We start from the raw sequence: 72,089 nt of genomic DNA, 5'->3' as shown, positions 1-72,089 counted from the left end.
GACCAAAACAACATCAGATTTTTCCAAATGATGCTCATGACGTTGAGAATATTCAATAAGAGATATACATGCTTTGTCAAAGTGGATATCATCCTTGTTAGACAAAATAGTGATAATATTGTCATATAAAGGATCTTTGATGGTATGAAGAAGTTGAGTAACAATCTCATTTTTAGCAACAGGAGCGCCGGTAGCACCAAGCTGATTGATAATGTCTTTAAAAGCCTCAATATGAGAGTGCATAGAGGTACCAACCTTATATTGAAGATTCTTCAAACAAGTTTGGAGATATAAAATTTCGATAACCGATTTCTTCTCAAACATTGAGATAAGATACTCCCAAATAGCATGAGAGGTTTCCAGATGAAAGACATCCAACATAAGTGAGTCAGGAAGTGCAGACAATATATAACGACGAGCCGCTTTGTCACGACGAATCCAATCAGTATGATCAATTTTCCATTGTTCAAATAATGGACCATCAGTAATCACAGAATTGTTATTCATCACATCAATAGGTTCAACTGGGCAAGACAGGTCGCCCAAAACAATATCAAATAATTCGTCACCTTCAAGAATTAGCATCATCTTTGCTTTCCACCCAGGAAGGCCTTGTCCTTGAAAGAAGGGAACCGAACGTTGGCTAGACGGATATCCGTTAACAATTACGCAATTGGCCATGCCTGTATGTCGAGAGAAAACAAATAAGATGAGATCGCAAAATCTGCAAACCATGATCAAGACGAGCGTAGTTGAGACGCATGACAATCAAAATAGGATATGCATGTAAGAACGACGAAAAGTATTGAGTGACTAAAAAGAAAGCCCGAAATAGAGAGGCATAACGTGCAAGACGAGATGACGCATATAAGAAAAGTGCTATTTCGATCGACGAGCAAAGAACGTGAACGATAATAAAACATTGCTAAAAATAGCAAGATGTTTGCTTGTCGTAATCAACATCATTAACGAAGACGAGCGATTAATAAACTGTAATTGGAGATTAACGAACTGTAATTAGAAATACAGTTTTAAATAAAGAATCGCAGATTTGAGCAGAATTGCTGTCTTGAATCCTGAACTGTCATAACTTTTGATCCAGAACTTCGATTGACAAGCGGTTTTGACAGGATTCGAGAGCACGACAAAATTAACTAATACTTCTAATTTGAACAAGTTCATGTATCAAATCATCACTTGTGCAAAGAATTCAATCAAGTATAAACAATGAAACAACTTATCTTCCTTGTTGTTGCTACGCATCCATAGCTCTAATACCATGTTGAGAGAGAGAGAGAGAGTACGAGAGAGATACACAAGACATGCTCCCAAAGAATGATTCATATTGATGTAGAGTTAGTATATATAGGTGAGACCCAAGTCAAGTGAGAGATGATATATATAGTTGTAACAGCGCACACAAAGGGAGCACCCCTCAATTGATCACCAATGTCAAAGGGGTTTTTGTCGAAAGGTCGTATCCACTGAGGATGTGAGATAGAAGGAAGTAAAAGATAGAATATGGAAGAGAAGAAAAAGAATAGACAAGATGTACACACGATAAAGACAAAGCACAATGAATCAAAACACTATGTATTGATAGAACCTGAAATTTCTTGTTTAGCACTACTCAGAAGTAATCTCCAAGCATTAGATCTCCTGGAGCTCCCTTGTAGACCAAAAAATGTGCATAAAATATTAACTTTTTCTCTGCTGCTCAGATTGCAAATCTGATGGTCTCGTTGGAAAAAGGGGGGTAAAACGCCAATATATAGGACACCTGCTCAGAAATCTCCAAGATCACTCCTTCTTGTCCCAATTCAAAGTATTGTTTGCTGCCTGTAAACTGTGATCACGACATGTGCGAATTCGCCAATCCTTCTTTTCTATGAAATCTCCCCAAAGTGGCTGAAAAAGCCACCTACTTTTTGCATATCACCCTATTCTAGAAGTTTTCTACAGCTTTTTAGGATATTTACAATAAATCATATCAAAAATATAAAAAATAAACTAAACTTCTCCAAAAAACTAGTATTTTTAAACCATTCATACTATAGACACTAACACAAATGACTATGATGACATTGACTTTCTAGATCAATAAGAAAGTCAGATGATGATGCACTCCATAGTTTTTCACGCTGTGTCTGTATAGTTGCACAACATCCATCCCCTCTGAATCTACACATCCTATGATATGTGCCAAAATCCTAGTTGTCACTAGATTCTGAGTCCTCCTCATCCTCTACAACTGAATCCTTTGCTTCTTCATCTTCCATATCTTCCTGGCTAGTCCCTGTGTCATGGCCACTATTTTCTTCCAATTTTGAAAACTCATAGGCAGTAGTTTCCCGCCTCTTGAATAATTTGATCCTTTTCCCTGCTACCAGAAGTTTTATGTTGTCCTATCCATCTCATTTAATGCATAAGTAGCATTATCAAACGCATGTCTTACCACATAGGGTCCAAACCATCATTTAGAAACTTTGTGCATGGCACTATGCTGGTTGTCTAAACTGCTATCATAAACCAACATCCAATCCCCATCTTGTATGGTTCTTGGCCTCAATCTATGTCTTTTGTAAAACCGTTTCCTATTTTGTATCCTTTTGCTACCCTTAACTTTGCAAATGTTGCTTCTATGTCTTCTGACTTTCTTTCCAACTATCTAATACATAAGGCTAATAACTCCTCTCAATTCAACTCCTCTTCCCAAGATAGCACACTCCATGTGATTGTCATCTCTTCTATCGACATGATAGATTTTTTACCATACATCAATTCAACAGGCATATATCCTATAACAACACTATAAGTTATTCTATCATCCCACAAAGCATAAGGAAGCAATTGTGGCTACTCTTTTATATTTTCTCCACATGCTTTTGCCACTGCCTTCACAATAGGTGGATGACCTCTTTCACTTGTGCCATTTCCTTCAAGATTATAAGCTGAAGTTAAAGCAAGCTTATTCCCAACCATACAAAGAAATCATCAACTTCATCTGCATCCAACTCACACCTATCTGCTGTAAAATTTTCCACACAGCCATACTGGCAAAAGATCTCTTCTAAGAGAAAATTACACACTGCATTTGTTGTCTTGGTACATAGAGCTATTCCTTCCACTTGATTAGTCAAGTCTTCATGGGCAAGTACAAGATATCTCATTTGCCAAAGACCTATAGGCATCGTGACTAAATCCACCACCCACTTAAAATGAAGAGACAAGGGATATGTGGGCTGCAATCCATCCCTATGTCTCACATATAAATGCATTTGACATGTCATACATGTTTCCACAAAGTGAGCAACATCCTTATACATACCCTACCTCCAATATCTTTCTTTGATCTTTGCAAAAGTACCCCAAACACCTCTATGGCTAGCCCATAAGCTTTCATGAAATTCTTGCATAACATTTACTTGTGAAGCTCTATCACCCAAAACTTGCAATGGTATATCTTGTTTCTTTTTAGCATGTTTCCATGAGTATCCATCTTTTAAGAAAAACCCATAGGCTTTCCTCTTGATCTTCTTAAACACCTCATTTGACCATCCGTCTCTCTTTGTTAATGTATTGACCAATTCTTAGCCACTCTCCTACATATTTATCTTCCAAAAATACTTCTATACAATATACAAAACATCTAAAGTGTCTTCTCTTTGCTGTCCAAGCTTCTGCTAGTGTTGTAGCAACTCCTTATTACATTGCTAAATTCACTCTTACAATATCATTTTCAGCCCAACTTTCAATTAATGTAATGTTTCAATTGTAAACTGATGACCTATATCTTTAGGATCTCGTAAGATTGGCTACCTTGACAATTTTTCATACAGACCCTCACTTTCTGGTGGAAGCTACAAAGTAACTGGTTTCACCTTTTTATCAATTGTCTTATACTTTGTCTCCATAAGTGCTTCAACCCATTGTAATCCTTCTTACTGAGCAAACAATGCTATAACATCATACATGCCCAGGACACCTGGTCAGAAATCTCCTAGATCACTCCTTATTCTTCTCCCAATTCTAAGTGTTGTTTGTTGCCTCTAAACTACGATCGCGACGCACACAACTTTGCCAATCCTTATTTTTAATGAAATCTCCCCAAATTGGATGAAAAAGCCACTTGCTTTTTGTATGTCAACCTATTCTAGAAGTTTTCTACAACTTTTTAGGATATTTACAAGAAATAATATCCAAAAGATCAAAAATTGGTAAAACTTATCCAAAGTATTTTTGAACCATCCATACTGTGGACACTAGCACTAATGACTATGGTGACATTAACTCTCTAGATCAATAAGAAAGTTGGATGATGATGCACTCTAGAGTTTTTCACATTGTGTCTGCATAATGACACAACATCAGAAGGTTGTGTATTTGTTTCACATCGGGTTCACCAATGTGGAAGGGATTTTAGTCGAAAGGTTGTATCCACCGAGGATCAGAGATAGAAGGAAGTAGAGAATAGGAGATAGAAAAGAAGAAAAAGAATAGAAAAGAGATACACAAGATAAAGAGAAAAGCTTAATGAGTCAAAACACTATGTATTGATAGAACCTGAAATTCCTTGTCTAGCACTACTCAGAAGTAATCTCCAAGCATTAGATCTCTTAGAGCTCCCTTGTAGACCAAAAATGTATATCAAACAATAGCTTCTTCTCTATTGCTCAAATCGCAAATCTCATGGTTTTGTTGGCTTCGAAAGGAGAGTAAAATCCTAGGACACGTTTGCAGAATTCTTCAAGATTACTCCTTCTTCATCTCCCTGTTCAAAATGTTGTTTGCTGCCTATAAACTGCGATCATGATGCACATGAATTCGCCAAACCTTCTTTTCTATGAATTCTCCCCAAACTGGCTGAAAAAGCCACTTGCATTTTGTATGTCACCCTGTTCTAGAAGTTTTCTATAGCTTTTTTTGGATATTTATAAGAAATAATATCCAAGATATCAAAAATAGCCTAAAATTATCCAAAAATCTAATATTTTTGAACCATCCATACTATGGGCACTAACACTAATGACTATGATAACATTGACTCTCTACATCAATAAGAATGTCGGATGATTATGCACTTCAGAGTTTTTCACACTGTAGTGGCATGACATCAGAAGGTTATGTGTCTCATTTCATGTCGGGTTCACCAATATCGGAGGGGTTTTAGTCGAAAGGTCGTATCCATCGGGAATCAGAGATAGAAGGAAGTAGAGAATAGGAGATGGAAGAGAAGAAAAAGAATAGATAAGAGATACACAAGATAAAGACAAAGCTTAATGAATCAAAACACTACGAATTGATAGAACTTGAAATTCCTTATCTAGCATTACTCAGAAGCAATCTCCAAGCATTAGATCTCATGGAGCTCCCTTATAGATCCAAAAACGTGCATAAATATTAACTTCTTCTCTGCTGCTCCAGACAAAAAATCTGATGGTTTCATTGGCTCCAAACGAGGGGGTAATATTGCAGGATACCTACGTAGAATTCTTCTATATCACTCCTTCTTCATCTCCCTATTTAAAGTGTTGTTTGTTACCTGTAAACTACGATCACGATGCACGTGAATTCGCCAATACTTCTTTTCTATGAAAGCTCTCCAAACTAGTTGAAAAAATCACTTGCTTTTTGCATGTCACCATATTCTAAAAGTTTTCTACAACTTTTTAGGATATTTATAAGAAATAATATCCAAAATATCAAAAATTTGGTAAAACTTATCCAAAAATCTAGTATTTTTGAACCATCCATACTATGGACACTAGCACTAATGACTATGATGACATTGACTCTCTAGATCAATAAGAAAGTTGGATGATGATGCACTCTAGAGTTTTTCACACTATGTCTACGTAGTTGCATGACACTGCGGCTCCATTACGACTCTCCTCCTACACCTCGGGGATTGGCCCCAAGATACACCATGAACATATTAAAACACATTCGAAACAAAGTCCACTCTTTCAATTAAAAAATCTAGGAGATGATAGATAAACCTCACCAAGTAATCCCCAAGGAACCAAATATCTAGTCCTATAGCTTGGGATATCTCATACTCTCAATGTTGGTCATCACTCATAAAAATAAGTGCTATGCATCTATGATATGATAAGTGTATATATAACCATCATGCTCAGACAAATCTATTCTTTGAAAATCAACAATGCAAAAGTGTGAAGAAAATTATTTTTATGATTTTCTTTTCCTACGATAGTGCTTCGTTGCTTAGGGCTAGTAGCGAGCTTCCTCGTGCTATTAGTCCCTTTTTAATTTTAAACAATTGCAAACTCTATATGATATGAAACATTAAATATCAAAATTTAATGTACTTTATCACTCAACAGCCCCCTACTCCCTACTATTTAAAATTTTGTATACATTGATAGGTGTAAGGTATGGTTTTTAATGTATTTTTCTTTATTGAAAGCGATAAAAACTCACTTAACCAAAGAGATAGGTGTTTGAACTAAGGCTAAATATCATGCTTCATCTCTCATATGTCTACAAACATAAATCTTATTTTTTCTTATTTTTATGATGCAAAAAACCTAATTTTATTTATTTATTTATTATTTTTTCTATTTATTTATAGAAAATTAATATTAATTACTTATTTTTTGGTTTAGATTGATTGCTCTTATGAAAAATGATTTTCTTAGCATGTTTCATTCCATGGGAATGGCAAATGCACAACAAAAACCCAAAAACTGCATAGTCTTGGGTTTTACATGTTTAGCATAAAATTATTATACGACTAGTTTTTTAATGATTCTTTCAGCATGACTGATCAAATAGAGTATGGGCAATTAAATAAAAGCAATCCTAACCATTTCAAACAACAATTGATCATAAAATGATAAAATCTACATTTTTCTCATAAAACTACTCATGATGGCGCGCGTGTTTCGACCTTGAAGGCTAGCTGATGCTCTTTCATGATCTCTAACAATTTGTCCAACCTCGATTCACATCTCTTTCCACTCTCGCATCATCATTCAACCAAAAACGTCCATCTCAGCCCATCCCTCTCTCTTTTACATTGATCCATGAGAACAAACCACAAGAGGAGAGAGGAGAGAGAAAGACTTGGACGTTTCACACTCTAACCAAGTGGTTTTTTTGCTTTCAAATGGGAAAACCAGCTCGAATTCAAGATTTTTTTGGCCAGTTGACTTTGTGATGTTGAAATCTATAAACTTGTCCCCCCTCACATACTTTCCGACTTTCATATCACGTAGCTGCTTTATAACACAAAAACTTGTGGGGTTAAATGGAGGGTCAAACGGACTCCGATCGATGAACGGAGACTTGCATTGGGTTCTCGGCATTGAACTCAATCTAGGAAAAATCTAGCTCATCAATCAACAACCATTTCATTTTGCATGAAAATTTGGTCTTTAAGGCCTCTTGGGCTCTTTTTCGCTTCAAAAATAGCCTTTAAAATCTGTTCTCATCACCACTGAAATAATATTTAGGGAAGTACATAGCAAAAAATTACAAAAAATTGTAAACAATTAAGAGAACAAATGTTGTATCAAGTGCTCATGAAATGAATAAAAGAGATTCATGAAATTAGCATAGGATTAAGTGACTACTTAGTTTAAAGCACGATTTATATTTCAACCATTCCCCATGGATAGTACTAGAAAAAAAACAAACAAAATGTACTACCTTGATATGGCCATCTTTAATTCCCTAGTATAAGATGTGTGGATTGAAATTCCCTAGTTGTGTAGTTTATAATTCCCTACTATGACATGTGGGGAATAGAATTTCCTAACCAGATAACCTATGATTTTCTAGTATAAGATGTGGGAAATGAAATTCCCTAGTCATATGTAGGGAATTCATATAGGCATACCTAAAATTTCCTACTATGAGATGTGGGAAATATAATTCCCTAGTTATATGTAGGAAATGCATTTGGATATACTCCTTGTGAACTAGTAGCAATATCTAATTTAGTAAACTTAGACTCTTTGTGTAGTAGCAGTCTGAAAGTTGAATTCAGAGATGTCGAAAAGAAGGAAGTTGAAGAAATGTTGGCAAGAGAGTCCTCTAGAGACTGAAGCCCCCTCTAATTCTGTTCTGATTAAGTACATACTAATTAGGTGGAGCTAACTCCCTTATGAATGATGTGATCAAGAGGCAAGCACTAGAACGAGTCTAGAGATACGGAGAGAATGCAAAAATCAAAGCTGAGAATGAGCTAGCAGTAAAGCCTTCTTTGACTCCCTAGTGGCACTCTTTACAGAAGTCTCCATGGTGACTCAAGGTCTTCTTTCTACTCAGATTCGTCCTAGAAATATTGATGAGACATGCCAGTGAATGTAGTCCCATTGCCCATCTTTAAGGGAGAGTACAATGAAGGCCCTAATCTTCATGTAGTGGAGTTTATGGTAGCGTATGTAGCTAACAATGCCAGAACCCCTGAGCATTGGTTGGCAATATTCCCCGCCACTTTCAAAGGCACGGTGTTTCAATTGTATGAGAGACAATTGTATGAGAGACAAGCAGCAAGAACTTTTGGCACATGGGATGACCTGAATTTGGCCTTCCTTGCTAAATTCAGATGTGAAGGTTTTGAAGAGTGGATGCGAGAGGAGTTCATGAACTTAAGTCCTCTTGTGAATGGGTGGAAGCATATGTCTCTAGAATGGAATCCATACTGAAGAGATGGACCAACCATCTCTTCAGTATGGACATATCAAATATGAAAAAGATGTCTGTTGATGATACAATATAGATTTTCTTGCGATAGATTCCCCATTTTCTTGGTTCTCCTCTTGGGGCTCCAAAGTCTGAATTGATTACAATTACCATGACAAGGTTGGCGACATCTAAGCATTGAATTTAGCAATCTTCCATTTACAAATGAACCAAAATTCCTCTATTCCCTAATGTTTTTTATGCCTGTGTTAAGAAACCTTTTTCATGATATCAAAGGCAAAGGCAAGATTTAGCAGGCCCAAGCTTTTAAAGGCATTCTTAAAACACACGCATCTAGTTACACCTTTAATATTAAGTATCTCACCTTATTGCCTCACCTTATTGCTTTGAAAGATATTCTCATGGACCGGATGTTCTAAATATTTTTTTGGTTAATGAAGTTAAATATCTTGTGATATAGTTGGGATCACTTGACAAGGCTAAGAGGCCATATATAACATGACAATAAATACACTAACTTGTAACAAGATAAAACACATGATCTTGCCTTGTCCATTTATATTTAGATCTATATGACAAATGCGAAATGTATCATTTGGAGAATCAATCTACAATAGTATTTTATCATAATTATAATGGAAGTCAAAGAAACTAAACTTAGGAAACATGTTTCTTATGAATATGATAAGTTCAACAATACTTTTATTATCCTAATTAAATCAAAGTATACAATGGCTTATTTGTATAAGATGTAATGCACAAAGGTATTGATTGTTATGATATAATATTGACAATCTAATATGATACACCATTCTATATATTCTAAATGCAAATTATGTTTATTAGACATCAACATTAGAGTGTGTTGTAAAGCTCATTAATGTCAATCGTAAAGAGATGCAAATTAAGAGAGCAAGTCTTACATTAATGTATTACACATTAGCCTATACTGAGTACATAACACTTGTCCCTTCATTTAATGCATACTAAAAAAAGTAAATCTAGTGACTAGAACTAGTTGCTAAAAAGATAGATAATATAATGTCATGAATATTTCAATGAACTGCTTATCATGATATAATTTCTAAGCAAGCAATATGTGAGCTCTATGTAGGAGTTGGAGAATTTAATTTTAAATAACACTTCTGTGGTCATCTTAAGTCACTAAAGTGTATGTCCAAATGTGATATTAAGGCATTGATGTTGCTACATTGTTATTACCATATATAAATAAACAATTGTTCTAAGTTTTTGGAATAAGTTATGTGGAATGGAGAAACATTGGCTTGCAATAGGAAGGTGCCACCAAACACATCTTGATAAGGATTGGAAACCCATATCTCTAATGATATTTATTGTTGCACTTTATATTTCCTCATGCATACCTTTGACAAACTTGTAAAGTTACACATTTATTATGTGTACAAAATGAAACCTCCCTCAAGGTCCTAATCAAATATGGAGAAAATTGAGTTATTGAATTCTATACGTATGCATGGAGGCAAGGTTAACATCCAAAAAGACTAAAGGGCATTAAGGCTAACTCGTGTGTACCCTAGAAGATATTAATGTGTGGGACAAAATTCCAAGAGATTCCAAAGTAGTATGAGTACAAAGTCCTCAAAATTCTTAGAAAGTAGTATGAGATTCCAATGTAGTATGAGCACAAAGTCCTCAAAATTCTTAGAAAGAGAGCCCAATATTAAGAATGCTCATACCAAAGTTTGGTATTTTTAAAACAAGTTCGTGTACATAATAATAGACCCTCAATAAACTCTTTAATTCAAGCTTAATTCCATAAAGTAATTGAGGATCTTATAAAGTTAGTTGTCAATATGTGGGGAGAAATCAACATCACTCACTACATTGTATTGTTTGAACTTTACTTCTTAGGTTTTATTTTCTATTTCTATAATTCCCTTATAATTTATTGTTCCAAATCTAATGTCAATGACCCATATTTTTATAACACATAATATAGACTTGTGGATCTTACTTTTTAGTGAAGTATGTGTCCTTAGAAAGGTGGAATACAAAATATATTAATAAGTCACATTATCAAACGCGTGGTGTGGATCTCAAAAAAACTTTCCATAGATATATTTTTATAACACATAATATAGACTTGTGGATCTTACTTTTTAGTGAAGTATGCATCCTTAGAAAGGTGGAATACAAAAGATATTAATAAGTCACATTATCAAACCCGTGGCGTGGATTTCAAAAAAACTTTCCATAGATATGGTCATGAAGAAGTGAGCTACCTTATACAAATATTTAGTTGGTTCTATAGATACACCTGCTCAATTTAGGAAAACTCTATTTTGCATGAAAATTTGGTCTTTTAAGGCCTCTTGGGCTCCTTTTCACTTCAAAAATAGCCTTTAAAATCCGTTCTTATCACCACCAAAATAATGTTTAGGAAAGTATGGAGCAAAAAATTACAAAAAAATTGTAAACATGTATGAGAAGAAATGTTGTACCAAGTGCTCATGAAATGAATAAAAGAGATCCATGTAATTAGCATAGGATTAAGTGACTACTTATTTTAAAGCACGATTTATATTGCAACCATTCCCCATGGATAGTACTAGGAAAAAAAGAAAACAAAATGTACTACCTTGATATGGCCATCTTTAATTCCCTAGTATAAGATGTGTGGAATGAAATTCCCTAGTTGTGTAGATTATAATTCCCTACTATGACATGTGGGGAATAGAATTTCCTAGCTAGATAACCTATTCTCATGGGTTTTTCATAGGTGGATACATAGTGTCACAACAACATGTTGCTATATAGCAATATGTATAGCAATGGTCTTATTGAAGTTGATAGCGATGGATGAAAGAAAGCATTGCTATAGTGTGTCGCTATGCCCTCATTCCCTTGTAGTGTATCATATATGATCATAGCCAAAATCATGTGTGCGAGAGTCAAAATATACGAAGGTATGAAATTTAGTGGTAGATACAATGAAAGGTACAATAGAATTATTTTAGGATGGCTCAAGGTACGGGAGGATATCAACTATACCATTATGAAGAATGCTAGGAATTTCCATATGATTGAGGAGTGTATCTTATGATAAACCTTTCAAAAGGTAAACATATCTCATACAAAAAGTTAAAACTTAAAGGATATGCCTCTTACATGAAGTTTTTTGACTCAAAGATTTACAAATACAACATAGCCTATAGACTTTCTTTCAAGACCAAGATGAGCCTTGAGTTCAACTTCTCAAAATCTTTTAGACATGCAATGAGTCTCCCCTTTATAAAAGGGACTTTGCATCACCAGTCGACCTTTCGAGCCTTAAATCTATCAAGTTTGATCCTAGCAATCACCATAAAAGTAAGTGAGAAACTAAAACATAAAAAAACAACATAAATGTCTAAGATATTTGAAGAGCTCATGTGCTTACTCTTCACTCCTTGCATGTGGTTCTTTCGCAAGGCAAGAGTCTTCCATTCCAAGTGTGCATTCTCGTATGGATTATTGTTCACTGTGTGAAACCTCTGAATGATTCATGTGATGGGTTAACTTCTAGGATATTTGTTCTAGGAGTATGAGGATCTACCTGGAGTTTTTTCTTTTACTATGAGGGACTTAGTCTTGAATAAGAGCTTTCTCAAACTGTAGCTTGTAGGCTAAGGCTATTATTAGCCATGAGAAGGCTAAGGAAAATAAAGAGGCGTTCAAATATTACTTAAATCTTACTCATTTGGTTTGAAGCCTTAAATGGTTTGTGAGCAAAGGTGATTGCTTTATGGACACAAAGAAGGAGAACTTTAGACATCGAGGAAAAACGCATGCATTGCTTTGAGGCAAAGGGAAACCTGCTTTCTGCCTTCTCTGAGGCACTTCTCGCATGGAGGGAATGAGTGCCATATTTTTGGGGAGGATTTGGCATGATTCAGAAGAGGATATACATGAACTTATAATGGAATGTTCTAAAGAGGAATGATCAGCTTTTGAGAGGCACTCGGAGTAGTGTGGATAGGCCACTATGTCTGGAGGAAGTCTGAGGACTTCACTTTATATATACCCTCTATATCACGTGTGTTCAAGGCCTATTTATAAATATCCTTATCTGTGAATTTTCCCTTAATAAAACATAACCCTTTTCTATTCAATCTATAAGACATCCCTTTATATGGGACCCTTTTGTATATAAAAAAAGTGTAAAAATGGTATTTTAAAATCCCTTACTTTGAACCCACCTGATACACACAGATGAAGACTACTAATGGAAGAAAAGAAATGCTTTTAAGGAAGGAAGGACAGTGGGTGGAGATTAATATGGAGAGGATGTCAGTATAACTACATGCTTCTGGTGGTAACAGATCGAGGGCTTAATCAACTTCTGTTGTTCAAATGAGTATTGTTTGTCATTGTAACTCCATAGCTCATGGACCGTGAAGGCTAGAAGGGGATTATCAATGTCGTATGAAGCTAAGGAGGACTCCCTTTTGAAGGTGGTGTGCAAATCGAATGCTGGGTGTGTACGTAGTGAGTGTCCGAAGGTCCCCAAGAACAAAAGAACTCTACTAAAGCTCAAAAAGTAAAAAGATAGACTTGCATGACATGAAGAAAAGAGACCAATTGGGTTCAATCTCCCCCATGCCTTGTGTGAGTGCTTCACAAGACATGTATTTACAAATTTATTCATCTCAAAGCTTAAAAATAGCCTAATTTTACAATAAGCATGCTTTAGCTTTTGTATTTGCTTTGGTTCAAATAAAGAATAAAGTAGTTGTGCGGCCCAAAAGTCTAGGCTGTGTCCAAATACAATGTCCAATAATGAAATATTTAAACCATGTGCCCATGTGCATACAAAATAATAAATATTTGTCAAGCGCTTCAATAAATAAATACACCTAAATCAATATTAGTGCCACGTCTTTAATGATAAGGCGCGCGTCCATCAAAAATAATAATTTCTTCTAAGTAATTTGAACACATGCTATCGCCCAATGCTTCCCAATGCCATTGCTGCCTGCTCTACACACATCACCTGAAGCATTCACAATTATTAGAAAATATTAAAATTAAATCGAGAAAAGTAAATACCTAGCAGTCTTCAGCTACAAAATAAATAAATAGATCGGAACTCTCTCCTAACCTTAATTTAATACGAGTGCACTCTAAACTCATAAACATTCATTAATTTAAATATGTATTTTGCGAAATCACTGCCATGGAATCACCAACGTGAATATTAAATTAATATGATGCCCGAAAATAACAAGCGTCCCCGTCAACTTCTCGCATAAGGAATCCATCTTGTATACGAGTCCTAGCAAATAAATATAGCTTTACGGAATCCATAGCAAAACCTCACGGAATCCATCATGGAATAAACTCACGCAGTCCACCGTGGTCTCACGAAATCCACCATGCAATATGCCTCTGGCATCATAACCCCAGGGTGGGATAGCAATTAACCTCAATTGCTATTAGCTCAATGTGGAGCGAGCAATGAGGGGTAAGCACTTAGGTCACGCGCGTGCATCCATTGGGCCACTTCAACATGATGATTTTTAAACTTAATCAAATATCTAGAGTATCTCCGGTGAGTTCTAGTGGGACCCTTTTGTATATAAAAAATGTGTAAAAATTGTATTTCAAAATTCCTTACTTTGAACCCACCTGATACACACAGATGAAGGCTACTAATGGAAGAAAAGAAATGCTTTTAAGGAAGGAAGGACAGTGGGTGGAGATTAATATGGAGGGGATGTTAGTATAACTACATGCTTGTGGTGGTAACAGATCGAGGGCTTAATCAACTTCTGTTGTTCAAATGAGTATTGTTTGTCATTGTAACTCCATAGCTCATGGACCATGAAGGCTAGAAGGGGATTATCAATGCCGTATGAAGCTAAGGAGGACTCCCTTTTGAAGGCGGTGTGCAAATCGAATGGTGGGTGTGTACGTAGTGAGTGTCGGAAGGTTCCCAAGAACAAAAGAACTCTACTAAAGCTCAAAAAGTAAAAAGATAGACTTGCATGACATGAAGAAAAGAGACCAATTGGGTTCAATCCCCCCCGTGCCTTGTATGAGTGCTTCACAAGACATGTATTTACAAATTTATTCATCTCAAAGCTTAAAAATAGCCTAATTTTACAATAAGCATGCTTTAGCTTTTGTATTTGCTTTGGTTCAAATAAAGAATAAAGTAGTTGTGCGGCCCAAAAGTCTGGGCTGTGTCCAAATACAATGTCCAATAATGAAATATTTAAACCATGTGCCCATGTGCATACAAAATAATAAATATTTGTCAAGTGCTTCAATAAATAAATACGCCTAAATAAATATTAGTGCCACGTCTTTAATGATAAGGTGCGCGCCCATCAAAAATAATAATTTCTTCTAAGTAATTTGAATACATGCTATCGCCCAATGCTTCCCAACGCCATTGCTGCCTGCTCTACACACATCACCTGAAGCATTCACAATTATTAGAAAATAATAAAATTAAATCGAGAAAAGTAAATACCTAGCAGTCTTCAGCTACAAAATAAATAAATAGGTCGGAACTCTGTCCTAACCTTAATTTAATACGACTGCACTCTAAACTCATAACCATTCCTTAATTTAAATATGTATTTTGCGAAATCACTGCCATGGAATCACCAACGTGAATATTAAATTAATATGATGCCCGAAAATAACAAGCATCCCCGTCAACTTCTCGCATAAGGAATCCATCTTGTATACGAGTCCTAGCAAATAAATATAGCTTTACGGAATCCATAGCAAAACCTCACGGAATCCATCGTGGAATAAACTCACGCAGTCCACCGTGGTCTCACGAAATCCACCATGCAATATGTCTCTGGGCATCATAACCCCAAGGTGGGATAGCAATTAACCTCAATTGCTATTAGCTCAATGTGGAGCGAGCAATGAGGGGTAAGCACTTAGGTCACGCGCGTGCATCCATTGGGCCACTTCAACATGATGATTTTTAAACTTAACCAAATATCTAGAGTATCTCCGGTGAGTTCTAGTGGGACCCTTTTGTATATAAAAAATGTGTAAAAATGGTATTTTAAAATTCCTTACTTTGAACCCACCTGATACACACAGATGAAGGCTACTAATGGAATAAAAGAAATGCTTTTAAGGAAGGAAGGACAGTGGGTGGAGATTAATATGGAGGGGATGTCAGTATAACTACATGCTTGTGGTGGTAACAGATCGAGGGCTTAATCAACTTCTGTTGTTCAAATGAGTATTGTTTGTCATTGTAACTCCATAGCTCATGGACCGTGAAGGCTAGAAGGGGATTATCAATGCCGTATGAAGCTAAGGAGGACTCCCTTTTGAAGGTGGTGTGCAAATCGAATGGTGGGTGTGTACGTAGTGAGTGTCGGAAGGTTCCCAAGAACAAAAGAACTCTACTAAAGCTCAAAAAGTAAAAAGATAGACTTGCATGACATGAAGAAAAGAGACCAATTGGGTTCAATCTCCCCCGTGCCTTGTGTGAGTGCTTCACAAGACATGTATTTACAAATTTATTCATCTCAAAGCTTAAAAATAGCCTAATTTTACAATAAGCATGCTTTAGCTTTTGTATTTGCTTTGGTTCAAATAAAGAATAAAGTAGTTGTGCGGCCCAAAAGTCTGGGCTGTGTCCAAATACAATGTCCAATAATGAAATATTTAAACCATGTGCCCATGTGCATACAAAATAATAAATATTTGTCAAGCGCTTCAATAAATAAATGTACCTAAATAAATATTAGTGCCACGTCTTTAATGATAAGGCACGCGTCCATCGAAAATAATAATTTCTTCTAAGTAATTTGAATACATGCTATCGCCCAATGCTTCCCTACGCCATTGCCGCTTGCTCTACACACATCACTTGAAGCATTCACAATTATTAGAAAATATTAAAATTAAATCGAGAAAAGTAAATACCTAGCAATCTTTAGCTACAAAATAAATAAATAGGTCGGAACTCTCTCCTAACCTTAATTTAATACAAGTGCACTCTAAACTCATAAACCTTCATTAATTTAAATATGTATTTTGCGAAATCACTGCCATGGAATCACCAACGTGAATATTAAATTAATATGATGCCCGAAAATAACAAGCATCCCCGTCAACTTCTCGCATAAGGAATTCATCTTCTATACGAGTCCTGGCAAATAAATATAGTTTTACGGAATCCATTGTGGAATAAAAACTCATGCAATCCACTGTGGTCTCACGGAATCCACCGTGCAATATGCCTCTTGGCATCATAACCCCAGGGTGGGATAGCAATTAACCTCAATTGCTATTAGCTCAATGTGGAGCAAGCAATGAGGGGTAAGCACTTAGGTCACGGGCATGCATCCATTGGGCCACTTCAACATGATGATTTTTAAACTTAACCAAATATCTAGAGTATCTGCGGTGAGTTCTAGTGGGACCCTTTTGTATATAAAAAATGTGTAAAAATGGTATTTTAAAATCCCTTACTTTGAACACACCTGATACACACAAATGAAGGCTACTAATGGAAGAAAAGAAATGCTTTTAAGGAAGGAAGGACAGTGGGTAGAGATTAATATGGAGGGGATGTCAGTATAACTACATGCTTGTGATGGTAACAGATCGAGGGCTTAATCAAATTCTGTTGCTCAAATGAGTATTGTTTGTCATTGTAACTCCATAGCTCATGGACCGTGAAGGCTAGAAGGGGATTATCAATGCCGTATGAAGCTAAGGAGGACTCCCTTTTGAAGGTGGTGTGCAAATCGAATGCTGGGTGTTTACGTAGTGAGTGTCGGAAGGTCCCCAAGAACAAAAGAACTCTACTAAAGCTCAAAAAGTAAAAAGACAGACTTGCATGACATGAAGAAAAGAGACCAATTGGGTTCAATCTCCCCCATGCCTTGTGTGAGTGCTTCACAAGACATGTATTTACAAATTTATTCATCTCAAAGCTTAAAAATAGCCTAATTTTACAATAAGCATACTTTAGCTTTTGTATTTGCTTTGGTTCAAATAAAGAATAAAGCAGTTGTGCGGCCCAAAAGTCTGGGCTGTGTCCAAATACAATGTCCAATAATGAAATATTTAAACCATGTGCCCATGTGCATACAAAATAATAAATATTTGTCAAGTGCTTCAATAAATAAATACGCCTAAATAAATATTAGTGCCACGTCTTTAATGATAAGGTGCGCGCCCATCAAAAATAATAATTTCTTCTAAGTAATTTGAATACATGCTATCGCCCAATGCTTCCCAATGCCATTGCTGCCTGCTCTACACACATCACCTGAAGCATTCACAATTATTAGAAAATAATAAAATTAAATCGAGAAAAGTAAATACCTAGCAGTCTTCAGCTACAAAATAAATAAATAGGTCGGAACTCTGTCCTAACCTTAATTTAATATGAGTGCACTCTAAACTCATAAACATTCGTTAATTTAAATATGTATTTTGCGAAATCACTGCCATGGAATCACCAACGTGAATATTAAATTAATATGATGCCCAAAAATAACAAGCATCCCCATCAACTTCTCGCATAAGGAATCCATCTTGTATACGAGTCCTAGCAAATAAATATAGTTTTACAAAATCCATAGCAAACCTCACGGAATCCATCGTTGAATAAAAACTCACCCAATCCACCGTGGTCTCACGGAATCCACCGTGGAATATGCCTCTTGGCATCATACCCCCAGGGTGGGATAGCAATTAACCTCAATTGCTATTAGCTTAATGTGGAGCGAGCAATGAGGGGTAAGCACTTAGGTCACGGGCGTGCATCCATTGGGCCACTTCAACATGATGATTTTTAAACTTAACCAAATATCTAGAGTATCTGCGGCGAGTTCTAGTGGTCATAAAGTCAATGTCTAGAATAGTTTCAAGTTCAAGGATTTCAGTTTCTTCTTCTAACAAAGGAGGGTTTTCATAGACAGGGTGAACATGCAATTGGCCTCTAAAAGGTCATAACAAATTGATATGAAAAGTATTGAGGATTTTCTAGTATTGGGATAGTTCTAATTTAAATGCATTGTCATTGATTTTATGAATGATCTTGAAGATCCATAGAATGTAGGGGCTAACTTAACGACACGGTGTTTCTCAACACTTTGTAATCTTCTCTTTTAAATGCGTAACCAAACATAATCATCAACTTTGAAACTCATAGCTTTTCTTTTCTTGTTAGCTTGTTTAGTGTATGATTGCTGGGCTTTCACAATCATGCATATTGGCAATATCATCAGCAGCTTTAACTTTGTTTAACAATGATGTAACAAGTGTAGGCAATCTATGTCCATAAATGATTTGAAAAGGTGCTTCCTGTGTAGCTGTATGTGGTGTATTATTGTATGAAAACCGAAGTAAATGCAAGTGTGTATCCCATGTTTGTGGTTTTGAAATTGTGTATGATGCAAAAGATCTAATACTGTACTGTTAGTAGCTTCTATTTGTCCATTTATTTCAGGATGAAATACAGATGAGAAATCAATCTTTGTACCTAAATTAGCAAACAAAGTAGTCTAAAATTTATTGTAAAATCTAAAATCACGATCTGAAATAATAATTTTTGGTAAACCATGGTTAGTGAAAACAGTTCTAAAAAACAATTGAGCAGCTTGAGATGTAGTTAATGTTTTCTTGCATGGAATAAAATATGTTTGTTTGCTAAATTGATCTACAATAGTCCAAATCATATAATGATAAGCTTGGGTCTTAGGCAAACCAGTTATAAAATCCATTGAAATATGTTCCCATGGTCGTTTAGAAACTGGTAAAGGCATTAATAAACCATATCGCTTACCATGGTATCACTTAACTCTTTAACAAATTAAACACTCAGATACAAAGTTAGAAACATCAGATTCCATCTATGAACAGTAAAAATCTTCAACCAATGTACGCAAAGTAGAAATAATACCTCTATGGCCTTGATATAGAGGACAATGAATTTCGTCCAACACAAATGATCAAAATGGAACAGTTACACACAAACTTTTCTCATAAAATATAAATCCATCAGAATAAGACAATGAATCCATTAGAATCTAGTTATTTGCAACTAATTTATTCCAATCAGCTTGAAAACTGGGGTCTTGGTCATAGATATCTTTCATAGGGATGAGGAAATCAGAAGATATAGCGGAGATATTATGGATACTTGGTCTTCTACTTAAGGCATTGGCAACAATATTCTCTTTTCTAGGTTGATATTGGATAAGTGGATAAAAACTTTGAATAAAAACAACCCATTTAATATGATGGTCAGAGATTTGTGGCTGACTAAGGAAATGTTTGATACTTTGTTGGTCAATTTTGATCATGAATTCAGATCCCATTAAATAGTGTTTCCAATGATATAAAGCTTGTACTACAACTAACAATTTCTTATCATAGGTAGAATATCTCAGCTCAAAAGGTTTAAGTTTGTAGCTAGAATAGGCTATGGGATGTGAATCTTGCATAAGGATAACTCCTATTCCTGATCCGCTAGCATTAGTGACTACTATGAAGAATGGTCTATTAAAGTCAGGTAATTGCAAAACAGGGACATGGGTTAAAGCAAGTTTCAGTAAATCAAAAGACTTTTGGTGATTATCAAACCAATGATATACAATACCTTTCTTTAACAATTTTGTCAAAGGCAATGTAAGTAATGAAAAATTTCTCACAAATTTTCTGTAAAAGCTAGCAATACATAAGAAAGAACGTAACTCATGCACATCTTTAGGGATCGGCCAATTCAAAATTACTGCTATCTTTTTAGGATCATCTTTAATACCATCAGATGAAACAATATGTCCTAAGTATTTAATATAGGTTTGGAAAAAGTTACACATTTCAAGAATAGCATATAATTGATTCTCTTTCAATAATTTGAAAACCAAAGATAAATGTTCATAATGCTCATTCTCATTCTTATTGAAAACCAATGTGTCATCAAAGAAAGCAATTGCACAATGCTGATGCTTCAAAAATATCAGATTCATCATACGACTGAATGCCGTTGGTGCATTAGTCAAACCAAAAGGCATAACAATGAATTCATCATGACCAAATTGAGTTCTAAATGCAGTTTTGAAAATATCATGTGTATCTAGTCGTACTTGATGATATCCAAATTTGAGATCTATCTTACTAAATATTGTGGCCCCTTGTAGTTTATCCATGAGGTCGTCTACCCTAGGAATCGGATATCTATTCTTGACAGTAATCTTATTTAGGGCACGATAATCAATGCACATCCTATAGGTGTTATTTTTCTTCTTGACTAACAAGACAGGTGTATCAAAAGGAGAACTACTGGGCCTAATGAGTCCTCAGGTTAACAATTTTTCAACTTGGGTTTCTTTCTATTCAATTTGATTGTGTCTATAAGGTGCTTTACATGGTGGTTGTAATCTAGGAATTAAGTCTATTTTATGATCTTCAAGACGTGTAGGTGGTAAGTCATGTGGTAAGTCAGCAATAAAACAATCTTTAAATTGTGAAAGAAATTGTGTGTGCCTACTAATTTTCCTTAGCTTCAATTTCATTCATCCATACCAAGTATGATTTGCTACCTTTTCTTAATGCACATTTAGCCTGTGTGTGACTAAGCAATGGAAAATTATCTAAAGTGTGTGTACCATGTAATGTGATTTGTTTCCCATTAGAATAAATCTTCATTGAATGTGTAGAATAATCTATATCAGGGTTATATTTATGATACCAAGGCATTCCTAAAATAATATCACTAGATTGCAAAGGCACAACCAAAAAATTTCTGTGCTCAACATAATTGCCAATTTTAATTTCTAAATCATGAACTTCTTGTGTACTATTGTATCTAGTACCTAAGAATGCATCCTTGATGCGATAATGAGTTGAAACAGTATGTAAATTCAATTCTTTGACCAATTTTACAGAAATAAAATTGTGTGTGCTCCCATCATCATGTAAAACAATCTTTTCTTTACATGCACAAGACATTTTATCATTAATAATGAATGAGGATTTGACATACCTGGTAAAGTATCTGAAGTAGTACCCATATCATCATCGTCTTCCGTAAAATCTGACATTTCTTCATGGTTTTCATCTTCAATCTCTCCCAAGTAGTTGATGTGAACAGTTTGCTTTTTGGATTGACAATTCACTACTAGATGTCCAGGTTGGTGGCACTTGTAACAGACTATAGGCTTGGCTTTGAAAACATTATTGGTAATGGCTAGGAGTTTAGGTATGTTGGGATTTGGTTGGAAAGATGGCTTAGGATTTGGATTTGTGTTTTATGGTAAAGCAGGGGATCGTGTCCAGGATTTACGGAAAGAATATGGAACAAAGAGATTTTGATTGAATCTTCGAAAGTTAGAATTGAATTGCTTTGTATCAAAGTTACAGTTAGTTGGGAATTGTTGTGGTCGCTTCTCTCATCCTCGAATTTTGTCTTCAGCATCATGGGCCAAAGAAATCGCATCCTCGAGAGTCGTTGGGGCTTGAACATGTTCACCTCCGTATAAAAGTGACCAAGCAAACTAGACATAAACTTGTGCTTGTGGATCACCTCAGGTACATCTTCAAGCATTCGAAGTTGCAATAAGGCATTTCAGAAATGCTCAGTGTATTATGGAATAGGCTCATGATCTCTTTGTTATAGAAGATCCCATTGTTTGATTGATTTTTCATGGAATTGAGGTGGAAGAAAATTCTATAAAAATTTCTTTTGAAAAGCCTTCCAAGTAGTAGGACAATCAATACTTTTGCGGACAACAGTCCACCATAACAATGCTTTGTCCACTAAATGGTTAAGGACACACTTGAGTTTGTCTTTTTCGACATATTGTTCTTAGTGAAAATAATCATCAAACTAACTGATAAATGCAAGAAGAGTCTTTCTGTCATGTAACCCATTAAAAGTACAGAATTTAAAATTTCTTTTACTTATCTTGGCTTCTTTTCCGATAAATTGTGCTTCGAGTGTCACATCGATCATACGTCGTATAATATCTTCAAGTTGCGATCCATCTTGATCGACAGAGTAGATTGTTGAAGAGTAGCCAGTTGAGCTTGCAAAGTTTGACGTGCTCTTCGTTCCTCTTAAAGATGCATCATAATTAGGTCCAATTTTTCCTCCACTATTGGTTCTGATAAATGACCTTCGGCCATAAAATCTTTCATGGTTTGATCAGACATTGCAAAATTTCAAACAATCTCACACACTCAAAATCTTGTTAGCACGATGAGCATAGCTCAAATTTGGGTTTAAAAGGCTTGTTTCTCTTTTTTTTATATGGCTTTTTGCGATCTTTCTTCTTTTTTTACGAGTATGAAAATTGACGAAAGCATTCTTCCAACAAATACTTCGTCCGTGTATACTGGTTATAGTAATCTATTTGCTCGAAATTGGCTTTGTCAAAGTGCAGGTACAAACAAGGGCTTGTTGGAGTTGTAAAATCGATTCGGGATTGATTTGGAGAAGAGCTCAATGTGAAATTTCTCTATGCAGGAGATTTAAGGATTAAATCTTTAAACTTTATAGCTTTAATCTTTAGATTTAAAAGCTTGACTTAATTGTTTTTTTTCAGTGAAGGACGGCAGCATGTTATAGACAGAATCGACAGTCAATGCCGAGTTACCAAATTGAAAAGTTTAAAGCTTAAGCTTTATAAGCTTAAGTATTAAGCTTAACTTTGCACTAATGATGAATTACTTTCTTTGTAATAAAAACGTCTTAATGATGAAACTTTCCAAGTGGTCCTCCGTCGCTAGAGAGTGATCCTTCACAATCCAACAACACAACAGGGGGTTCTTCACCGCTAGGAACACATTGATATTGACAGTTGACTCTAGAGCTCATTTGTTCCAGGAGCTTTACCTTCATGCAAGATGGTAAGCGATTGTAAGCCCTTGATCTCAACTTCTCTCTAATACCACGATGCGCAAATCGGATGCTGGATGTGTACGTAGCGAGCGTTGAAAGGTCCCCAAGAACAAAATAACTCTACTAAAGCTCAAGAAGTAAGAAGATAGACTTGCACGACATGAAGAAAAGAGACCAATTGGGTACAATCTCCTCCCATGCCTTGTGTGAGCACTTCACAAGGCATGCATTTATAAATTTATTCATCTCAAAGCTCAAAAATAGCCCAATTTTACAATAAGCATGCTTTAGCTTTTGTGTTTACTTTTGTCCAAATAAAGAATAAAGTGGTTGGATAGCCCAAAAGTCAAGCTATGCCCAAATACAATGTCCAATAATGAAATATTTAAACCTCGTACCGATGCGCATACAAAATAATAAATATTTATCAAGCACTTCAATAAATAAGCGCACCTAAATAAATATTAGCACCACATCTTTAATGATAAGACGCGTGCCCATAAAAAATGATAATTTCTTCTAGGTAAATTGAATACATGCTATCGCACAATGCTTTCCAATGCCACCGCCGCCTGCCCTACACATCAATTCAAGCATTCACAATTGTTAGAAAATAATAAAATTAAACTGGAAAAAGTGAATATCTAATAGTCTTCATCTACAAAATAAATAGATAGGTTGAAACTCTGTTCTAACCTTAATTTAATATGAGTGCACTCTAAACTCATAAACATCCATTAATTTAAATATGTATTTTGTGGAATCACACACCATGGAATCAGCCACGTGCACATTAAATTTATATGACACCCGAAAAGGATAGACGTCCCCATCAACTTCTCGCACAAGGAATCCCCCTTGTGTATGAGCCCCGGTAAATAAATATAGTTTTACGGAATCCATCGCAAAACCTCACGGAATCCATTGTAGAATGAAAACTCACAGAATCCACCATGGTCTCATGGAATTCACCATGGAATATGCCTCCTAGCATCAGAAGGTAGCAACCATCATCATGAATTGCTTCCATTGGTAGCTAAAGGAAAGATTACTGTAAACTTCACACTTAGCATCAAAAGGTTGACTCTAAGGCTTGACATGAGGAATAAGTTGTGACATTTCTTACAAGTATATTTCTTGACAGACTTGCATATCAGAATCAGGTGTATAGGATGGTGTGTACTATGTTGAAAGTCTGATCGTGCTTCCTCCCATTCCCTTCTAGCATGCTCATACATATAGAGCCACTTCTCCTTAGATGCATGATACAATATACAAAAATGGTTCACTTTCTTCTCCATGGCACCATCCATGATCTTTTCTATCCCATTTGTGATTACCACATCTCCTATTAGTTTATTATCATCTTTTAGCTTCCATAGCATACTCTTGTTTGAATCCACTGTCGGTAGCCACTTTGAAATATGCACCAGTATCTTCGACGTTAACTTTTAGTCATGATCCCCTTTGGATGAGCTCATTGTTACAGAAAGCCCTTCCAAATTTTCATGAAGCGCTCTAAGAAGAACATCCATCGGATATGGAGAGGTCTTGTAATCTCCACTTCACCCATGAGATATACTAGGAGGTGAGTTTGTATTGTGAGTATGCTTTCTCATGGATAGATACTTTTCAAAGAGACATACTATATGCTTCTTGCCTTGTGGATTCAATAGAGGATGTCTTGATCTCCTTCTATGAAATCCATTGTACTACATTGGAAAACTTATAAATCGTCAAACATATCTCTGGAGTGAAATACCCTACAATCATGATCAATAGTATGAACTGCTAGAAATTTAAAGCATTACAAAGAATCGGTACAAAATAGACGAATTTTACTTACTATCAAGGCTAGAATGAACTTGGCATATCTTATACCAATCATACCATTAGAGCACAACTATGGCCAAAGCACCTCAATCTTGTCTACTCCTTCAAATCCATATGTTCCCGTAAAGTGTCTCTCTTTCTTGTGATATGATTCCATAATGAGCTACCCACATTTTTGAAAATTTCAATATGATCCAACAAATGGTTGATCTGTAAGCGGGTCCAATATGGCAACTCATAGAAAATTGAGAATCGTCACATTTCACTTAGAAGCAACTCCTCATAGACCATCTTTCACTCATACTAGCTTTAGGCATTCATTTGTGCTAGAGGTTGTCCAAGAAAACGTGCCCTCAATTCATTGCCCTCTGGCAAGAAAGCAATGTTCCCTTGATATACCATCTTCTTCATGTTCTGTGACATTTGGGAGTCTAACTATGATTCACACAATGTATATGCATTATAACCTGAGGTAACCAAACATGTCACCATATCCCTATCTAGTCAACACAAACATAAACGAACCATGTTAGATATCAACAATGAGAATGGAAGCTTATTTACATGAGCACTCCCCAAATCCTGAAAAGTCATGCATGGTCTACATAAGAACATACCGTCTACCACCTCATGTCTTCCAAAGCAATCCCCTTCTCCCACAAAATATTAAGCTCATCAACTAATGGATGGAGATAGACATCCATGTTATTGACTTTATAGTGCCCAAGAATGAGCAAGTTAAGGATTAGTTATCCCTTCTTCATGGAAAGCCATAACAAGATGTTACAATTCACAAGGACTACTAGCCACACATTGCAAAAAGTTCAGCTAAGACCAAATGGATTCACACCATCCATAGCAAGACCGAGCCGAAGATTTTTTCACTCTTGTAAAAAATGTTGAAAATGTGGAGTCAATATGACTCCATGCTTGCAAATTTACTAGTATTCGCTAAACTCCATCTATGGATCCATTTTGTGCATGCCACATTGTTAAGCTCGCCATGCCTAATGTGTGAAATATGTGACATATACATGATATAAGTAGAAAGTGTTGGACATACCTATGAGCACCACACTTTAGGCATGTCTCCATAGTCTCATAGTCTCCTCGAAATAGCACACAATCATTGACACATACATGAATGTTGTTGTACTCCGTACCAAGTTTTTGTAATACCAATTGCGCATCGTTCCAAGACTCGCACATTGTGTTTCCAAGTGGCAATATGTAATATTTGAGCAACCTTTAAAAAAAACCCAAGCACCTTTGAAGAGAGTAAAATCTTCACTATAATGGAATCAAGGATAAAGAAGCATAGTATGTACATAAACAACTTGGTTAAACTCGTATCACCCTATCTGTACTTATTTTATACACTTAAAAGCACAACTAGTATCTTCAAGTAAGATACTCGGTACCCATTATATAATGGTATGGACCTTTTCTCTCCCAATGGGTCAGATGACGTGACATCCATGGGTAGTAATGCATCGATCATTACCTCTATCTCTAGCTTCAAGATTGGAGGAAGATCCCAAAGGCCCACCATGTTTTCTCGTGTCGAGGGCGTAGTTGGTGGTGTGCTCTCCAATAGGTTTATCAACTTAGGCACTCCATCCATTGCATACCTAGGAACTCTACTTATGGGATGCAATAAAGATATTCCTTGGGATGGAACAACACCTCTCTGTAGACACTCAAAGGTGAAACTCTTTGTGCCTCTATTTTTCTTCCTCACTTTTGCAGCTTCCCTTCCTTCTCATTTGCACCCCTCTTGTTCCTCTTCGCATATGGGGTAGTGGTGGCAGAGGTGGTGATGAGCTCTCTCTCTCTCTCTCTCTCTCTCTCTCTCTCTCTCTCTCTCTCTCTCTCTCTCTCTCTCTCTCTCTCTCTCTCAGCTTTAAGCTCTCTCACTCTCTCTTTCATTCTCTTTCGCAAATGGTTAATAGAAATTGCAGCCTTTTTTTTCTCAAAACATCTTTGCTATTTACATTGCTAATATAGATTAGGGATGCAAAAGGCAACACCGTTATGTGACGTTAGAAACAGGCATTACTATTTGTCCATTTCCTTGTAGTATTCTTTGTAGATAATATAAATAAATCAAAAATAAGATAACAAAAGTGGATAGAGAAGATTATTTTGCTATTCTTTTCTCCACTTTTTCTTGTATTAAGCAGGAGAGAGGGGGCTAAAAGGCCCATTTTTTAATTCACTTTTTGCCTAATGTGAGATTCGCCTTCATTCTACTAGGGAAACTCTACAATTGATAGTTTTTTTAGAGGAAATGCTTTGCTAAGAATATTTTCCACAAGTAATAACTTTTGGCTAATCAAGAGAGATATGCTAACCAAATAATTAAAGAGATTGCATGCAAAGACTAATGACCTAGAACATAACATCACTCAAGTTGTATTGTGACAATACATAGAAATAGTACAACTTCATATCTATTATGTCATAGTTTGTTGAAATAGCATGTCTTATGTTTACTTCATGACTTGATAGACCCCTTTCCCAATGATGAGCTACCAATAGATCAGATGTGTCTCGTGTTTCATGCTGTAAATAGTGTCATCGTATCCTTAGCTATAGATACATGAAGCAAAGTGGTAGCTTAGAAGTGGTATATTGGTTACAAGCAAAAGGGCCACTTGGAATGGGTGTACATACCACGTTGGATAGGGAATCTTGAAGACCCCAAAGAGATTCTTACATGGTGGATAGGCAACACTATACCCTTTCAAAAGAGGCATATGGTTACTTGTATTGAACACATATTCTTCTTTAGTAGTTCATGTTTATTGTACCGTTTCTCCCCATCTTTGGGTTGAATAAATTAGGGGCTTGTTGTAAGCCAAAAACTTCTCGATTAATGTATTCACTTTAAGAGATAAATGCTTACATATGGAGTTTGGATACATCATGCTATATACAAATACTAGAGAGTTTTTTCATTTCCAATAGCTAGTCCTAAAGTACAAGGGTTACCAGTTAATGCAACTAAGCTTCTAGAGACAAGGTATATAAGATGTGTTATAGACATCTCATATGATGCAATGTAATTAGGCTATTGTTTGTCAAAGGGAAATGAACTCCACTTGAATGTCTTGATTTTGTCAATGGCTCAAAGCTTATTATAAAACTTTTTGTACTACTTTTCAGCATAATCATTTAAGTTGGTGCCAAGATAAAGCATTGTACGATTTTTTCTCTTGTATACTCATCAGAGAAACCGAGCTTGCAATTGACAACATGTTGGTAAGGGAAGATCCCAAACACAAAGCAAAAAATTGGAGTATGGATTGTGGTGCATTCTCTCTCTCTCTCTCTCTCATATATGAAACACAATTTTTCTTGATTTGCAAAACAAGAAATTACTACAATTATGCTTGATTATGTACAAATGATGTGTCACACATACCTGTAGAAGTACTAATAGGGAGGTTGACACAATAGTTTTATTATTGTCATATGTGTAAAACTATGTGTATGTATGTGCACTACACTTTTATATCCATGTGTGTATGTGCACTTCTCTTTTATATCCATGTGTAGTTGTTGATATCATGTGTAGTTGTTGATATGATAAAGCTTAGCATGTCAAAAACACACAATGGTCTGCATTCATGTGTGTGAAACTATGTGCATGTATGTGGACTACACTTTTATATCCATGTGTAGGAGTTGATATCATGTGTAGTTGTTGATATGATAACGCTTAGCATGTCAAAGACATACAATGATTTGCATTCACGTAATCACAAATATTGGACTTGTCACGTCCATAAACATTACGTGTGGGTGTAATGGTCCTGCCACACAGCCTGAGTCTCTACTTGAACTTCAAAGAAAAGATGGTATAATGATAGTATAGGCTAATTTTTGCAAGGGAGGAGGAAGCAGGACATATCACACCACCTAGCCTTGGACTTATTTGACTTGTAAGAAGAATGTGGCTAGAAGAGGGAGTCGATGAAAGAGTCAAGACTTTGACGGGAAGGCCCGCTTTTCTGAACAGCATTCTTTGCAGCGTCACGGAGCCTCTTGAGTCGGAGCCTCATATCCTTGCTAAGCTTCTTATCCATGAGGAACCGCACCTTCTCTTGGATCTCATGTCGAGAGACGAGGTCGCATCCGACGCCGCTGCGGCCCCCGGCTTCCTCTTTCTCGTCGGTTACATCAGCATCGAACTCCAGGCCGACCTTCCATTCGTCCACCACGCACCGGCAGTCCAGCATCTGATCGGCGAAGTAGGGCCAGCAGAGCATCGGAACGCCCCGGACTATGCTCTCAAGGACAGAGTTCCAGCCGCAGTGCGTTAGGAAGCCCCCCACCGCCGGGTGCGCCAGCACTTCCAGCTGCGGGGCCCACCCGACGAACATCGATCTCCCGCTACCTGTCATCCGCTCCGCAAATCCCGCCGGGAAGGCTGCGTCCGCCCCGAACATGAGCGCCGGCCGAACCACCATCAGCACCGGACATTGGGTCCCTTCGAGGCCTGCGGCGAACTCCTGTATCTGCCGAGCGGATAGCATGGTGATGCTCCCGAACGAGACGTACAGCACCGAGCCCCGTTCCTGCCGGTCCAGCCACCCCATGCACCCCTCCCCCTCCTCCGGCCACAGCGACGTCCCCAGCTTCATCCTGTCTCGGGTTTCCGCATCCAGTATCTCTTCTGCGTCGATGAACTCGTCGGGAAGTAGCGGGCCTATCACTGGCGTCCTGTAGGGCTGAGCCTGCACGAACGCCAGGGCGGCCGGTTCGAGTTCCGGCAGGGTGTTGAAGAGGACCGCCGCATTGTCGTACACTGCTCTGAAGTTCTCGATGAGGTACGAGAAGACGAAATCGGATGGGTCGCAAGGCTGGAGGAACGTAGGAACCTCGCTGTGGCGCAGGGGCGGGCATCCAGGGATGCATGTCACGAGCTCATCTGCAGCAATAACGATTTGATAGACTGAGACCAGAGTAGACTAATATTACTGTGCAGTATTAGACACAGCGAGAGAGAGAGAGAGATGATCAATGTACAGTAGCAGTATAGCTTTCCAATGTAACAGCAGTCCACGGCAGTACTATAGACTGCGACTAGAGTAGAACAATATACTAGGGTACTATGTATATATACACAGAGAGAGAGAGAGAGATAGCGATCGATGTGAAGGAGAAGGAGAGAGCGCGCGCGATTCTGACAAGTAATTCTGTAGTTTTTCCATGTGACAGTTACCTTTGGGTGGCCTGTAGCCCCCCGTGAAGATGGCGTGAGCCGCATAGCTAGCAGCGTTTTGCGTCCAGAAGCCGACGTGAGGTATGCCAAGCTTCTTGGCAACACGAGGTGTGGGGAAAATAAAGACGTCGGCGATGATGCAGGAGACAGGAGGGCCCAGCAGCTCCTCCTCCACGAGGCGGCATAGCCGAGGCTCCATGTCGATGAGCGCTTGGCATGTTTTAGGCACGTCCGTGTAGGTGTAGTCCTCTGGGGTGAGGCCATCCGGTATACCCACTAGATTGATGCTCATGTCCTGCTGCTGCATATTCAGTGTTCCTTGTTCGTACCTCTGATCGGAATCCTGAGTATTTCTGTAATTGAAATAATCGCGGCCGGGGAGGGGCACCTTCGCTTCTTCCTGCGCGCGCAGCAGCCGCTCGTGATTGTACTGCGTGTTCACGAACGTGACCCACACACCTCTCGCAGCCAGCTTCTTGCACAAGTGCATCATCGGATTGATGTGCCCCTGCGCGGGGTATGGTACTACTAGCACATGCGGTTGCAGCTGCTTCTTCTTCTTCACCTTCTCCTCCTTCAATCCATCCGATATACGATCAATACATGCTACAGCTGGCTGAGCTGGCGATTCCTTGAGTCCCTCCTCAATCTCCTGCACATGACTAGGAGCCATAGTCAGCTACCTCACTCTTCTTCTTCGTCGTCGTCTTCTCTGTCCCTAGACTCCCAAGTTCGACGTCTCTCCCCGACGTGTGCTGCTCTTTCTGGAGGCTCATATCTCTCTTTTAGTGTGTATGCTGAGCCCCTCAAAGTTCATCTGCCACACGGAACGGGCAAAAGTTAATGTCTGCCATACGACTCGGGCGTTTTGTCCTATCTGCTGACGTCTGTCGTTTTTTTCTTTTCGAAAATGCTGGAGCCCGGAAACCTCTTAAGGTACGGGCTAAATTTTTAAGGTACAGTAACTTACAATAATTCAAATTTGCAATACAATACAATTACAATGTTGTGAGCATGTGAAGCGCCAACCAAAAATACAACAGTATCTCTTTTGGTATAATTCAACATTTGCATTTCGTTCAAATCGCGCACGGAATGCTAGGCCTTTTTGTCGAAGCGGCAAGCAAAGTTGTGTTGCTATCGTAGAACTTTGCTCAACAATCCATCTCTCATTTTTTTTTCTTTATTTTTTATTTTTTTATTTACTCTCTCTTTTTCTTTCACTCCAAATTCTGTGTAATTTTCTCTCTCTCTCTCTCTCTCTCTCTTTTTACCTTCTATTTTAGTTTATTTTTTCTCCTCTCTTGGTTCTCTCTATCTCTCTTTTTATTCTCCCCCCTCTCTCCTCTCTTTTCCTTCTCTTTCCCCTTCCTCCTTTTTCTTTTTTTTTCTTCTCCTTCTCTCTCTTCATTCTCTTTTTGAATTTTTTCTTCTCTCTCTCTCTCTCATTTTCTTTTTTTTCTCCTCTATTTTTAATTCTCTCTTTTTAAATTTTATCTTTTCTCTCTTTAAAATTCTCTCTACATGTTCTCTCTCTCTCTCTCTCTCTTTCTATCACATTATTATTATTATTATTCTTTCACTTTATTCCCCTCCCCCTCACTCTCTCTTAAAGTATGTAAATTTTATATTTTCCTTATGTATAATTCTATCTTTATGTTTATATTCTCTTCTCCTTTCTCTCCATTTTCCCTTTTTTTTTCTCTCTCTCTCTCCGTCCCCTTTTCTTCTACCCTCCTTTCTCCTAATTTTCTTTTTTTTAATCTCTTCCTCTCTCTCTTTTAAATTTTATCTTTTCTCTCTCTCTCTCTCTCTCTCTCTCCTACTCTCTTCCTTCCTCTTTCTAAAAATATATTTAAATTGAAAAAATGCTTCTCTTTCGCTTTTTTTCCATCTCTTTCCCTTTTTCTCTTTCTTCTTCTTCTTTTCTCTCTCTCTCTCTCTCTCTCCTCGCTTTTCTTCTTTCTCCCCTCTCTCCTCTCTTTTCCTTCTCTTTTTATTTTTTTAATCTTTCTTTTAAATTTTATTTCCTCTCTTTATAATTCTCTCTCTGTGTTTAAATTCACTCTCTTCTTTTTCTTCTTTTCTCTCTCATTTTCTTCTCTCTCTCTCTCTCTCTCTCTCTTAAATTTTATATTTCCTCTCTCTATAATTCTCTTTCTCTATATTCCCATTTTTCTTCCTCCCTCTCCTCTTTTTTCTTTTTTGCTCTTTGTATATATATATATATATCTCTCTCCATGTATTTTTCTTTTCCTCTCTTTCTCTTTTAAGTTTTTTTTCTCGCTCTCTTTTCTCTCTCTACTTTTCACTTTTCTCTCTTTCTCTTTCTCTCCTCTTATTTTCTCTCTCTTTCAAATTATATATTTCATCTCTATCTCTCTCTCTAAGTTAAAAACTATATGAAAAAAAAGTTTAATTAAAAAAAGACTATTCTCTCTTCTCTTTCTGTCCTCTCTTCGTCTTTTTCTCTTTCTTTTTTTTCTTCTTCTTTATCCTTCGCCTTCTTCTTCCTCTTTTATCTCCCTCTCAAAGTGTGTGAAAAACTATGTCCAAAAAACTTTAAATTAAAAAAAGCTTATAAAAATATTTAATTAAAAATTTTAAATTAAAAATTTAATCTAAGAGAGAGAGAAAACCTAGGCCCTACACATGAGAGAGAGAAAGGAAGCAAAAGAAGGAAAATGTTTAATTTAAAAAAGACTATTCTCTTTCCTCTTTTCCCTCCTCCTGTCTCCGTCTTCTTCTTTTCTCTCTCTATTCTTCTATCTCCCTCTCAAAGTGTGTAATTCTCTCTCTCTCTCTCTCTCTCTCTCTCTCTCTCTCTCTTTGCCTTCTATTTTAGTTTATTTTTTCTCCTCTCCTGGTTCTCTCTATCTCTCCTTTTATTCTCCGCCCTCTCTTCTCTTTTCCTTCTCTCTCCCTCTCCTCCTTTTTCCCTTTTTTTCTTCTTCTTCTCTCTCTCTCTTCATTCTCTTTTTATATTTTTTCTTCTCTCTCTCTCTTTCTCTTTTCCTTCTATCTTTCTCCTCTATTTTTAATTCTCTCTCACTTTCTTTTTAAATTTTATCTTTCCTCTCTCTATAATTCTCTCTACATGTTCCCTCTCTCTCTCTCTCTGTGTCTCTCCTTCTTCTTCTTCTTCTTCTTCTTTCACTTTCTTTTTCCCCTCCCAGTCTCTCTTAAAGTATGTAAAATTTATCTTTTCCCTATGTATAATTCTCTCTTTTTATGTTTATATTCTCTCTCTCTCTCTCTCTCTCTCTCTCTGTCTTCCCTTTTCTTCTACTCCCCTTTCTCTTAATTTTCCTTTTTTCATCTCTCCCTCTTTCTTTTAAATTTTGTCTTTTTTCTCTCTCTCTTCCTGCTCTTTCCTTCTACTCTGTCCCTTTCTCTTTCTCAAAAAAATATTTAAATTAAAAAAAATCTCTCTTTTTTTAAATCCATCTCTCTTCCTCTTTTCCTCTTTCTTCTTCTTCTTCTTTTTCTCTCTCTTTCTTTCTCTCTCTCCCCCCACTTTTCTTCTTTCTTTCCTCTTTTCTCTCTCCTCTTTTTTCTTATTCTCTTTAATTTTTTTCTTTTCTCTTTCTTTTAAATTTTCTTTTCTCTCTATAATTCTCTGTTCAAATTCTCTCTCTTCTTCTTATTCTTTTTTCTCTCTCCTTTCTTCTCTCTATCTCTCTTCTCCCTTTTCTTCTCCCCCTTTCTCTTATCTTTCTCTCTCTCTCTCTCTCTCTCTCTCTCTCTCTCTCTCTCTCTCTCTATAATTCTCTTTCTCTCTATTCCCTCTCTCTCTCTCTCCCTCTCTTCTTCTTTCTTTTTTGCTCTTTATATATTTCCCTCTCTCTCTCTCTCTCTCTCTCTCTCTCTCTCTCTATTTTCCTTTTCCTCTCTCTTTCTCTTTCAAGTTTTTTTCTCTTGCTCTCTTTTCTCTCTATATATTTTTTATTCTCTCTCTATTTTTCGATTTTCTCCCTTTCCTTTTCTCTCCCCTTATTTTCTCTCTTTCAAATTATATTTTTCTCTCTGTCTCTCTCTCTCTAAGTCAAAAACTATATTAAAAAATGTTTAATTAAAAGAAGACTATTCTCTTTTCTCTTTCCCCCTCTCTTCATCTTTTTCTCTTTCTTCTTCTTCTTCTTCTTTATCCTTCTCTTTTTTCTTCCTCTTCTGTCTCCCTCTCAAAGTGTGTGAAAAACTATGTTCAAAAAACTTTAAATTAAAAAAATCTTGTAAAAATATTTAATTAAATTTTTAAATAAAAAATTTAATAAGAGAGAGAGAGAGAGAGAGAGAGAGAGAGAAAACCTAGGCTCTACACATGAGAGAGGGGGGAGGGGGAGAAGAAATATGTTTAATTTAAAAAAGATTATTCTCTTTCCTATTTTCCCTCCTCCTCTCTCCGTCTTCTTCTTCTTTTCTCTCTCTCTTCTTCTATCTCCCTCTCAAAGTGTGTGAAAAGCTATGTTAAAAAAACTTTAAATTTTAAAAAAACTTTTTAAAATATTTAATTAAAAAGCTTAACCTAAGAGAGAGAGAGAGAGAAACCTTTGATTTAAAAAGAAGTTTGATTTAATTAAAGGAGAGAGAGAGAGAGAGAGAGAGAGAGAGAGAGAGAAAGAGAAAGAGAGAGAAAGATTATAAGTGAGAGAGAGGAGAGGGGGTTTTAATTTATAAAAGGGAGGTTGGGAGAGGGGGGCTTTTAATGAAAAAAGGGAGGGGGAAGAGAAAATGAGAGATTACAAGTGAGAAAGAGGGGAGGGGAAGGGGTTTTGATTTTAAAAATGAAGTTTGGAAAAGGGGGTAGGTTCGGGACCGGTTCGGAAAGCCCTCTGGAGATTTTGGGATTTTCGAACCTATAGCGAAAATAATATAGTAAGATTACAATATTGTGAGCATGAGACCCTAACAAAAAACACATTAGCATCTCTTTTTGTATAATTTTCTTGTTTTGAAAAATCAAGACTTGAACGTGTTTTAAACCGGCTACATTTTTTGGCCTGCCTTACAAAGCCTCACTAAGTCAATGGCATTTAGTGAGTTGCATTTTGTTTGGCAATGTCAAATAAGTTAATACGTGGTGTGCATGTCATGACTAGTGTGAATTGCTCTCTATTGTTGTATTGTGTTCAAAATTGTAGGAATATTTTCTGAATAATTAATGATGTTGAGACAATATTTGATTACCAAGTTGGAACAAGTTATTGAGATTATGTTTTTCTTCTTTGTGTTGAGATTGAATAAAGAAGAACTTACGATGAAAAGAAGCAGCAAATTACCAAGTATGCTTCTTACTTTAAAAAACTTTTATCTCTGTTAACTTGGCCCCCATGTCAAGTGGGCTCCATAGGACATCCAAAACTGTAGGGAAAATTTTAAATTTTTTTGCCTCATCTACCAAAATGAACTTTTCACTAAAACTCATTTAATACTGTCTATAGTCAAAGAAAAGACTTTTTGGCGTGTATCTCTAGAATAGAGCTTCTTGTTTAGGCATTCTCTCTCTCCACTATGCAAATCCATTTATCAAACATTTGTCACTATCTCCTTCCTTCCATAGCCATAGACATATCGACAAAGTCACCTTTGGCATTTGCTACTTTATATCCACCATTCATCCTTTTATGAGATCCAACTCCCCACCTTCTTCCTCCCAAGAATTATAAGTTGCTTTTTGTTAAAGTCATTTTGGTGGCGTTCAATGGAAGTCATCAATGATATTCTCAAGATTCCTCAATGCATCATATGCCCATTTAAAACACAAAGAACATGCATTGAAAATGGATGGGAGCAATGTTTAATAAAGATTCATTGGTTTACATGCAACAAAGAGCAATAACCCCCCCATCAAGTAAGACATCGTAATGTATTGAAGAATCATTGCGAATGTAGATTATTTGGGTTTGAGGAGGCTAGAGATGGGGATCTTGTTACACTAGTACAACGTATATACACTACAAAGGGTTCGAAGCTTGCCTCTCATTATATACATAATGTATTCCTATCTCTTAATTGTGAGTCTCTATTATAATATTTCTTTTCTTTGGTTATGGTGCTTTACACTCGTAAATTTCATCTACATACATATATATATTTGCCTCACATGTAAATTTATAATCAAATCTAATAGAGGAACAACCCTTGAGACACCCAACGGAAATGGAGCCTTACAAGAGATTAACAAAATTTAGGATGCCTCACTCCCACAAATTTTCAAAAAAAATCATGTCATCACCTACATAATTGTCCATATATGTATTAATAAATACATTGGTATATACTAACAAATGCACTGATCTAATTTGAAAAAGGTACCATCACACATTTCAGTAATTATACTAAGGCCTATACCATCATTGTTGGAGGAAAAATCTAAAATCGAAAGTTTTTAATTTTTGTTGCCATAATCTTTGATGTAAGTGCTTTCAGGCTTGAGGTGTTTTAAAAAATTACTTGCCGAGCTATCACATAAGTGACTGCATGTAATTTTCTTGATATCGAGTCTCACGTTAAATCAATTCTGCAATCCGACATGAGAAGATGCCTTAATATTCCCAGCCAAAAAAAAGTAAAGACTCCTCGTAAATAATATTACTACGATTTCATAACCGCAAGACAAATCGCAAAAGTCTTAATCATCAGTAAACAAAGAACACGCAAGAACGAGCATGATATTGAGTAAGTTAAGTATCAAAGATTATGGCATGACTTTATAAATTAGATAAGTCATGATATAACTTGGCCAAAAGCCACCAGATGAAGTCATTTTGAAGAAAAAATACGTTTTTTTTAAATAGGCAAAAAATCATGATGTTCTTGATGCTTGGAGAGAGAGAAAGCGTTTTAAAATCATCTCCATGCCACCATCCAACATATAGGCAATCAAAATACATTTTTTATAAATCTTATCTCTTGGACAAGTAGCCAAAAGAATGAGGTAACTGCATGCTTTCCCTCATGCATATAAATACACCCCATCTCCTTCATAAAGAAAGTAAGAAGGAAAACCTCCTGATGATGGAAAACTTTCTCCACTTCTCTTTTCCATTGTAGCTTGAGCCTTGAAGGAGGAAAATACCCCTCTTCTACCTCATTTCCATTTTCTCTACCCCTTGTTACACCTTCCTCCCTTACAGCCATACCGCTAAGCAAAACGTTGGCGAAATTTTTTTGGATGACCATCAACTCTCCCTAAACTACCACGTCATTTTTTCTTGACATCCATAGTTCCATGAGGTCGTAGAAATTCAAAAAGCCCATTTGAAGCAAGGGAAGCAAAGAACACGACCGATGGAGAAAATGACGCGATAGAAATTGGTGAAACCCCCATTATAGCAAACCTGAGAGAGGTAACATCTCATCAGTTTGGAAAAAATAATATTTTATAAGCTTACACTACAAGATATAGGCATTATACTAACGTTAAAAGTGACAAAAATGCTCATAAAGAAATTTGCCCCCGTCGTCGCAAAAAGCGTCATTATTGGCGATGCCATAGAATAGTGACGCTGATAACAACGCTTTGCGACGCATTTTACGATGTTAATAGCGATACGTGCAGTAAATTTACGACATTAATAGTGACGGTAACATGAAAAAAAAATTATGCTTTATTTGGGCTATACAAAATAGTTTCAAAAATGTGTACAATGCTCGTGTAAATAAAGACAAAGTGTACTTAAATCATAATATTGATACATGAAATAAATACATGATCGCATAATGAAAGCAACCGGTACAATCATGGCAAGATACTCCTACTACATAGAAAATGTCTACACAGATCATGTGACCAAAAAAGAAGGGCGTGTGAGCTCCAGGGATCCAAGGGCGAGCTATAGATCATTGCCATCGGAAACCTCGTTCCGTCGGAAAGGAGCGTCGAACGGACTTTGCAAAAGAAGAAACAACTACACATCAGTCCACCATACAATAATGTATTCTAATTAAACATGGTAACTATGGACAAGAAAGATAAGTAACTTACAGGGCTGTTGCGTCCATATAATCGGTCGATCAATGCAGTGAGATTGTGCCTCTCTACACATCGAGTCTCAAGGCCAGTGGGATCGCAATTTGTAATGGAGTGCTGCAACTAAAACAAAATACAACTGTTAGAAACACGATTGTCATTACAAAGGATATTGCAAAAAATTAATCAAGCAAAACAAAAGAAAAAATTACAAAGTCCTCCAGATATGTCATGTGGCCGCCACTCCCAAGATGATGGACCACTTCAGCCTCTAGTCGTACCCTCGCCGCCTCATGCTGTTATCTCCAACGTCTTGGAGAATCTGTAGCCTCCTCCTTGAGTCAGCGCCAGTCGTTTATGTCTAGCCACTCGGGCTTTGAAGCCCCACTCTTGAGTGCCTTGCGTGCGTCCGATCGTCTAATATATATGCATGCATGCACTCCATCATCCAGCCCGTAGAAAACCTATCTACTGCAGCTGGTACCGGAAACTCCTCATGCAAGGATGCTACTATGTAGTCCTTACTCCCTTCTGGTATGTTCTTCCAATGATCCAAGACGTTGTGCCAAAAAACTTGTTGGCGCAACTCTCTCATGCGAGCCATCACCCTCCTCCCCTTATCATTCATGATGATGGCTCCTGACTTATCATCTATAAGGTAAGCATACCCCTCTGGGGTATGCCTAAGATGGGTCCTCTCCCACTTGTAACCACACTCCTTGGCATATCTAGGAGAACCATGTACATCTAGTATACCTAACGGGGTAGTGTCTATCGGAGTAGCACCCATAGGGGTGCCACCTGTGGACGACTGAGCAAAAGCCGGAGTGAGTGGAGTAGACGTCCCCACAGGTATGACAAATCTCGGAGGTGACGCAACTCTAGCAGAATGATGAGACAGAGGCACCGCGTCCGTGCCTCTAGAGCAACCACCTGAGCCACGCTCTCTCGAACCTCCACGAGAGCAAGGAGTAGCACTTGTATCTCGAGCCGACTGCGGGCTCACTACATCCAGATCTCTGTAGCATCTCCCTGAACCACTCCCTCCGTCTGGCCCAAGTCTGAAGCATCGACCTTGTCTGCTAGAAATTGATACATCAAATCGCGCCGAAGTAGATCTAATAGAGCGGCCTGACGGTGTCCGAGATAGCTCTTGGTCCGCCATATCTCTAAATCTTGCCATCTGATCTGGAGACATACTCGTGAAGATCTCCTGTAGCTCCTCATCGCTCATCCCTTGACTCATCTTGATGATCTAAATATCCACAAAGGTCACCTGCACAGACAAAAAATGATGTTAGCATAATCAATATAAATCATACAAAGCACTGTAATATAAATCTTTAAAAAATAATCTTACTTAAAATGCATATCTTATGTACCCTTATAAGCAATTCGTCAACAAATTGAGTAGGTGGATGCTCCAAGTATGAAGTATCCTATGGTCCCATATTAATCTCCTGACACAACTCTGCATACACTAACTGGAAGGTCGATAGACATATCACCACAAAAGGATGAGTCCACCTCGTTCTCAATGGACTCTTATATTTCCATCATTGTTACCCGATGCTGGCTCCTCTATATGCTCCAAGCTTTCGGTGGCCTCCACCCCTTGCAATATCGACCCCTTTATTTGCATATTGTCCTCATCTATACTTGGAACATTGCTTTGATCATATACTCTCGTACTTCGGGGAGCTGAAGTTATAACATACCACCATCGATGTTGTCGGGGTTTTGGATAAAAGATTACATGTTCACAAACACGTATAAGAGAGATTTAACTATTGTGACATGTACCATGTTGTAATACAATTTAGAAACAAATGAGTTCATGCACCTGTTCACAATGGGCCGACAACACAAAGGTGTCGCATAAATTCGTCCATTTTTTTTAAGAATCTATTTCAAGAAATCCAGATGAACCTCATCAAACTATTGCTCCAGCTCCTTCAAGTACCACTTTGAACCACTGCACATCGAATAGTATCATGGAGAAGCTACGATAATCCACCGTCACAATACTTTGCAAGTTCCCAAAATACTCCATCTCATCTATAACCGTTTGGGATCCGTTGCTCGTCATCGGCTCTCTTGCTCAAACCTTGCCATGATACCATAGTATGTTGTGGAGCACATTTTGTCAATATGCTCCACGCGGAAACGCTATCCGCGCGACCACGCTATATATATTTTGTAATGTACATTGAAACACTCAATTAGTTGTCACATATAAAATATAGATAGGACAAACCCTAAACATGTCATCACCTTTGGACTACATCCCCTTGAGAATTTCCACTCCTCGGTTAGGACCTCTGTCCCTTTGCGAGACGCTACGGTCAAAGCTCCATACAACCATTGCGTTGACATAAACCATGGCATCTCCTCCATGCCCTCGGGATATCGAATTGGTCGATGGCATGTACTATGTCGAAATTCAGATCGTGCTTTCTCTCGATCTTTCCTAGCTTGCTGGTACCTAGCGAGCCACGTCTCCATAGAGGCATGGTGCAACATACAAAAGCGATTCACTTTCTCCTCCATTACAGCATCCATTATTTTTTCTACCCCATTTTCAACCACCACATCTCTGGTTAGTCTATCATCGTCCTTCAGTGACCATAGCATACTGTTGTTTGAATCCACCATTGGTAGCCATTGTGAAATATGCACTAGTGCCTCAGACACCAACCAACCTTCAGCCATGCTACCTTCTGACCGAGCTTGTTGTCGCGCACAAAGCCTTTCAGGGTTTTCATGAAGTGCTCCAAGAAGAACATCCATCGCGTATGGACAGGTCCATCAATCTCCACTTCATCTACAAGATGCACAAGAAGGCGAATTTGTATTGTGAGCATGTTGATAGACATGTATTTCTAAAAGAGACAGACCGTCTACACTGCTCCCCGCCTCACGGATTCAATGGAGGACGTCTTAATCTCCTTCTGTGAGATCCATTACACTAAATTCGACAACCTGTAAATTGCCCCGCGTATTTCTGGAGTAAGGCATCCTGCGATCGCCATTGGTAGTATAAACTACCACAAATGAGAAAGCATTATGAACAACGACTACAATCCAAATAGCAAAATACACAGGCTACTTATAATCCATTCATAGTAATAACCTAACATATCTTATGCCAATCATGGGATTTTATCCTTGATAATTGGTCGTCTTTGGAAAACGCAAACCTAAGAGAATGCATCATACTTGTCGGAGTGCGGATAGACTTGACTATTTACTTCACAATGTGCTCTTCTTTAGTGGAAAAACCCAAGGAGCGTGAGGTAGTTGCAAGTGACCATCACCACTTGACTGCGGCCAAAGTGCCTCCATCTTGCCTACCTCCTTCAAATCCATTCGTGTCCCTATATAGTGTCTCTCTTTCCTGTGATGTGGTCCCATAGTAAGTTTCCCACGTTCTTGAAAATATGCATGGGATCCAACAAGTGGTTGATCTGTAAGGCTGTCCAATACGGCAACTCGTAGAAAACTGAGAACCGTCACATTCCATTTAAATGTGACTCCGTGTGGACCATTTTCAGCTCGTACCACAGCTTTGGGCATTCATACGTGTTGGAGGTCGTCCAAGAAAACCTTCCCTGAGTTCATGACCCTCTAGCAAGAAAGTGGCGTATCCTTGATATACTATCTTCTTCATGGTTTATGACCTTCGGAAGTGGCTCGGCCAATGGACATCCATGATAACCTGAGGTAACCAGACCTGTCCCAATACCTCTATCCAGTGAATACAAACTTGAACGAGCTATGATAGATATTACCAACGAGAACGGGAGCCTACTTACCTAACCACTCTCTGAATTCCGAAAAGTCATGCATCATCCACATGAGAATGGCTTGAATATTGGTGGACCATCGACCATCGTGCTTGCTAATATCTTGCACAGTGACCCCCTCCTCCCACAAAATCTTAAGCTCATCGACTAATGGACCAAGATACACATCCATATTTTTGACTTTGTAACAGCCGGGAACGAGTAAGCTAAGGATGAGATGTCCTTTCTTCATAGAAAGCCATGGAGGGAATTGTACTTGACAAGAACTATAGGGCACACATTGTAAGAAGTTGAGTGCAGACCGAATGGGTTCACGCCATCCATTGCAAGACCGAGCCGAAGATTCCTTGGCTCTCGAGCAAAGCTTGGGAAGGTAGAGTCAATGTGGCTCCATGCGCGTGAATCCGTTGAACTCCATCTGTGGATCTATTCTGCACATGCTACATTGTCAAGCTCACCATGCCGGACGTACGAAGCATGTGGTTTATACGAAGGATAAGTGGAAAGTGTCTAAGAACTTTTTTAGGGATGGTTTTCCCTTGCAAGCCGTGTCAATACCTATGAGCACCGCACTTTGGACATGTCTCCATAGTCTCGTATTCTCCTAGAAACAGTATGCAATCATTGATACATACATGGATGCTGTTGTAGTCCATGCCAAGCTTTCGTAAAACATATCGTGCATTATCACGAGACTCAGGCATGGTATTTGTAAGTGTTAATATATGATACTTCAGTAACGTGAAAAAAATCATAAAACACCTTGAAAAAGCACAAATGTTTTTAATGATAGTGTCGAAAAGGAACCAACGAAGAGTACATACAAGGTACCTGATCTACTCGGTCACACTCGCATCGCTCCACTCGTATTTTGCTTGCACACTTAGGAGTGCAAGCAGTGTCTTCAGGTGAGATACTCGACACCCAGCAACTGCTTGCAGCAGTTAGATCTTATTGTAAATATATAATCATAATAATAAGAGGAAAGATCATGCTATGCCTCCCCCAGGGCTAGACGTGAAACCCTGCTCCAAGGGGGATTGTTTTGTACCACTGTTGTGAGGAGCTTTGGACCGGCCCCGATGGCGAGAGGTCACTCGATGAGGAATCCGTTAGGCAGGAGGAGGCGGGAGTTCTAGGGGGGACTCTGGCCATAAATCTCTCGATCACTCCTAGGAACTGCTTGATCCTCACACGAATCAGGATGGGATCCTGGAGTCCTCGATAGTACTAGTGAAGGGACGGAAATCTTGGAGGATTTCTTTTCTTCTGCAGAGATAGAAGGGATTTTCTGGTAAATAGAGGTTTATTTTCTGCATAGGAAAAAGGGGAAAAGCATTATAAATAACTTTGCGAAATATGTTTTGCCAAAAGACTATTTTTCTCTGTCTTTTTGCTGTGTCGTAAAATTACGCGAAGGAACCTATGATAACGAGTTAATTAACGAAGCTGCTTTCAAATGTCACAACTTAATGTGATAGGTAATTAGAAAACTAAAGAAAACCATTTGTAGGAAGGAGGTGGGCGAGACCTCTAATGGATCCATCTTACGGATGGGTGGTCTTGGTAAGCTGGGAGCTTCTCTCAAGGGATTGAAAGAAATGTTAATTAGGAAAAATTAGGTAGAGCCGAGCATTAACTTACCTAGGGTCAGGTCTTAAAACCTTGATCAGTAATTATCTTAGGGAAAAGGTGTGGTGGTTGTGCCAGAACTCCGTTAAGGTTCCCTAAATCCTAACCAGTTTTGCTACATTGCACTCCATGAACCAAGAGTAACTATGATCGCACCAATCGGATAAGAAGCCCTTGTGGGACATCTCCGATGGAGCTAGTTGATGCATTGAGACCTCGATTGTCAAACTAGGACCCCGAGCTTGCAGGTTGATCCTCGTGGGGATGGTCAGTACCTTCCGTTACGATGTGGACTCTGTGAAATTAGGACAATAGACCCCATGCATTCTCGCGTGTGTCGGGCGAAGCCGTCCAGGATAGTTCTTCGATTGACCACTAAAACATGCTGCCAAGGAATTGTTAGGTAGGCACATGACAGTGCTCCACTCCTCTATTCATTTATTTTTTCTTTATTTTTCTTCTATGGCTTGTGTTTCCTTGTATCTCAATGCAATGTAGGTAGTTAAGAAGATGATCACGATTTTTCTTTTTAAATTCATTTTTTCATTTTTTTTCATTATGATTGAGAGAGAGAGAGAGAGAGAGAGAGAGAGAGAGAGAGGAGATCTAGAGCGAAAGAGATTAGACAAAGAGTGGATATATATATATATGTATATATATATATGTATATATATGTATATATATATATGTATATATATATATATATATATATATATATATATATATATATATATAGGGGGGGAGGGAGCCACAATACTTGAATGGTACTAGAGGCTACCCCTTAGCCTATCATTCAAAGCTTACTTTCTTCCTTACACTGACCTAAGCTTACACATTGAACTTTTGGACTAAGTCTACTTGCTTACTAGCCAACCAGGCTTACCAAGGCTTGTGCAATCACAATCAGAATTAGGGTTATAGCTTGCTAAGGGGCAACCCAGTTTTGTGTAGAGAGAGAGAGAGAGAGAGAGAGAGAGAGAGAGAGAGAGAGAGAGAGAGAGAGAGAGAGAGAGAGAGAGAGAGAGAGAGAGAGAGAGAGAAGATCATGAACGATAAGTAACCCATATTTATTACAATCACTGTGCTAAGTAACCCATATACCAGTGTATAGTCCTACTGCAAGATTCAAACTAGTGCACATGCTAGTGCACAACCCTACTATAAGATGCAACTAGCCCATAGAACACATCAAATTTCATAATGTGTCTAATTGCTAATTATGTATTAAAGGTATTGTTGAGAGGTAGATGTTGAATGGCACATCATTACTCAAACAATATGAGATGAAAGATCGAATAAATATATGTAAGTGTTAGTTTTCCATGATGAACTTCCTTTGTGCAATACAAACTAGTCTACCTCTAACTTGTATGTTGGCCTTGATTTGATTGTAGATGGACATAGCAGAGTAATCCACCCACTCAATAGCCTTTGCCCCTCTTGATCCAAGACTGCTACACCTTGAAGACTGAGAACATCCATGATTTATCTTGTTATGTTGTATGTGATTATTAATAGTACATATTAGTTGGTCAGAATGATGAACCAAAGAGAACCATTGCTAATAAGTTGTACAAGCTTCTTACACAAGTGTAGGAACGTAGTCAATTTTGTTTCACTTGTGTAAATTCTTTTAAAGAGAAAGGTATCTTTATTGCACTACTAGGACTTTTTTGCCAATGTGCATGGATACTCTACTAGACTTAGAGATAGCTTTACTGTATTGATGAGCCATGAATATCTAATTTGCTTATTAATATAGTAATAAAGTACACATGTAATAAATTTTCATTCAATGTTTAATACAAAGTTTAAGTTTGTTATGAGATGTACCACTTTTGTTTGTATGTGTCAATGTGGTTGTACAGAGGTTTAAGCATCATTCTATTGTTTTGCTAAGAGTTTTTGCTCAATATTTATTTGTATTTGCATTGATATTAACTTTTATACACATCAAAATGTTTGTTGATATATTTGTTAACAATAATTTTCAAACACACATTGAAATGTTGGTTAATTATGAGCAGCAATTTATATACCTTTTTACTAAATACTCCAAGGTTCATTCTAGTAAATATATATCAATAAAATAATACCAAAGATTTTACTATCACATATTTTGATGGTGGATCTTGACACCTTAAAATATCCTTGCATGTATTTTAATCATAGGTTTTATCAATATATCCTTTGTATATTATATTGGATAAAGCTTTGCGTATTGATGTAGGAAAGACATTCATGATTGGGAAGTCTTCACAACACCTTTCCAACTCTGATTTTCCTTTTAATGGGTTAAATGAAATTGTGCCTACATATTTGGATCTTTATTATTTTCTTTAATTTATTTACTTGTCATTCAATTGCATTGAGTGGCCCATCCTTAATCAATGTTCCATGCAAGTGCTTGCAACAAGGATGTTGAATTGTATTTATAACTCCATGAAGTTCTCCACAACTTTATCATTTATGGGTGTTTCTTAAATTATTCTAATTCATGTCTTCATACATATTTTTAAAGTGACCAATCCATATCATTGTTCTTCTATATTTATTTGCAAAGGAGAGGGATAAATCCTCTATATCCCGTCTGTTTAAGGCCTATCTAAGAATATTCTTATAAGTGAATTGAATCTAATTAAGACACACCCCTTTTCTATTCAATCTATGAGTAACCCCTTTATAAGGTACCCTTATATATGTCAAAATTTTATCAAATGCTATTAAAAAAATTTCTTATTAACTAGCCACATGATATGCTTATATATTTATGAATGACCCCCCCTCCACACACACACCGTCGCTCCCTCGAGGAAAGTTATTGGTCAAGAGTTATTCGTACCTATTTTTGTTAAATGTTGGATCAAGCGGGATTCTCCACATAGAGACAATGCATACTCATGTAGCGTACCTAGCACTAGTATTACATTTCATTACTTGACTACATATTCTTCATTGTACATATGCTACTATTATCAATAACGGATGGAGGGAGGAAGAAATTGGATACCTTGAGAATCTAATGAAGATGGGGATCCAACTTTTGATCTTAAAATCTATATACGAAATGAGTTGGTAGTGAAAGTCTTGGTGAGCAAGTAGTGAAGCTTATTAAATATGCATGAATATCTAATTCTAATAGAAAGTGTAGATCTTAATCATATTAGCTTTAGAGTTAGATGTAGAATGTTGCATTTGTTCATATCTTTTGATTATTTTCTATATTTTGATACTTGCTTAGCAATTTTGTTTTCTTTTTCTAGGTGAGAAAAACAATTGAGAAGACCCTTACGATAATTACAATTTTACATGGAGTTGAAATCCATGTATGATTATAGAATTGAAATAGCAAAATAATATTGCATATTTCTTTGATACACTAGTTTTTTTAGTTTTAATTTTCTAAAAAATAATTATATTAAGTAGCGAGACTATGAATATACTCTCACCTTGGACCCATATATAAGTCTATATATCTCTAATGGTCGCATTTCACACTTCATTTTTTGTTTTTATCTAGCCTCAATTTGTGGTGGATTCCATGTAGAAAGTAGATGATCTCAATTTCTTTTCACTTAGCTTACTACTTCTTTCATATTTAATGATGGGATTCACAAGAGGAGTTACATAGTCCCACTATTCTTCCTTTAATTTTGGTTGTGAACCCCACCTAGAAAGCAGAGTATCCTTTTCATCCTTTAAGATGAAATTGACTAAAGAAGTTATATAACTCTACCACTTTTCCGAAAGTGCCACATCAACAAGTTGGATTAATTGTTTTTTTTTCAGAAATAGAAATGTTAAAATTTCTCACCAAATTTTTATTTTTAAATCTCAAAATACATCCAATCATATTGCATGTTAAACTATTGATTTTTATTCTCTATTATTATGGACCAAAATGCCTCTTAACTAATGTACCTATTTCATGCTCCACACACGTAGTACTTGGCACCCACGAGAGATAGTTACATAACAAGTTGATGCTTTAGAACTTTTGTTACATCCCATATTAACATGTTATGCTTATTTTGGACCTAAAATTATATAGTTTTCCCCCTCCCAAAAATTAGTTTTCATATTTGAAGGTTTTTGACCATATTATGTGTTCAACTAATCCTTTTTTATGATGTACTTTTAATGTCTTTAAAAAGGCCTTGCAAGACTAAGAAAATAAATCCCATAGATTGAAAGAACTTAAGTTGTAAAAAGCTTTAAAAATGAGTAATGGTAGAGGAGGAGAACTATTCAATGAAAGCAATGCTAAAGTAAATGAAGAATGATAAGAACATTGCAAAAGAAAAGCTGCTAAGGCACAAGTAAACTCCCATGAGCTACAAGGAAAGCAAATGTCATCTACTACCAATGCTATTACTGTCCATGAATGTTGAAGCATGAAAAAGACATGCCTAAGCATTGAAATTAGCAATCTTCCATTTACAAATGACCCAAAATTTCTCTATTCCCTAATGTTTTGTATGCTTGTGTTAAGGAACCTTTTTCATGATATCAAAGGCCAAGGCAAGATTTAGCAGGTCCAAGCTTCTAAAGGCATTCTTAAAGCACAAGCATCTAGTTGCAATTTTGAGAGACCTTTAATATTAAGCATTTCACCTTATTGCTTTGAAAGAGATTCGCATGGACCGGATGTTCTCAATATTTTCTTGGTTAATGAAGTTAAATAGCTTGTGAATGGAAGTCAAAGAAACTAAACCTAGGAAACATGTTTCTTATGAATATGATAAGTTCAACAATACTTTCATTATCCTAATTAAATCAAAGTATACAATGGATTATTTGTATAAGATGTAATGCACAAAAGGTATTGATTGTTATGATATAATATTGACAATCTAATATGATACACCATTCTATATATTCTAAATCCAAATTATGTTTATCAAGCATCAACCTTAGAGTGTGTTGTAAAGCTCATTAATGTCAATCGTAAAGAGATGCAAATTAAAGAGAGCAGATCTTACATTGATGTATTACAAATTAGCATATACTGAGTGCATAACACTTGTCCCTTCATTTAATGCATACTAAAAAGTAAATCCAGTGACTAGTACTAGTTGCTAGAAGATGAATAATATAATGTCATGAATATTTCAATGAACTCCTTATCATGATATAATTTCTAAGCAAGCAATTTGTGAGCTCTATGTAGAAGGAGTTGGAGAATTTAATTTTAAATAACACTTGGGTGGTCATCTTAAGTCACTCAAGTGTATGTTCAAATCTGATATTAAGGCATTGGTGTTGCTACATTGTTATTACCATATATAAATAAATAGTTGTTCTAAGTTTTTGGAATAAGTTATCTGGAATGGAGAAACATTGGCTTGCAATAGGAAGGTGCCACCAAACACATCTTGATAAGGATGGGAAACCCATATCTCTATTGATATTTATTGTTGCACTTTATATTTCCTCATGCATACCTTTGACAAGCTTGTAAAGTTACACATACATTATGTGTACAAAATGAAACCTCCCTCAAGGTCCTAATCAATTTGAGTTATTGAATTCTATACGTATGCATGGAGGCTAAAGGGCATTAAGGCTAACTCGTGTGTACCCTAGAAGATATTAATGTGTGGGACAAAATGCAAAGAGATTCCCATGTAGTATGACTAGAAAGTCCTCAAAGTTCTTGGAAAGAGAGCCCAATCTTAAGAATGCTCATGCCAAAGTTTGATATTTTTAAAACAAGTTCATGTACATAATAATAGAACCCTCAATAAATTCTTTAAGTTAAGCTTAATTTCTTAAAATAGTTGAGGATCTAATAAAGTTAGTTGTCAATATGTGGGGAGAAATCAAGATCACCCACTACATTGTATTGTTTGAACTTCACTTCTTACATTTTATTTTCTATTTCTTTAATTCATTTATAGTTTATTGTTCCAAATCTAATGTCAATGACCCATATTTTTATAACACATAATATAGACTTGTGGATCTTACTTTTTAGAGAAGTATATTGCATCCTTAGAAAGGTGGAATACACAAGATATTAATAAGTCACATTATCAAACCAATGGTGTGGATTTCCAAAAAACTTTCCATAGATATGGTCACGAAAAAGTGAGCTACCTTATACAAATATTTAGTTGGTTCTATAGATTTAGTTTAAGTTATTTCAATCATATTAGAAAATGCAAGGGCCACATCTGTAGTAAAATCTATTAGAAAGGAATTACAAGCTTGGAATAATGAAATATGAAAAGGAAATAAAGAAACATGCCACATATCACAATATTAGATGATACCAAGGCTCTAATGGGCTTCAATTTAAAACTTGGAAAACAAATTCTATACATTGTCACATCTTTTTGCAAAATGGAGAATGGAATCTTGTACATATTATATAGACTCTGGTTTTTGCAATAGATAGGAAGATAGAGTACATGCATGTGGTGTCAAATTTTTTGTCCAAATATTCTACAATCATGAGAAAGATCTCTAGAGATTATGGAATTTTTAATGTACTTTCCAATGATTCAATGAGACCTTAGGTAGAAGAACTTTTGGAAGGGAAGAGAATCAAAGGAATTTCAAAGGAACCCAACCTTGTTATGGTAATTGTAATCAATTCGAACTTTGAAGCCCTAAGAAGAACACCAAAAAAATGGGAAATCTATTGCAAGAAAATCTATCTTGTATCATCAACAAACATATTTTTCATATTTTATACGTCCACAACAAGGAAAAGAACATCATGAACAATAAATCTTCACACAACTTCATAGAAACAATTTTCCCACGATTTAAACTTGAACAAAATTGATTATGCTCTTCATATTCTTCATAGAATTCATCAAGAGATCACAAAGAAACAAGAGAATACACCACTTTGAATGGAAATCATCACATAATATTCTTATTCAAAGGTTCCATAGCTTCCTCTCACAATCTCTCACTCATAGATACATTGTTTTGCATAGATTTGGCTATCCCTCACTCACTTACTCACTCACTCACTCACTTTCTCTCACACATGCTCTCTCTCAATAGTACAACAAATAATAAAAAATAATCCTTCATAAACCCTTCTTGGTCGTGGATACCCCTCCTAAGAGGTATGTCTGATATGAAAGGTCACTAGAGCCACTACAGTGTCCCTTGAGAGCTCAATAGTGTGTTACTGTCACTTCTGTCTTTACTTCAAGTCTTTAGCAGCTACTTCTTCCACTTCTCGAGCTAATTTTAACTTATATTCATCTCTTCCCATGGTTGGAAAAATTTCCCAAGCTACACATTCATTCATCATCACACTTACAGAGGCATACAAAACATAATAGAATAGAAATAGAAGCCTTACAGAAGCTCAACAGAGGGTTTACATTACCATACAAAAGGTCATAAAAAAACCTTGAGCGCAATTTAAATAATTCAAAACTATCAAGAATCAATCAACAAGCTTCCAAACACTCTCAAACTTCATCAATCATCATTCTATCCCCTCATACTTAAACATACACAATTAGACACTATCAAAACATGTCAAAATATCATATCTCCACTATAAAACATCATGATCTTTCACAACATAATCAACCTCATCCAAAACATTCCCAAACACTTCCAAAATAACTAATCATCATACAAAATCCATAAAAAAACAACCATTTAGTCCATAAAAACAACAAAAATCAACCGAAAAATCAAGTCATCTCAACTCTCAACATATATCCCTACACTGTAATCAGGGAGCATCCTCACAACCTAGGAAAAAGAGAATATAAGTTCAAAATATAGCTCATCTCAATCTTCTTCAGTATCTTCAAGAAACACCATCCAAACATGACCCTAACTCATAACCTATATCTAATAAAGATTTGCAATGAAAGGAAAACACCTTTATCTGTTATCTCAACTTTGAAAGATAAAATCATAACATATTGTTGAAGGATATTAGAGGTTATGCATCTTTGGCATCTTGAGCTATCAATTCAACATCATCATCACCATAAATCTTCAAAAAGATAACTTATTGAACAATGTTGAATATCTCCAACCACCATGACTACATCATAAAACAAAATAACCATCACACACATACACACACACTTAACACAAAACAACCATCTAAATGGCACCTCCAGAAGAGATATGATTATGAATCATCAAGAATTACATTCATGGGTATCAATGAAGATGATCCCTCTTGAAGGCTTGGTGATTACGGAGTGATATGTAAATAAAGATTTTTCAATACGTTGTCGAAGGGTTTGTGAAAGCAAAGTCGCGTCTTCAGAAGACCTTGATAAATTTCTGGATAGAAGATCAACAAAGATGCAAAGATGAAAGAATCTGTGTACAATAATAGATCCGTCAAACTTTCATTGAGACCTCATCTATGCAGCAATGATAAGATCAAAAGCAAGTTTTCAGCTGAGCATAGAATTTATCCTTCAACATAGGAACCTTCAGTATAAATCTGGTTATCAACTACATACATAAATTTCAGCATTGTCCTTTCAGCTGCATCAGCCAAAGGATGGATCTATGGATCCACATACTTAACAATAAACCCAAAGGAAACTTGATTCCAAATGTTGAGGTGAACAATATCACCCACTATCACATCAAAGATAGACACTACTTTCGTTCATTCGCCTCTGATAATTTGAATCTGGACATCTCACTTAAAGCCCTGAATTGGAGAGACTGCTTGTAACCACTGATGGCTGTAAAACAAGAATAACAAGCAGAACAGCAACAGTAAAGCTCACACCATCATACCAGCCTTTCCCCACACCATGGCTCTTGATACTTAGGCCTAAAGAAAGGGCTGATATAAGAATTGGGCCTGAAAACTGTCTTTCGTGACTCCACTTTGTGTGGTCTTTCTTTATACCCTTACTCAAACAGTGGATGCAGAAATTAGGGCCGTACAAGGAACTTCTGATTTTCATGTCCAAGAAGCAGAATATACTCTTGGCCTAAGCTACAGGAATATGTTCGTAGAAGAATGCTCGAGGATAGATGCATTACCACCGAATCTTCTTGAGAAATGACAAAATAAAGGTTGTCTTTGTTATGCTTTAATAAGCTACTGCTCTGAGAACTAGGCTTCCTGCAATAGTTCTCTCCTTGAGAAGCTTCTCTTCGGCACCTGTCTGGTGGATACGAAGCTACTTATTATCTCGTGTATGACAGCCTCTATTGCTCTAGATCTGAGTTCATCCTTTGATGGCCACAAAAACAAATCCTCTCTGTTCAGCCGTTAGGGAAACGAATCACTGACGAAAAGCAGGTTTTGCTGTTGAGCACCTAAGGTGGCAGTTATGGCACGGAGCAACCTCTATTCCATAGAGCTGATGGCTTCCCTCAGCAATTTACAAGCTCACACCACAGGGAAAGTGGTTGTGTTAATTAGCTCTGATGTTTTGCAGTCCGCCACCACACGTATTGGAAGGTTAAACGGAGAAGGTGATGGCCAACATATTGAGAAGCTTGTCGAAGAAGGTGATGGTGTCTTCCGAAGCAGTTATAGCTTTCGTCGCCCACATTGATCACCACTTGGAGTGCAATCACAGTAGTCGAGTAGAGCAGTTGCCTAGAAGACCGGGTTTTCTTCTTGATCTTTGTCGTTTTCTTCAGCGTCGTTAGCCTTGAAGCCTCCAAATTCACACTGGACATTCCCCGTTAACCACCTCTTTGTCCTCTCATAATGATCAGCAAGGACCCTCCAAATTCCCATAAAACTCCTGATTTTCGTCTCTCTTCGTCCTTCGATTCCCATTCATATCCTCCAGTTCTTTTTCCGATAAGTAATGCGGAGTGTGGCTGACGTGATGATAATGCTCTTAATCCTCCCCTTTGTCTTCTCTATCTTCATAAACAGAGCATCCATTCCTCTTCATCATCTCGACGTGACGATAATGCTCTTCGAGAGGAAGGCCTTCAAGAGATATTTCCTGGGTCAAATTCATGAAAGCAGAACTCCTCACGAACCAGGAAGCAGAAGAACAAATCTGTGTGTCTGTATCACGCCTTTCTCCCCCATCGTGCACTCTCGTCCTTTCCCCCCCCCCCCAAAAAGGCTCGTTTTTTAAAAATAGTCCTCTGTTCTCCTCATCTTTGTTTTTTTTTTCTCTCTGATCTTCCTCCGCCCCCAAAGTGGCTTCCCTTCTAGAAAAGCTTCTGAAAGCGGCCTGTTTTTTAAGACTCCTAAAGCCCCACAAGATTTTAGACAGCAAATAAATATGAGAGCATCTAAAGGTACGCTCCCTTGTTGCATCTCTCCAAAACATTTTAAAACTTCCTCATCAAAACCATAATCAGCATATCCTGACATAAGTGATGCCTAGGATGCTGCATCTCGGACTGGTAGTCTGTCAAACACAGCCTTTGCTTCCAGAAGAAAGCCACACTTGGCATACATATCCACTAAGGTAGTACCCAAGTAAAGCTCTGTTTTCAGACCCCTAATGGCTGCTTTGGCATGGAACTTCTGACCACTACAAATAGCTCCTATACTCCCATCAGGCAAATAGATTAACATCAGGAGAGACTCGTTCAAGCTCTAGCAGTTCAAAATATTTTAGGACTTTGTGACTAAGCCCCACGTTAACATATCCTACAATCATTGCCGTCCAAGCAATAACATCTCGATTTAGCATTTGATCAAACAGATGCAGTACTTCTACAGACGATCCACATTTGGCATACATGTCCACTAGTGTGCTGCTTAGATGAAGACATCTTTCCAACCCAATTTTCACTATTTCAGTGTTTATTTCTCAACCTGATTCCAAAGTTACTCTATCACCACAAGCCTTTATACAAAAAACAAGTGTAACAGCATCTGCAAGCCCATAATCGGCATATCCTGAAATGAGTGCTGCCCATGAGATTGCATCTCGAGTTACCAATCTATCAAAAACTCCATGTTCTTCTACATGCATGTCACATTTAGCGTACATGTCAACCAGAGCATTACAGATAAGTTTCTCTTGCACCAAACTCCTCTTCACTATATTCCCTGCACAGAATGAAAGAGCAAACATAACGACTAAGTATGTACAAAGTATCAAATCACACACACAACTTTTGGGTGGTTTTCACACCTCGAATGCGCAGCAATACAATATCCACCCCCTCTAATCCTGCGCATCCTCCGGATGGGCCAACCACCCATGATCATTATCATCAAGATCCACAAACATATCAATCTCTTCATTATGCATTTCCGGTACATCAACAAGATTATCTGTCATATCATCTGTCTCTTCCATTGGAGTTTCTTCACGTTGCTCTTCTCTTGCAAATTCTTCCAATGCATAATCTTCATCATCTCTTTTCTTGAAAATCTTGATTCTTTTTCCAGCAATAGGCACTCTAAGCACTGTCCCATCCAATTCTGTCAATTCATATGTTGCATTATCAAAAACATGTTTGACTATGTACGGCCCAAACCATCTTTTCACCATCTTCCGAAGTGCAGTATGCTGATTTTCAAGGCTGCTATCAAAGACCAATACCCAATCTCCCTCTTCTATTGCTCTAGGCCACAAGCGATGCCTGCTATCAAACCTGTTCTTATTTCTTAGTCTAGCAACCTTCAACCTGTCAATAGCTAGCTGAATATCCTCTGGTCTTCTCTCCAACTGTCGAATCCGAAGAGCTAAGAGCTCCTCTCTCGTCAAATCTTCCTGCCAAGGTAAAATTGACCAAGTCAAAGCACAAGTCTCAGTCGGCATAACAGGTTTCTGACCATACATCAACTCTGCAGGCATATATCCTGTGGTAACACTGTGAGTCGTACGATCAGCCCACAAAGCAAATGGTAGAAGTCTCGGCCATTCTCCAATCCGTCCTCTGCATGCTTTGGCTAATGCTTTCACTATTGGTGGATGCCCTCTTTCACTCTTCCCATTTCCTTCTGGATTATATGCTGTAGTTAGAGCCAACTTGATTCCTAGCTGAGAGAAAAACTCCCTAGCTTCATCTGCATCCAATTCACCGCGATCCGCACTGATCTTACCCACACAACCATACCTGCAGAAAATTTCCTCCAATAAGAACTTACACACTGCACTAGTGGTCTTCGTTCTCAAAGATCTGCCTTCAACATGATTGGTAAGATCCTCTCTAGCCAAAACAATATACCTCATCTGCCATAGACCCATAGGCATAGTAACCAAATCAACTACCCACTTATAATGAATGCATAGCGGATAGGTCGGATGAAGCTCATCTCGATGACGCACTGCCGAATACATCTGGCAGTCTCTGCAAGTCTCAACAAAGTGAGAAACATCTCTATACATGCCTTTCCACCAATATTTCTCCTTGATTTTCTCATAAGTAGCCCACACTCCTCTATGACCAGCCCAAGGACTCTCATGAAACTCCCTCATCACCTGTAACTGTGTCTCTCTATTGCAGAAAATCCGCAAAGGTAATCCGCCTCTTTTCTTCGGATGCTTCCAAAGAAATCCGTCCTTGAGAAAATAACCATAGGCTTTCCTTCTGATCTTCTTGAACTCTTCATCTGTCCATTCATCTCTTTTGCTTAGTGTACTAAGGTACCTGCCAATCTGTAACCAATCTCCAACATAGAGTTCTTCTATGAAAGCCACAATATCATAGACATGACAAACATGATCAACCATAGTGGCTGAAATTTCTGCATCATCCTCTTCTGCAAGTAGAGTCTCCTCATCATCATATCTGGCTCTAGACAACATATCTGCCACTGGATTATCCTTCCCTGCTATGTGTTTAAATTCCGGATTTAATGACTTGATGTATGTAATCCATCTCAGCATAGCTATATCCAGAGTAGAGCAACTCGTGATCATACCAATCAATGGCAAGCAATCTGTCTCTACCACAACTGAAGCTCCAATAAAGTACTCCTTGTCACATTTGAGAGCCGTGACAATCCCCAGTAGCTCCCTCTTGATTTGCGGATATCTCCTCTGTCTCTCGTTTAGGACTTTCGCCCCAAACCAAATAGCATACCTATTTCCATCTACATCATCTTGACCCACAGCCCAACCTATGCCAATTGGACTAGTGTCAACTGCCAATACAATAGGCTTTCCACAATTATAATCCGCTTTCTTGAGAGTAGGAGCATTCTGCAATAACTTCTTCAATTTTTGCATGGCTCTAGTGTGGCTCTCATCCCAATAGAATTTCTGCCCCTTTCGAAGCACTTGATATAAACAATCTGCTATGTGTGCAAAATGAGGTATCCAAATCATATAAAACGCACAAGCTCCAATGAATCTTCGTACCTCTAAAGTGGTAGAACAATACTCCGCAATCTTGCCTATAGCATTCACCTTATCAGGTGAGGGTTTCCTGCCATAATACCCACACATATGTCCAACAATGACAACCTCATTCACTCCAAAAACAGATTTTTGCCCTGAAAGTGTCAAGTTCACTTCTTCTAACCTGGCCAAAATCTTCTCACATGCTGAAATATGATTAGCCACAAAGTATCTGCATCCCTGATCATTTAGACTCTCATTTTTCTCTTCTTCTGCACACCCCTTAATGGGCACATCATCTAATAAAGGCATAGTAAGCTGAGGTATGTAATCTCGAAGGACCTTATGCATGGCATTCATCATATGCGCAAGAGAATTAGTGGCACCTTGAGGCAAGGTACACATCCTGATAAGCCCAATAGGAGTTCTCATGGTGGTTATGTCCCTGCTTTCCAAAGCTAGCTGAAACTGATCATATCCTGAATACAAATCACCTAAAGAATAGATAGCACATCCAGCAAATGCTTCTGCAAACTCATCCACAACTGGACCTATACCAACATTCCTGATAGTAACTCTGTTCACTGGCTGCATGTCCTGAATAAATCGGAGAGTACCATTCTTCTTTGGAACTGTAAACCACCTGTTTGAGTATGGTGCAGATGAAGGCTCAAGAATTCCCATCCTGATTTTCTCATTCAATAAATCAATCAGCTTTGGCAGGTGTGCCTTAGGCATTGGAATAGGTCGGAGATTCCATGGAATATGAGGAATAGTAAAGATCACCATAGGAGCAACAATATCAGGATTTACACATCCAATCTCATGCGGGAAAAAAGCAAATCCCCTTCCATGTCGCTCAAGCATCTCCTGAAAGCATTGCTTCTCTATGGGTAGCAAGAAATCACCATTTCCAATTTTCATTTCAGCAAGAGTCTCTGCTGAAAATTTATGTCCAATATGCTCCGGATTCCTCAAAATTGGCTGTTTAGAAGCCCTCTCTATTTGCTGATCACTGTTAGATGGAAGCGGTACAGCTACCGGCTTCACCTTCTTATCCACAGTTTTGTATTTCGTGTCAACCCTGGCTTCATTATACTCTTCTGCATTACTCAAATCTTGCTGTAAATCAGTAATTTTGCACTCCAATGGTGGCTGAATATCCTCAGCCCTCTGCTCTATGGACTGCATAAGAACAGCCCTAAACTCTGGATGCTGAAATATTTCAGCAGTAAACTCTGTTGGCTGAAAGTTTTCAGCCCTCTGTGTCTCTGAAAGCTGATCATAACCAGCTGGAAACTCTGTTTGCTGAATTTCTTCAGCACTCAACACTTTTTGCTGAGCCACCTCAGCCTCTGACTCAATCTGTGACACAAAATCTGCAATTTCATGAAACATGTCCAGGGACTGCACTAATACATTACTGTGACAATTCTGCATATCAGTTTTCAGCATATCTTCCATCTCTTCCATCGTATCTGCACAAATCACATTGTCATACATCCCATCTATGTGCTCCTCATCCTCTAAATTTCCTGCATTTTTTAAATTTTTCTCCTTCTTGCATATGTACTGCCTGGCAGCTCTAGGCAACCTAGAAGTCTTCTGATAGCTCATCAAACTGTTTCCTGAAATCCCAACAAAACCGAAGGAGAAAACACTGCTGCCAGGAGGCGAGAAATCCAATCTCCTCTCCTCTGTATCACCATCGTCTCGCGAAACGGCGGCACCTAATGAAAACCCGAATCCCTCACAGTGGGCAAAGGTGCATCTCTGAGAGTATCCCTGTTTCTAACATGGTTCACACACACAGTCATAAACTGAACTGCTCTCATACCATCTTTACTGCGAATCCATGCATAAGCAGATCCATCATCCATTACCTTTGTTTCCATGCGCATCTCTGTGATGAATGGCTGTCCAAGAATTATAGGATAAGAGCATGAATCCTGCACAAAGAAATGAAAATCCTCCCCTACATCACCAATAGAAACCCTGACACTAGGATAGGCAGCATACAAATCACCTGCAGTGTTATTGGCAGCTCTCATACACCACCCATGCTCTACATCCATAGGCCATCTGTTACTCTCATAAACTCCACGAACTATGAGATTAATCTCTGAACCATGATCCACCAATGCAACATAAGGCACCTATTTCTCTCCAATCTTTACCATCGTCTCTGTAGTTGCCCTAGCCCAATGGCTCCGCGAAAAGTGACTACGCGGTATCAAGACAGGCTCATCAATTTCAGCATAATGCATAGGATGAACCCTCTTCTCTACCTGCGAAAAAACAGAAGCATTCTCAACCATAACCTCATCCTCATCCTCATCCAACTCCCCAATCAAAACTCCCTGTGTATCAGTGGTAGACAATGCATGTCTTTTCCTCTTCAGGACCTCCTGAAACTGATCCTGAAACTCTCTTTTCGAGATGCCCAAAATCTCAGAAATAGTAAAAGTCACCTCACTGCCAAGTATCTTGTCATTAAAGATTTTCTTCATGTCCGTAGATGTCTCAATGTCGGACATCAATCTAAACCCTGGCTGCTTTCTCTTTCTAGGCTCTTGCCTCTTTTCTCTCTTTTGAACATCTTCCATCTGTCGATCTGGCCCTGGTCTCAAAGACGGTCCTGCAGTAGGTGGTGTAACAAACTCACCCCCTCTAGTCTTCTTAGCTGCACTTGGATTTTCTTCATCCCTCTTACGCTTCTCCTCAACAAGTACATCAGCTCCATGAGACTTAGCCAAATAAGCATAAATAGAGTACCTGTCAATAGGCGAATCCCAACCTGTCTCTGATCTGATGCTAGAGCCTGCACTAGTCAAAACAGTTTGCTGAATTTTTCCCTTGTTTGCAGTCTCCATAGCATAAGTCCATAGTGCTGAATGAGTCTCTGATCCCTTCTCAATCTGGACTCCATATGCAGAAGCATCACCTCTAGCTGTCACATAAGAAGTACGCGCAGCCATGTCATCCACTAACTTCTTCATTCCACCTTTACCAAAGTTGGTAGCAAGTGGAGCTCCTGTCTCAGTCAACCAAATCTTACCATCTTGTCCCCAATATACCAAATTCTTCCTCCTTGCATCCTGAAAAGATTCACAATCCCTACAATGCTGATGGTCCGTACTATCGCACCAAATACATCTCCGATCTCTCCTAGGTGCACTAGGAGCACTCCTAGGTGTAGTAGGAGCACTAGAAGAAGTAGTAGGCGCAGTCGAAGCAAACTGCTCTTTCAATTTTCCCACCAACTCCACTTTAACTGACTCCAGTGTCAAATCCGTTATGCCTTTGATTATGTCATCAAGAGAGGTAGGCACCGATGGAGCGGATGGTTTTGGAGCAGAAGGTGTAGGCATCGGTCATGGAACAGGAGGAATAGGTAGAGTGGAAACAGTAGGCACTGGCATAGGCCAAGAAACTGGCTGAGGAGGAGAAGAAATAACAGAGATAGAAGCAGGCATAGGAGTAGATGATGATGTCGGTGTCATGGAACCATTCTGTAGGCGAGTCTTCCATATCCTCCTCTTGGTCAAAGTCGAGACTGCATCTTGAGCATCCTGCCAATCCGTTTTAAGACCCATAGGCTTCGTGCAATCCTCAAGAAGCTCACCCAATTCTTCCTGAAGAGCAGGATCTGCAGCTTGCAAGAAAAGCTCAACTTTTTCAACATCCAATGCTCTTTGTTCAATGGCATCAAGCTGACTATACCTCTCTTCAAATTCTCGAATCAACTCTGAAGCAGCTAGACCTTTGTTTGGCATGTAGACCCACTCTCGGAATGACCGCCGAGTAGCCATATCAAAGTCCTCAAGGAAATATTCTTCTTTCAAGGCCTTCTTAAAATCTTGCCAATGTGTATTTTGAATAAAAAGATCAGTCACTTTTGCCCTCAAAGCGGGTGTGACAAGACGAAGGAAGTACTTACTCATAAGTCCAGTTGGAACTCCAAAAAACCCCATCTTGATCTCATATATCTTCAAATATGCTGAAACATTTCGGCCGTCAAATAGCTTCTTCTCATTCTCAACTGCTTCAATAGCCTTAGTCACACTGTTTGCATTCTCCTGCTCCGAATAGAGTTGTCTTTGCTGAGACAACTGTTGTTGATGCAATTGTTGCTGCTGCTACATATACAATTGTGTCTGTTGATTTTGGAGCTGCATATACATGGACATATTCTGCAAAATCTGCTTTAGATCCTCTGTTGAAGTACTTGACGCAGCAGTCATTGATGGAGCTGAAGTAGAGGACGCAGCTGGAATCGTGGAAGAGGCTGAAATAGAGGCTGAAGTATCTCCCATCCTGAAATTTTTGCGACGCTTTCACGTCGGGTTCACCAAAGATGTCGAAGGGTTTGTGAAAGCAAAGTCACGTCTTCAGAAGACCTTGATAAATTTCTGGATAGAAGATCAGCAAAGATGCGAAGATGAAAGAATCTGTGTACAATAATAGATCCGTCAAACTTTCATTGAGACCTCATCTATGCAGCAATGATAAGATCAAAAGCAAGTTTTCAACTGAGCATAGAATTCATCCTTCAACATAGGAACCTTCAGTATAAATCTGGTTATCAACTACAGACAGAAATTTCAGCATTGTCCTTTCAGCAGCATCAGCCAAAGGATGGATCTATGGATCCACAGACTTAACAATAAACCCAAAGGAAACTTGATTCCAAATGTTGAGGTGAACAATATCACCCACTATCACATCAAAGATAGACACTACTTTCGTTCATTCGCCTTTGATAATTTGAATCTGGACATCTCACTTAAAGCCCTGAATTGGAGAGACTGCTTGTAACCACTGATGGCTGTAACAAGAATAACAAGCAGAACAACAACAGTAAAGCTCACACCATCATACCAGCCTTTCCCCACACCATGGCTCTTGATACTTAGGCCTAAAGAAAGGGCTGATATAAGAATTGGGCCTGAAAACTGTCTTTCGTGACTCCACTTTGTGTGGTCTTTCTTTATACCCTTACTCAAACAGTGTATGCAAAAATTAGGGCCGTACAAGGAACTTCTAATTTTCATGTCCAAGAAGCAGAATATACTCTTGGCCTAAGCTGTAGGAATATGTTCGCAGAAGAATGCTCGAGGATAGATGCATTACCACCGAATCTTCTTGAGAAATGACAAAATAAAGGTTGTCTTCGTTATGCTTTAATAAGCTACTGCTTTGAGAACTAGGCTTCCTGCAATAGTTCTCTCCTTGAGAAGCTTCTCTTCGGCACCTGTCTGGTGGATACGAAGCTGCTTATTATCTCGTGTATGACAGCCTCTATTGCTCTAGATCTGAGTTCATCCTTTGATGGCCACAAAAACAAATCCTCTCTGTTCAGCCGTTAGGGAAACGAATCACTGACGAAAAGCAGGTTTTGCTGTTGAGCACCTAAGGTGGCAGTTATGGCACGGAGCAACCTCTATTCCATAGAGCTGATGGCTTCCCTCAGCAATTTACAAGCTCACACCACAAGGAAAGTGGTTGTGTTAATTGGCTCTGATGTTTTGCAGTCCGCCACCACACGTATTGGAAGGTTAAACGGAGAAGGTGATGGCCAACATATTGAGAAGCTTGTCGAAGAAGGTGATGGTGTCTTCCGAAGCAGTTATAGCTTTCATCGCCCACATTGATCACCACTTGGAGTGCAATCACAATAGTCGAGTAGAGCAGTTGCCTAGAAGACCGGGTTTTCTTCTTGATCTTCGTTGTTTTCTTCAGCGTCGTTAGTCTTGAAGCCTCCAAATTCACACTGGACATTCCCCGTTAACCACCTCTTTGTCCTCTCATAACGATCAACAAGGACCCTCCAAATTCCCATAAAACTCTGATTTTCGTCTCTCTTCGTCCTTCGATTCCCATTCATATCGTCCAGTTCTTTTTCTGATAAATAATGCGGAGTGTGGCTGACGTGACGATAATGCTCTTAATCCTTCGCTTTGTCTTCTCCATCTTCATAAACAGAGCGTCCGTTCCTCTTCATCATCCCGACGTGACTATAATGCTCTTCGAGAGGAAGGCCTTCAAGAGATCTTTCCTGGGTCAAATTCATGAAAGTAGAACTCCTCACGAACCAGGAAGTAGAAGAACAAATCTGTGTGTCTGTATCACGCCTTTCTCCCCCATCGTGCACTCTCGTCCTCCCCCCCCCCAAAAAGGCTCATTTTTTAAAAATAGTCCTCTGTTCTCCTCATCTTTGTTTTTTTTTTCTCTCTGATCTTCCTCCGCCCCCAAATTGGCTTCCCTCCCAGAAAAGCTTCTGAAAGCGACTTGTTTTTTAAGATTCCTAAAGCCCCACAAGATTTTAGACAGCAAATAAATATGAGAGCATCTAAAGGTACGCTCCCTTGTTGCATCTCTCCAAAACATTTTAAAACTTCCTCATCAAAACCATAATCAGCATATCCTGACATAAGTGATGCCTAGGATGCTGCATCTCGGACTGGTAGTCTGTCAAACACAGCCTTTGCTTCCAGAAGAAAGCCACACTTGGCATACATATCCAGTAAGGTAGTACCCAAGTAAAGCTTTGTTTTCAAACCCCTAAAGGCTGCTTTGGCATGGAACTTCTGACCACTACAAATAGATCCTGTACTCCCATCAAGCAAACAGATTAACATCAGGAGAGACTCGTTCAAGCTCTAGCAGTTCAAAATATTTTAGGACTTTGTGACTAAGCCCCACTTTAACATATCCTACAATCATTTCCGTCCAAGCAATAACATCTCGATTTAGCATTTGATCAAACAGATGTAGTACTTCTGCAGACGATCCACGTTTGGCATACATGTCCACTAGTGTGCTGCTTAGATGAAGACATCTTTCCAACCCAATTTTCACTATTTCAGTGTTTATTTCTCAACCTGATTCCAAAGTTACTCTATCACCACAAGCCTTTATACAAAAAACAAGTGTAACAGCATCTGCAAGCCCATAATCGGCATATCCTGAAATGAGTGCTGCCCATGAGATTGCATCTCGAGTTACCAATCTATCAAAAACTCCATGTTCTTCTACACGCATGTCACATTTAGTGTACATGTCAACCAGAGCATTATGGATAAGTTTCTCTTGCACCAAACTCCTCTTCACTATATTCCCCGCACAGAATGAAAGAGCAAACATAACGACTAAGTATGTACAAAGTATCAAATCACACAACAACTTTTGGGTGGTTTTCACACCTCGAATGCGCAGCAATACGACAACGTCTTGGGAGGATTTTGGAAAAATTGCAAATAACACATCCTCTCCACCAAGACAAGATATCTGCTAGGCAAAAAAAGAGCATGAAAATACAGAATATCTAGCTGTTGAGGATCAATAGTCACATTCACATTCATGCACAGCTCTAGTATTCACTTTTGATCATTATGCGAATGCCCATGCACATATGCGAGATACCAAGCAAAGTGAACAATCAATCTCATGGAAGGATCTGAAGACTGTGAATGCTATTGAGCAAAATAAAGATAGTTCTGAAAAGCTTGACTAGTAGTCATCCCATTCTCCTGGAATCAATGGCCAATTGATGTAAGGTCTTATAAGTGAATCTCTTGAACTCCATCCTCGTCGTCTAGGAATCTTCTGACCAAAGCCTACATAGCCACTAACCAACTGAGGGGGATGAGGCATAGAAGTAGTAGGAGAGGGAAGATGAACCAATGAAATTAGAGAATGAAGGGATGGGTAGGAAAAATCATAAAAGGAAGAATGAGCTAAAGAGGGATTAGTTGAGAACTTAGGAGAATCTATTAAAAAGGATACTAATGAATAAGTTGGAAAAGTGACAGGAGTATTTAGAGACGGGGAAGGACAAGACGGAGGAGGGAAACATACTCGATCCTCAATAAAAGAACACTAATTAAAAATAGGAATTTGAGGAGCACCTTGAGGTTGAAAAAGAAGAGGTAAAATAACTGGTGAGATAGTTTTATAAAGGGAAAGATAAGCATCATATCTATGGGCCATCTGCTAATAAAAAGATAAACTAGGAAGAAGTGATAAACCCAAGACTGGATCAACAATGGTAAGTATCAAAGAAAGATAAATCGAAATGAGATTTTTTTGAAAGGTGGGCTAAGAGGTCCACCCTCAGTTGGTTAGTAGTCTGCACATGAATAGAGGCTTTTTTTTATCATTGATTGAGGATCACAAAGTCGATCATTGTATGTCAAGAGGTTTCAGGGCAATCAGCCACCTTTGAAGAATATGCCTGGAACCTTTGAAGAATATGCCTGTAACTCCAAATATTTGACATACAATGTAGCTTGTAATACCACATCCTTGACATACCAAGCCAAATCTTCATCATTTGATATTAACAAATCACCTCTTAAGTACATATAAGACATCAGCATAGTGTCTATAGCCACAAAGTCTTCAAAAACCATTCTGGTAATTTCTATCAATAAATCAGCAGACTAAGCTCCACTCCAACCATCCTTTAGAAGAGGCAAATTGATGCCAGGAGGCATATCTCACAGTGGATTCCGTGCCACGGTGGATTTCGTGCCACGGTGGATTCCGTGAGGTTTTACGGTGGATTCCGTAAACTTTGTTGACCGGGGCTCATACACAAAGTGGATTCTTTGCGCGAGAAGTTGATGGGGACGCCTATCCTTTTCGGGCATTTCATTAATTTAGTGTGTACATGGGTGATTCCATAGCGGGTGATTCCGCAAAATGCATATTAAATTAATAAACGTTTATGAGTTTAGAGTGCACACTCATAATAAATTAAGGTTAGGATTGATTTCTAACCAGTTGATTTATTTATGTAGCTGAAGACTGCTAGTTATTCACTTTTGTCGATTTAATTGTATTATTTTACTAACGATTGTGAATGCTTCAGTTGATGTGTAGAGATAGCAGCAGTGGCAGAGGAAAGCATTGGAGGATAGCGTGTATTCGAGTTGTCACTTATATTTTGATGGGCGCATACCTTAGGCATGGTGTCTATATTTTTTTGCGCCTATTTATTGAGGCATTGGATATTGGTTTATTATTTGTATGCGCATGGGCACACGATTATGATATTTGTATTTGGACATTGTATTGGGTATGCCTAACTCTTTGGGCGCCCGCCCATTAGCTTTATTTGTATTTTGTGCTAAAGCAAACTCAAAAGCCAAAAGCGTGCTATTTTGTAATTTGGGCTATTATTTGAGCTTGAAGATGATTAATACATAAAATACATGCTTTGTGGAGCGCTCACACAAGGCATGGGGGGAGATTGCACCCAATTGGTCTCTTGTTCATGTCGTGCATGCTTTTTACCTTGAGTTTTGTGCAAAAAGTAGAGTTCTTTTATTCTTGGGGACCTTCCGACATTCACTACGCGAGCATACAGCATCCGATCTGCGCATCAGTGGTATCAGAGTGAAGCTGAGATCGAGAGCTTCCAATCGCTATCCATCTTGTGCGAAGGCGGAGCTCCTGGAACGATCGAGCTCTACGGTCAAACTCATCGCGAACGGTCGATACGGGTGGATTCCTGGCGGTCAAGAACCTCTGTTTCTAGCTTCTGATCGTGAAGGACAGACCTGCAATGGCGGAGGACCACTCCGACATCCTCTTCTCCAAGTCGTGGATAAACAGAGATAAGTCTCCAAATTCTATAAGCTTAAAAGATTAAGTAAGCTTATTAAGATTAGTTTAAGCTTAAAGAAGCTTATCTTTAAAAAATCGTCAACAAAACGGCGACAGGATATGCAGGGCGATGAAAATTCCGCCGAGGACATATTCATGTCCTAAAATTTGAGACTGGTTAAGAAGCTAAAAGCTTCTTAGTAAACTAAGTTTACTAAGGTTCTCCAACTCCTCAAGTTCAAATTTACTTATCCTACAAGTTCTGTTAGTCATCAGTCACGTAAATCTACCAAGTTGAACAAGTTTCATAAGTCTGCAACTCTGCAAGTTCGGCAAGTAACCTGAAGTCAAAACTGACTTGTGTTCAAAACTCCTATAAGGACTGTTCTTGCGCAGAAGTTTCGAACTGCAAAGTTGTTCCCTGGAAGGTACTGTTCGCATACGCAGACTTGCTGAACTAGTTTCAGCACACGCAGAAGGTCAAAACGCAGATTTTTCAAAGATTACAAATCCCGCAATAGCCAAAGACGAAGATTGTGAAAGCCACACACAAAAATATATAAGCCTTATACACCCGATCTTGAGCTACGCTCATCCCGCTAATTGGATTTTGAGAGTGTGAGGTCTTTTGAAGTTTTGCAGGATGACGGAACAAAGTGGGATTTAATTATGATGCAGTTGGATGAAGAACGACGAGCCCGGCAAGCATTGCAAGTTCAATTGGACAATTTATAAAGATCGACTACGACAAAGAGGAACCACAATCTGAAGATCTTATCCGATGTACCATCGATGCGACTCTCAAAGCTCAATCCATCCACAAAGAAACAAAGATAAGTAAAAGAAATTTCAAATCCCGTACTTTCAATGGCACTCAAGATGGAAAAACTGTTCTTGCATTCATCAGTCAGTTTGATGATTACTTTCATGAGGAAACATACGCTGAAAAAGATAAAATTAAGTGTGTCACTAATCATTTAGTGGATAGAGCATCTCTTTGGTGGACCGTGGTTTGTAAGAGCATAGATTGTCCCACTACCTGGGAGAGTTTCAAGAAGAAGTTTATGCAGAATTTCCTTCCTCCACAATTTCATGAAAAAGCCATAAAGCAATGGGACCTTCTTCAGCAAAGAGATCGTGAGCCTATTCCTCAGTACACCGAACGCTTTTGGAATGCATTACTCTAGTTACTCATGCTTAAAGACGTACCTGAATCAACTCACAAGCGCAAGTATATGTCTGGACTACTTGGGCATTACTACGCTGAAGTCAATATGTTCAAACCTGCAACTCTTGAAGATGCAATTTCTTTAGCTCATGACACTGAAGACAAGCTTCGAGGAAGAGACAAGCGTCCACAACAATTTCAAGCCAATGGTAACTATGGATCTAAGCAATTCAATTCACATTTTAGAAGATTCAATCAAGGTCGATTTCCTTCATCATCTTTTCGTAAGTCTTGGGTAAAACCACCTGCTTTGCAATCGAATACCAATCAAACCCCTAAGCCAACTTCATAGTCAAATCCTAATATTCCTAGACTTCCTGCCATTGCAAACAAATGTATCTAAAGCCAAACCTATAGTGTATTACAAATGCCACCAACCTGGACATCTAGCAGCCAATTGCCAATCGAAGAAGCCACCTGTCCATATCAACTATCTTGGAGCAATGGAAGATGAAGAACATGAAGAAATGCCTGACTTTACGGAAGATGAAGATGACATTACTATTCCTTCGGATACTTTACCAGGTATGCTAACTCCACATTCTTTATTGACAATGAAATGTTTAGTGCATGGAAAAGAAAATATTATTTTGCATGATGATGGTAGTACACATGATTTTATTTCTGCAAAGTTAGTGAAATAATTGAAATTACAAATTGTTCTTACGCATTATCGCATTAAAGCAGCATTCTTAGGCACAAGGTATAATGGAACACAAGAGGTGCATGATCTAGAAATTCAAATTGGTGAATATATTGAAAGAATGAATTTTCTAGTTGTACCATTATAGTCCAGTGATATTATTCTAGGTATGCCTTGGCATCATCAGCATAATCCTGATATAGATTATTCTACACATTCAATTAATATTCATTTTCAAGGAAAACATATTACATTGTATGGTATGCATGCATCTAATGTTTTTCCACTGCTTTCTCATACTCAAGCTAAACGTGCATTACGCAAAAGTAGTAAATCTTATCTAATTTGGGTGAATGAACTGCAAGCTAAAGAAAAACATATGCACCCTAGGCATAAAGAATTTCTTGCACAATTTAAAGACTGTTTTGCAGAAGATCGACCACCTGGTTTACCTCCTTCACATCCTGAAGACCACAAAATATATTTAATTTCTGGTACACAACCACCTTGTAAAGCACCATATAGGCATAACCAGATAGAGCAAAAAGAAATTCAAAATCAAGTTGAGGAATTACTAAATAGAGGATTGATTAGACCTGGTAGATATTTGGTGCACCTGTTTTGTTGGTAAAGAAGAAGAATAATACTTATTGTATATGCATTGACTATCGTGCTTTAAATAAGATTACTGTAAAGAATAGATATCCAATTCCTAGAGTCGATGATCTTATGGATAAACTGCAAGGTTCTGCCATATTTAGTAAAATAGATCTTAAATCTGGTTATCATCAGGTGAGATTAGATAAGTCTGACATATTCAAGACTGCATTTAGAACACAATTTGCTCATTATGAATTTTAAGTGATGCCTTTTGGATTGACTAATGCACCTGCTACATTTAGTAGAATGATGAATCGTATATTTTTGAAATATCAGCATTGTGTTGTTGTATTCTTTGATGATATCTTGGTCTTTAGTAAAAATAAGAAAGAACATTATGAACATCTGTCTTTGGTTTTCAAATTGTTGAAAGATAATCAATTGTATGCCAATCCAAAAAAGAGTGAGTTCTTTAAAATAGAAATTTAATATTTAGGTCATATTGTGTCATCAGATGGTATTAAGGTTGACCCTAAGAAGATAGAAGCAATATTGAACTGGCCTATACCTAAAAATGTGCATGAGTTACGATCTTTTCTAGGTCTTGCTAGTTTTTACAGGAAATTTGTGCGAAATTTTTCATTACTTGCTTTGCCTTTGACTAAACTTTTAAAGAAAGGTATTGTTTATCATTGGTCTGATAATCAACAGAAATCCTTTGATTTATTGAAACATGCATTAACTCATGCTCCTGTATTACAACTACCTGATTTTAATAGACCATTCTTTTTAGTAGTTACTGATGCTAGTGGATCTGGAATAGGAGCTATACTTATGTAAGATAATCATCCCATAGCCTATTCTAGTTGTAAAATGAAACCCTCTGAACTTAAATATTCCACATATGATAAATAATTATTAGCCGTGGCACAAGCTTTAAGACAATGGAAACATTATTTAATGGGTTCTGAGTTTATGATAAAGACTAATCAACAAAGTATTAGACATTTACTTAGTCAACCTCAAATATCTGACCGACATATCAAGTGGGCAGCTTTTATTTAGAGTTTTCATCCCATTATTCAATATCAACCAGGTAAAGAAAATGTAGTGGACGATGCATTAAGTAGAAGACCCACCATTCATAATATCTCTGTTATATCATTTGATTCTTTAACTCCTATGAAAGATACTTATCATTAGGACATTACTTTTCATGCTGATTGGAATAAATTAGTTGAAAATAACTGGATTCCTATTGATTCACTGTCTTATAATGATGGATTCATGTTTTATGAAAAGAGATTATGTGTTACAGTTCCATTCAGATCTTTTGTTTTGAATGAGATTCATTGTCCTCCATATCAAGGTCATAGAGGTATCATAACTACTTTATGTACATTAACTGAAGATTTTTATTGGCCACATATGGACACTGATGTATCTAACTTTGTTTCTGAATGTTTGATTTGTCAAAGAGTTAAGAGACATCATGGTAAACAGTATGGATTACTTATGCCTTTATCTATTCCCTCAAGACCATGGGAACAGATTTCTATGGATTTTATTACTGGTTTACCTAATACTAAAGCTAACCATGACATGATTTGGACTGTAGTAGACATGTTTAGTAAACAAGCATATTTCATTCCATGTAAGAAAACTTTAATAGCATCTCAGGTAGCATAATTGTTTTTGAAAACTGTTTTCACTAATCATGGATTACCAAAAGTTATTATTTCTTATCATGATTCTAGATTTTGTAACAACTTTTGGATTACTTTGTTTGCTAACCTAGGAACAAAAATTGATTTCTCATCTGCATTTCATCCTGAAACTAATGGACAAACAGAAGCCACAAACAGTACTATTTTAGATCTTTTACATGCTTACACTATTTCTAAACCATAGACATGGGACACACATTTGCATTTACTACAGTTTGCATATAACAATACACCACACACATCTACAAAGAAAGCACCATTTGAAGTGATTTATGGTTATAGATTGTCTACATCTATTGCATCTTTATCAAATAGAATTCAGAGTGCTGATGATATTGCTACTATGCACGCTACTATTTTTTATGAGGTTAAAGACATGATTGCCAAAGCTCGGCAATCATATATCAAACAAGCCAATAAGAAAAGACAAGCAATGAATTTCAAAGTTGATGACTATGTTTGGTTGAGAATAGAAAAACGTAGATTACAAAGTGTAGATAAACACCCAGTTGTGAAATTAGCACCTAGATTCTATGGACCATTTAAGATCACTCACAAAATCAATGACAATGCATTCAAGTTAGAATTACCACTTCACTGAAAAATTCACAACACATTTCACATTAGTTTATTACGACCCTTTAGAGGCCAATTACCTGTACACCCTGTTTATGAAAACCCATCTTTGTTAGATGAAGAGACTGAAATACTTGAACTTGAAGTTATTCTAGATACTAACTTTATGACCACTAGAACTGGCCGAAGATATTCTAGATATTTAGTCAAATTTAAAAACCATCCTGTAGAGGAAGCCCAATGGATGCACGCTAGAGACTTAAATGCTTTCCCCACTTTGTTAGCTCCACATTGAGCTAATAGCACTTGAGGTCAATTACTATCCCGCCCCGGAGGTATGATGCCAGGAGGCATATCTCACGGTGGATTCCGTGCCACGATGGATTCCGTGAGGTTTTACGGTGGATTCCATAAACTTTGTTGACCGGGGCTCATACACAAAGTGGATTCTTTGTG

At 37.8% G+C, this 72,089-nt stretch overlaps 2 protein-coding genes across 2 annotated transcripts; both read right to left on the bottom strand.

Annotated features, from left to right (window-relative positions):
* Nucleotides 1–28,797: 28,797 nt before the first annotated feature.
* On the bottom strand, nt 28,798–31,377 carry LOC148015389 (UDP-glycosyltransferase 85A2-like). Its single transcript, XM_087665372.1, has 2 exons — nt 30,600–31,377; nt 28,798–30,305 (listed from the first exon to the last, which is right to left on the bottom strand). The coding sequence occupies exons 1-2, from the start codon at nt 31,270–31,272 to the stop codon at nt 29,332–29,334; spliced, it is 1,647 nt and encodes a 548-aa protein (XP_087521498.1). The 5' UTR covers nt 31,273–31,377; the 3' UTR covers nt 28,798–29,331.
* A 32,313-nt stretch (nt 31,378–63,690) lies between these two features.
* Nucleotides 63,691–64,393, bottom strand: LOC148015388 (pentatricopeptide repeat-containing protein At3g13880-like). Its single transcript, XM_087665196.1, has 2 exons — nt 64,132–64,393; nt 63,691–63,857 (listed from the first exon to the last, which is right to left on the bottom strand). Exons 1-2 carry the CDS (start codon nt 64,391–64,393, stop codon nt 63,691–63,693), a joined length of 429 nt encoding a protein of 142 aa, XP_087521322.1.
* Nucleotides 64,394–72,089: the final 7,696 nt, after the last annotated feature.

This window comes from Lygodium microphyllum, chromosome 24, assembly GCF_053477565.2.
Source record: "Lygodium microphyllum isolate KBCC chromosome 24, Lygodium_microphyllum_v1.1.10, whole genome shotgun sequence".
NCBI classification, from domain to species: domain Eukaryota; kingdom Viridiplantae; phylum Streptophyta; class Polypodiopsida; order Schizaeales; family Lygodiaceae; genus Lygodium; species Lygodium microphyllum.
The sequence above is the reverse complement of the archived record's forward strand: the minus strand, read 5'-3'. Positions and strand labels throughout refer to the sequence as shown.

Excerpts from the sequence above, each read along its gene's own strand:
- LOC148015388 (XM_087665196.1), bottom strand. The coding sequence starts at position 64,393 with ATGTTTGCTCTTTCATTCTGTGCGGGGAATATAGTGAAGAGGAGTTTG. Across the intron at positions 63,858-64,131 it reads TAGAGTAACTTTGGAATCAG|GATCTATTTGTAGTGGTCAG; the intron begins GTTGAGAAATAA and ends ATGGGAGTACAG.
- LOC148015389 (XM_087665372.1), bottom strand. The coding sequence starts at position 31,272 with ATGGCTCCTAGTCATGTGCAGGAGATTGAGGAGGGACTCAAGGAATCG. Across the intron at positions 30,306-30,599 it reads GGGCTACAGGCCACCCAAAG|ATGAGCTCGTGACATGCATC; the intron begins GTAACTGTCACA and ends TTATTGCTGCAG.